Source organism: Gigantopelta aegis, chromosome 1 (assembly GCF_016097555.1).
Source record: "Gigantopelta aegis isolate Gae_Host chromosome 1, Gae_host_genome, whole genome shotgun sequence".
NCBI lineage: Eukaryota > Metazoa > Mollusca > Gastropoda > Neomphalida > Peltospiridae > Gigantopelta > Gigantopelta aegis.
This window is the reverse complement of record NC_054699.1, coordinates 31,644,610-31,716,698: the sequence shown is the minus strand read 5'-3', so window position 1 is coordinate 31,716,698 and position 72,089 is coordinate 31,644,610. Positions and strand designations below refer to the sequence as shown.

The window sequence follows — 72,089 nt, the reverse complement described above, 5'->3', positions numbered from 1 at the left end:
TATTGAGCTGCCGCATCGCTCTTTGGAAGTGGTGGCAGCGGTTATCATGGGCCATGTGCCGGCTGAGGCAGTTAGGACACTGGATGGGTCGTGTACATGGGGAGTTTAGGGAGCTTCTGGGGTGTCTTTGGCCGCATCTGTGGCATGTTGGCATCTCTCGGTGGTGTCGGCATTTGTTGGCTCCGTGGCCCCATTGTTGACAGTGATGGCATTTAGATGGTTTTATTTCGTATTATTGTAATTTATACCTGCGACCTGAGATAGAGATTGAGTTATCTGTGGTAACATCTGCCGTGATTAGTAAATATCCGTTGGTCCAAATGGTAATGTTATCTATATTAAGTTGGGGGTTTCCAGCCTGGAGTGCCGTTTTAGTCGTTTCCTGGGGGGGGGGGGGGGGGGGGGGGTGGAGTTTAATTAACCATTTGTTAATGGGTTTAGTTGGTTGGCTGTTTGGAGGGATGGCTCGGGTCGTGGGTGGTGGGATATCGGGTGACGACCGGGTAGGGGTGGGGGCATGGGGGGTTGGGATGGGGTTTAGGTTACGGCTTGGGGTGGGGGTTAGGGATGGCAGGGTATCAGTGCTGGTGGTATTTTGGGTTAGGTTAACGGTAGGGGTGGGGGTTGGAGGGGGGGAGGTGGTGGTTGGGTTAGTGTGTGGGGGGGGGGGACTGTGGTAGGGATGGGTGCTGGGGTGAAGGAGGGTGGGGTGGCCGTTGAGAAGGGATGATGAATGAGAGTAGGGAAAAATGGGGATTGGGTGTCAAACTTGGAGGTAGAGGATAATCTCTTGTGTACTGGGCTTTACTGGTTATGGGGTCCGTTGTGAATCTTATCACTAGGTTGGAGTGAGGGGGGGGGGATAGGTTTGGAGGTAGAGGTAATCTCTTTGGTATGGGCTTTACTGGTTATCCTTTTTCCGTTTTTAGTGGTCTTATCACTATGTTGGGTGGGTATTATTTTTTTGTTTTTTAGGAAGTTTATACTTTTGGCCGGGGTTCGTTTTGCGTTCCTGTCGTTTGTGGCCTTGGTTGGTGGGTATCGTTGATGTGCTCTGGTGGTTTGGGTGGTTCTCATTTGGGGTCGGCTACCTGCAGCGGTTTTGTTTATTGTTATACAGACTTTTTTTGTTTTTGCGTTTGCGAGAGTGGCGGACGCGGTTGCTTCGGTGGGGTCCGCTCTCGTTGTTGGGTTGATCGTTTGAGAACTAGAGAAATCTAACTTTTTTTGACATGTTTTGGGGGTGTTTCCTACCGTTAGGTGTTTTTGGATTATTGTATGCAGTTTTTTACTCTCGGTGCTGCTTTGGCTGGTCTCCAGGATGGGTGTTGTCACTTTTTGTTGGGTTATTTCCTTGCCTACTGTTTTTAATTCTATATTATCTTTATTCCCGGTTTGTGGATTCATCTTTAGTCTGATTAGTGGCCCCAGTACTTCTAACGTTGTTTCTTCTCCTTTGATGTAGGTCGTCCCGTTTGTCAGTTGGGTGTGGTAGAAAGCTTGGAGGGGATTGGTTGTATTTTTGTTGAGTGAGTGTTGCCAGTACACGTATTGGTATGGGCTTGGGTTAGCTCCGTTTATGAGGACTTGCCTTATTCCTTTAATGTTATCCGTTTGTTTTGTTATTTTAGCTTTTTATGGCTTTTGCCAGGGGTGGCCAGGGCATCGAATTTATTACGAGTGGTTACATCTGGGTGGATATCATGGCTGTCCATCTCGTCGTCCTGGTCGTCCTGGTCGCTGTCTGAGAATAGGTTGGCCTCTTGGCTAAGATTGAGGGATCCTAGCCGTTTTACTGCGCTCCTAGGAGTCGCGGGGGTGGGGCGAAAGGTGGATTTTTGGGCCAGATTGCGCGCCAGCTCGTTTGATTTATGGTTTGGGTTGAGGCTAACAAATTCAGTGTCTGGGTTTATTGCCTTATCGATTATGTTTTTTCTGGTTTTCTTGGAGGTGGCGGGTTTATTGGGCTTACTGGGTTTGGGGGGTGGGGTAGGAGATTTCGGGGAGGTGGTTGGCTTACTGGGTTTAGGAGGTAGTTTAGGCGATGTTGGGGGGGGGGGGGGGATGGTTCCTTGTCGTCCTGTGTTGACACATGGATTTCTTCTTCCGTTATCTCGGGCGTGGCTCCACTGCTCTGTTTTGGGTCTACCATTATCGATTGTGGTTTGTTGTTGATTTGGTTTTAACTTAGCCTTTCTGTGCGGACCTGAACGGAGCCCGCAATATCGTTAGTTGGAATGTTTGGACTATTTGTTGTAGTTTATCAGCGTTTTGTTAATTTTCCGTTTTAAGTTGTTAAGTACCTAAGTTTAACAAGCGAGATGAACTAACAAAAGTATACTACAGCAAAGGGAGATGAGTGTGTTAATTCATAATCAACAATTCCTAAAAAATAATTTACACAATGTTACTGAAAAAAAAATATATATACTACAAGGATACAATAGAAAGGAAAAAAAAAAGAGTGTGGAACGTGTTAATACATAGTTAACCAATTCCTGAAAAGAAAAATATAAAGTACACAAAAACGTTGGTGAGTCCTAACGGACTCTGAGAATAGGCTTCGAGTTTTGTCTAAGAAAATATACTTACCTTAGTCTTTAGTCCCAGTAACGTATATCTCTTAGGTTTTTAACCATCCTATTTTCTATGTGTTTGTATCGCTCTCGGTGATTATCGATGATTACGATACTATAGGAATGACTGGTACAAATGGATATTTAACGACACACCAACACGAAAAATACATGAGCTATTGGGAAGAAAGAAATATTTTATTTAACGACGCACTCGCATTTTATTTATGGTTATATGGCGTCAGACATATGGTTAAGGACGATACTGATATTGAGGGGGGAAACCCGCTGTCGCTACTTCCATGGGCTACTCTTTTCAATTAGCAGCAAGATATCGTTTATATGCACCATGCCACACACAGGGTAGTACATACCACGGCCTTTCATATACCAGTCGTGGTGAGCTATTTGGTGTCAATGTGGAGAACGTCCAGGTAGCCAGTACACACATTTGTTGTTTAACGACACCACTAGAGCACATTGATTTATTAATCGGCTACTGTACATCAAACATTAGGTAATTTTAAGTCTTAGAGGGGAAACCTGCAACATTTGTCCAGTAGTAGCAAGAGATCCTTTATAAAATAGAATAGATGTTTAATATGCAACATCCCACAGACTAGGTAGCACATATCACGGCTGACCATTCGTGGTGCACTGGCTGGAACGAAAAATATCCCAATGGGCCCACCGACGTGTATCGATCCCACACCGACCGGGCATCAGGCGCGACCAGAATGGTCGACGGGCCCCGAAACAAAAACTACTTCATTTGGAGTAACTAAAAGAAAAGAAGATTGTTTTGTTTGACGATATCACTAGAGCACATTTATTAATCATCAGTTATTGGATCTCAAATATTTGGTCATTTGCTACATTTTTTCCATTAGTAGCAAGGGATCTTTTATATGCCAATCACACACAAGATAGTACATACCACGGTATTTGACATACCAGTCGTGGTGCACTGGCTGGAACAAGAAATCGATCCTAGACAGCACACTAAGCAGGCGCTTTACCACTAGGCTACGCCCTTAAGAGTAACTATGACAAAGAACAAGGTTCGTTACTTGATCTAGTAAAATAATCTTGGCAAGTAATATTGAGGTTTCTAGTCTGAACAGGAAGTGGAGACATGTTGTCCGACCTCAATATGCAGTTGAGTCAGACCGTGCACAAAAACGTCCGCTAGACGTAAACCAAAATGGCCACGTCGGTAACAAATATAATAGTTCGCGAACGTTAGCAAACGTTTGCCGACTGAACTTGAGGAAGTTACGTAAAACAATATCAACATAAATTAGCAAATAGTTGCCGACTGAGTACAAAATCATAAAGCAGAAACAATGCAGAAATTCCACCACACGCAAAAAATAATAATAATAATTAAAAAAAAAAAAAGTGATTACGATTGGGAAGCCTCGTAAGATATATATAAATTAAAATTGACTGCTCGGACGATCCCACAACAGGCCTTCGTATCGTATTAAACACGTTCTTACGTAGTGCGCGAGGCACGTTACCTCAATACTTCTCTTTACTACACTTACTACGGCCCTTCCGACTAGTTCTAACGAGAAATCATCAATGTCAATGAGGACTTATGCCCGACTTTCAAGCGATGAAGTTGTGTTTAGAGAGCGTGGAGATTTCTCCCCCCCCCCCCCCCCCCCCCCCCCCCCCCCACCCTAGGGGCTGTGCTTCGATCGCTTGGGCCATTGTCCAAGTATAGGATCGAGCACAATGGCGACTCGGCGACCGTCACGCTATTATATGGCAGTGACAGGAAGCAACCTACAACCAGCAGAAGACGGAGGAGGCGACCCAAGACTTCGCAGGGGGGACCTAACTTGGCGGCTTAACCGCCAAGGGCGGTCCCACCTGTCCCGAAGAGGAGAGCGAGACCAGGAGCGGCGCAGGGTGAACCAAACCCGGTGGCTCAACAACCGGGGGCGGTTCATTCTGCTCAACCGAGTTTACCTGCTCGATCGAAGCACTCGCCAGGAAAGACCCAGGGGGGACCAAAGCTGTCAGCTCCACTGACAGTGGCGGCCCCTTCTGTCGATCTACCGAGTACCATGGACACGGGCCACGTGGTCATTGATGAGCCACCGGCAAGTCCACCACTACCTCCGGTAGTTGTTGTTGAAACCACGGCGGTCCAGCGAGAATTCAAGAAGAGGAAGATGTCATCGATCACCGTACCGTTGACGTCTGATGAATCCGATTGGATTCTCGTTTGTGACAGACTGCCAACGAAATACACGGGGGCGGTTATCGGTGACTTCACCGATAACAAACATCTAAAGGGACCTTGGGACGACAAGCACTGGCGCCAACTTCCATCGGGACAAGGGAAGTACCAGCTACAAGGTGCCCTAAACTCCGACAAACTTTATGTGACAGCTCAGCAGGAAGGACTGTACAGGCAGGGGCTCCTGATGCCATCGATGTCAAACGGGACCATCCACCGCATCTTAAAGATGGTTCTACGAGACATCTACCCAGGAGCCATCGACCGCAACATCCAGGTCTTGACCGAAGGACTCCCCAACTTCAAGCCTGAACAGTCCATCAACTCGCCATGAATCCTGCTGCGCCAACCTTAACTAGGACAGGTAACCTCCTTTTTGGGCTTAGTTGGGACTTTAAACACGTTTTGATCGACCTTCCAAATTCTTATGTTTATTTTTTTATAAATAGTCCAACGCATTTTACTTTGGTGCCCGTTCAATTGCTCAAATCACCTTAAAACCGTTTCGGCCGAGCAATCAAACTTATTTTTGGGTTTAAATTCTTAGTTCGGACATGACGTTAGGTGCAGTTAGTCTCCGTAGACTTAGGTTTTTCTAGTTAGATCCGAAGGAATCGAAATTCAGCCAGTCAGAACACGGCCCATTTTCGGTGTCTACTAGTCGGTCCGCGCAGTCGCTGGACACTACTAAATACTTATTCAAAATTCTGCCCACTTCAAACTCACCCCCCCCCCCCCCCCCTTGTCCTGGACTCGGTCACTGGCAAAGGCCAGAGACTGAGCCCAGGACAGGCGTGCGTGAAACCTTCGTGGTATATATGCACGAAAAAGTTTTAAACAACAGTCAATGTCAATACTGATCCTCCACTGCCCAACACACAAATAATAGCAAACCCTAGAACAGGGGTTAATTATAATTTAAGTCTTTAGAAAGACTGGACTGAAATTACATAACAACAGTTGTACATATTGAAAACTACTTGAGTGTTCCCAAAACACATCTGTCCCGTGTTGCGTAGATGTGCTCTAATGAATAACGTATGAAGAAATGTGCATTTGTTGGGGGGGGGGGGGGGGGGGAGCACGAGCCCCGTAGGGAGGAGTTAATTATGTTTTCCTCGAATCTACACTTTCGAGCGCATTCTCGAACTTAATGGTTTTATTCATTACATTATTACATTAACATATATTATATGTTTTAATTGGAGAAAAAAACCCATTTGGTTGAAAATATCAAGGAATATGGACAAAAAACTAGTAACCCAAAACAACAGGATCCGTTCGGACCTCACCTAAACAATTCCGCCAGTAAATTTGGTCATGGACATCTGGTGTTAAACATGTTTCACGTGCTGAACGTGTAAGCTATAATTTCTAATTCTTTGTATTCCTTCTGAATGCATTTGATATTATTACTATAGTACTGTCGGAAACAGAATAAAAATGATTTTCGTCGATTATTTCTTACATATTAAACTGACAAGTAAATATTTTGTAAATATCTATTTAATGATAGTCTACCTAATTTAGCATTTACTTGTTTGGGCGCTCATTGATGTTCAAGGTAGGGACGGACATGTAGCATTTTTATAGAGAGGGGGTGCAACGTGTAGAAAGGGTACTTACTAATATTCAGGGAGGGGTACAATGGTTGCGGGGGGGGGGGGCGGGGTCATGCTTCTCCAGATTTGTGGGGTTTTTTTAATTGGATGGCTTTAAACGTGATTAGATTAGATTAGATATGTTTTAAACGTGCTCACCTACCTCTATGGTTTCGAGCACGCCCATCCCGAGTCCGGCCTCAGATATAATTGGTGGTCTGACTCGGGACAGGAAAAACCTAACTATAATAAAATTTTGAAATTTTAAACTAGAGGTAAAAAAATATATATACAGTCGAACCTGTCTATGGCGGCCACTCGTGGGACATGACAAAAGTGGCCGCCATAGAGAGGTGGCCGCCATAGGCGGTGGCCGCCGTATGCAGGTCATATATAAGTCCGAACTGCAGTGTCACTTAAGTCACCTCGCTCCCCACTTAGTGTACCTGCGACGATGTTGTGCCTATGCCTGAATGAATCCAGCCACCCATTTGACGCTTTGAAACTCGCTATTCCCAAATCTTCGGCAAATTTTAACGCCTTCTCCTTAATCAGTGGACCGCTGACATTTATTCTACGAGCAGTGGCATCTTGGAACCATTTCCAAACCAACATGTTAATATTCTCATTGCCTGTAAGTTTTCTCTGCCCTTTTCTGTCAGAGGGCTGGTGTTATCATAATCTGCCAACACCTCCGCTTTTCTCTTTAAAATGCCATCAATCTGAGTTCTACCCACCCCACCCCGAAATGTTCAGCAATGTTTCTAGCACTCAATTTGTATTTCTCTGATTTTTTAATGACCTCTACTCTCTGTTCCAACGTTAACGCGATCGGCTTACTGGGTTTAGGTGGCATTTTGAAAATAAATATCAGAAATAAACTGCAGCAGTATTTAATTCCTTCTAGAGTTAACACGTTTAACTCCAGTTGTTTTAGGCTAGATACCCTCTTATCAACTGCGTTTAATGACCACCGCCGATGACTAGTACATCGCACCGTTAATCCAGATTAAAAACACTTGTTAATTAACGAACACAGCTAAGCGACCGACGACCTTTAAACGGCCGCTGTTTATCAAGCCAATTAGTTATATCAACAAAAACATCTTACGGTTTTTTTTACGATTGCCGACATTTCTTTATAACTTGCACTAAAAAACAATTGTGGCCGCGATAGCAGGTTCATTTTCGCTTTTTTTATGACAAAAGTGTGGCCGCTGGGCGCGTTGAGCAGGTGGTTGCCATATAGAGGTAAAATATATAGTAAAATTCATTGGGGGGACCTCAGGGTGGCCGCCATGGACAGGTGACCGCCATATGGAGGTGGCCGCGAAGGCAGGTTTGACTGTATATTATGTCGACATTAATAATTTTGAATGCTTTCCCAAAAGAAATACAGAAATCCCTACTCTACACCTATATCATTATTTAAAATTAACGCAAATTTAAATGGGGAAGTCTAAAAATACAAAAATTATAATTTATAATTTGCCAGAGGCAAGGGAAAGGGTAGGGGGGTAAGCCCGGTCCACAGAAAAGTTATATTAAATTTAATATTTATTTTAAAAAATTACCAGTCGTATTTCGGGCCTTGGTGTGACCAGGATGAAGGGGGGGGAGGGGGCGAGAAGGGGGGCCGGAACTTTCACAGAAACCTACGACCAAACCGCCTATGCCCTATGGCCCCAAAAAACCTAACCACCGACAACACAACCACACACCCCACCCCACCGTGTCCAACCGCAGCTCGATCCAGTCATGGCAATCATTTGTAGAAGGTCACTAGTAGAGTGACCTAAAACTTTAGTAGAAGGTCACTAGGAGAGTGTCCCAACCCAGTTACCTGCCCTGTTAAATTATATAATTGTTTAATTAAAAATTTAAAACATAGTTAAAATAATGATAAAAAATATGAAACAGATTAAATGAGCGAGCATGCCAGTAACCTACATTATATTTTATTTTATTTTATTTTTAAAATAGATATTAAACAAATTTAAAAAGACGAACTATATACATGTATAAGGTGCAGTTTCCGGAACGGGGAGGGGATTACTGCCAGATAAGCCTCCCCCCATAATCCGAACAACAATCACACATTCAATCGTACAACATATATACATTACACAACAAAACGAGACAACAAAAATTAAAAGTAATCGGCTAAAGATAAAACCCCGCCCGCCCAAGTATAACCCTAGAATTGTACAACAAGGTGAGAATTACCCCTAGCTTAATATTATAATGAGAAAATAAGGTTAATTAATAATTAAAAAAATAATTAAATTAAATAAATTATTAAATTCCGGGGAGAGCGACTGGGGGGGGGGGGGGGGGGGGGTAAGAAAGGAAAAATAGATATTAATTTTAATTTTATTTTAATAGTTTTAATTCATCCTGGTACCGGACTAAGCGAGATAGCACTCCCAAAACGCATACCCTAATGGACATTACGTGCATATAATAAGGGGGTGTCCCAGTCGGGGCCGGAGAAGCAACAACCAAGTATTGCCCCGGAACTTTCCAAATGCGATTCCAGGACTGCCGCTCGGTGCTGTTTACCAGCTTATGAGCCCGGCGCCCAGATGTAATTTAATAGAAACAAAAAATTAGATAAAATATTACAAATAAATGATACATGGTAAATCAAATATTTAGATATTAACCTTTGTCTCCATCACATAGGCCATTAATAACCTATCTATAGTTAATTTATACTGTTTATTTGGATTTAATAATTTTTTTGGATTAAAAACAATATTGTTTATATAAAAAAAGTTTTTTAATTTAGTTCTGTTATTTGTATATTTATTGCAGAAGAATAAAAAAATTATTTACATCTTCTGCCACATTACAATGGGTGCAATTAGGACTGCTACTTTTTTTCATTTTAAATTTAGTTTGGTTTAAAGCGACAGAAACACCCATACGTAATCTAGTAATTATTTTAGTAGATTTAATATTAAATGATATAGGACCCTGTGGGGAGACAACAGGTTTAATATTAGCGTGCCATGCTCTCGTCCTATGGTTCCACTCTGTTTGCCATAGACGGTCAACGCATGGCACAATTCGTCGGCTCTCCGACGAAGGGGCGAATATGCAATTTTGTCAAATTACGTAATAACATTATCAAAATTTGACGTTTTTAAAAATGATCCTATTTGAAACTGATATCATAAAATCTCATAAAATTTTTAAAGTCATTAAACTGAACGTCGTGTATTTTAATTCCAAAAGGTTTCACGTGATTCTGAATATTTTTTCTATTAACTACAGTCTGTTTAAAATGTTAAGTACATATTCGCCTTTTTGTGAAATAACATATCATTCCACTTTGATGATTCGACCACGATTTCCCTTTTTGATGGATATCGTCTAGGATGGCTGCAATGTATTCAGCCTCTGTTCTCTAACAATTTGACCGGCCTCGGTGGTATAGTGAGTAGCCATATCACTTACGGCTGGTAGGTACAGGGGTTCGCATCCCATTATCGGCTTCCACCCAGAAATAATTCTCTAAATGAATTAATGAATGGTTAACAACACCCCAGCACAAAAATACACATCAGTCATTGGGTGTCAAACAAAGAACATAAATGGGTTCTCTATTTAACCACCGACAACTACCCTGTCCTAGACAGACCACCCAGATAGTGAAGGTGTGTGTCCAGGGCATGGTGCTTTAATTTTAATATAAGCAAGGAAAAATCAAAGTTAAAATGAATTAATGTAACCATATTCTAACGACTTTGGTATAAAAATTAAGCACTTATCATGTGGCTGGCAATTAATGATACAATATTAAAACATACAACATAATTTAATTATAGAACAATAATTGGACAATGAGTAACTTACACGACCGCTTTGATGGCTATTCATGATCATAATAATGAATTTTGTGGCAACTTTATTAAGAAAATATTTAACATGAACATCAATAAGTCTTATTTCTGCATTGTCATAAAATAGCAAATCTAGCAGTTAATAGTATTGAAAAACAACACTTCATTGAACGTGAAAGTTTGTTTTGTTTAACGAAGCCACTGGAGCACATCGTTTAATTAATCATCGGCAATTGGATGTCAAACTTTTGGTAATTCTGACTCGTAGTCATCAGAGGAAACCCGCTACATTTTTTTCTAATGCAGCATGGGATCTTTTATATGCACATTTCCAGAGACAGGAAAACACATACCACGGCCTTTGTCCAGTTATGGTGAACTGGTTGAAACGAGAAAAAACCCAATCAGCTGAATGGATCCACCAAGGTGGTTCGATCTTGCAACGCAAGCACCTCAAGCGAGCACTCAACTGAATCCCGCCCCTTTCATTGAACGTATGCATAGCTGATGTCAGTAACTGCTGATGGGCATTCCAGATATCGAATCAATTGATCAAAAATGCATATAATAATGAAACAATGGTATTCAATAATTAGTGAATACCCATGATAAATCAATACAATATAACATTTCCATTCATGAACTAACATTATAGATGATGACATTTAACTTTAAAATATACTGATCAAAATAAGTACGGAATATTCAAAATCAATTATGCATTACAACATTTCTACTTAACGCATCCCCTAAACACAGCTGTTCGTACAAAATCTCGTGAGCACATATTGCACGTGATTGGTGTGCAACTTTGAATTTAACACTGTTTGCATTCACTGTGGCAGAATGCCGTCTTGTTTTTAATACAGACACTAGATCTTAACCCCAGAGGCAAACTGTCGTCAATATTCGTCCATTTCGTAAACATTCGACATCTGCAACGTGGGAAAAGACTCGGAGTTCTGGGTATGCTCCAGGTTGGAACAACATAGCGAATTGCTGCACAAACACTCAACGTGTCTCAGAGGGTGATTAGTAGTTTGTGGACCCGACATACAATGCCTGAAAACGTGGATGATCAGCCTCGTTTAGGCCTGCCTAGGGCCACAACTCCAGTTCAAGATCGCCTGATCAGAACCTACACTTTGAGGAATCGAAGCCAATCTACATCTCAGATAGGCAACCACCTTCGTGTTACAGCTGAAGTGACAGTTTCGGATCAGACGATTCGAAACAGATGGCATACATATCAACTCAAATGCCATATCAACTCTCAACGCCGGCCTCACTTCACGACCACTTTGACGGTGAGACACATTGCTGACAGACGCCACGCCAATGTTGTGAACGACGTAGACAATGGTTGGCACGTCGCTGGACCAGAGTGATGTTTCAAAGGAATTGAGGTGTACTCTCTAAATGTACATAATCAGCGTGACCGGATTTGGCGACGTCCCATTGAGCCGTACGTCGAGGTTAACATCCAAGCTCATGACTATTTTGGAGGGGCAGTTATACCTGTGGTGCTAGAATGCAATTTCACATTGTTCAATGGAGGCTCACAGGCCAGTACTATTGACCAATATGTGGACCTTTCGCGAGTCACGCTGACAGAAAATTCGTGTATCGAGACAACAATGTCCGTGCATATCGTAGTACACTAGTGACGGCATTCGTGCAACAGCAAACCATCCACACTCTTCCTTGGCCAGCTCCCGACCTTTCACCCATTGAACAAGTTTGGGACATCATGGGGTGACAACTGGAATGTCAGCCGACTACTTTGGCCGAGTTGGGTGTAGCGCTCTAAGACGAATGGGTCAGAATACACCATCATCAGATTGGACGCTTGATAAGGAGAATGTCTCACTGGATCCGTGCATGTTTGGCGAATTATGAGAATTCAACTAGTTACTAACCCCTGAACCAAAAACATCAAATTTGGCAACAATGTGTGTTTCATCTCTCCATGTCAAACTACCCAGACATTAAAATTTCACGCTAATGCATTGTCTAATAACCTGCAATAATTCCTATTAAAAGATATAATGAACAATATCCATTATTTAATGTTATATATGAATACCCCTAATTATTTTGAACAGTATATAATATAATAACAATTTCATCATGAATGGAACAAAACTAATTATTGGAGCTAATCAACACTAGACATATAGTAGTTGTGGGTGATCCTTAATGCTAGCAGTGATCAATTTGAAATTTACATGAATATAAGAGTGATAAATAGAGCACGTATTTATAAATGCATTCATCAAGTTGTCTTTTGCATTAGAACGTGTATTCACCCTTTCGTGCGAGAATACAATGCACTAGTTAATCGCGTCACTTCTCTGACTAACGGGCGAATGTAAATTCGGTTGTTCGTCAGATAACGTTACGGGCTTTATCCAGCGATTTGCCTCATTGTCAAAATTTAATTAATTAATTAACTAATTAAAGGAATAAACTACCAAGTTGTTGTTTTCAGAATAAAAATCTACTGGCCCAACAATATGAAAAATGCTTTTATGTCAATTTTCAAAATTTTGAATATTCGCCCTTTCGTCGGAGCGCCGACGAATTATTGAATAAATTTCACTATAATTATACTTAATTTTAACCTTAACTTCCTCATCCAAAACGGCTCTTTTAGCACACTGATCAGCCATTTCATTGCCATGGATACCCACATGAGCGGGTACCCACTCAAAGACGACCTCCACCCCTGCCTGAACAATTTTATTGTAAAAGCTGATAATATTTTTAACAGTTTCGGGCCTGACACTAAGGGAACCATCTATGGCATTAAGAAACGTGATTTCTTGGCATCTAAATCACAAGGCGGGCGGGACTAGCCCAGTTGTACAGCGCTCGCTTGATGTGCGATCGGTCTGGGATCGATACCCGTCGGTGGGCCCATTGGGCTATTTCCCGTTCCATCCAGTGCACCACGACTGGTATATCAAAGGCCGTGGTATGTGCTATCCTGTCTGTCGGATGGTGCATATAAAGGATCCCTTGCTTCTAATCGAAAAGTTTAGCCCATGGAGTGGCGACAGCGGGTTTCCTCTCTCAGTACCTGTGTGGTCCTTAAAGGGACATTCCTGAGTTTGCTGCATTGTAAGATGTTTCCGACTAATAAAATATTTCTACGATTAAACTTGCATATTAAATATATTTTCTTGTTTAGAATATAAGTGTCTGTACATTCAGTGTTTCTGGTCGTATCAATATTTGCAAGTGCCCAAACTGGATTCTGTTTTCAAATAATTTCATACGTACGAAAACATATTTTAGGAAATAAAATGAAATTTAACCTAGTAAAAATATTAGAACGATCAGAAACACGTTTAATATACAGCCACGAATATTTTATGCAGAAAAATATATTAGATATGTAATGACAATATTTAAAAAGGCTTTGTTAGTCGATAACACCTTAAAAGTTGCAGCAAACTCAGGAATGTCCCTTTAACCATATGTCTGACGCCACACATGTCTTTCCTTAAGATACAATTCTTAGATCTGAACAATCTGATTAACATTAGCTCTACTGGTCTAATAGTAATTAACCAGTGGAGTTAATTTTAATTAGATTGAGATCTGAATAGCTAAATTGTTAATGTTACCGTTGACCACCGTCACTGAACACGGCACTGTAACAGTAACTGTTACCGCTGTTTTGCTGCAAGCGTTTTGTGCTTGGCAGGAAAACGTCATCTAGAGGAAAACAGCAAGCGCCTATGCAGGGGAGGAGGTTTGGTGGTCGAGAAAATTGTTGTGGTTTTTAAAATAATAATAATTAAAAAAATATATATATAAAAGATTTCAGGGGGAGCATTTTCGACCATCCTCCCCAATAAACATCGGTCACCACAGTCTAGACAAACCCAACCCCACCCATGCACACCCGGGCGCAAATTTCTGGACTGGTCGAAGGGACTCGTGGAGTGCTAACGGTCTACTGGTTAGGGGGAGCAATACTTGCCTTGCCCCGGGCGCTGGCAACCCACGCTACGCTACTGCATGCACACGTGCGTGGACTGCAAAAACTCGCCTTACTGAAATATTTCATATTATTGTTAGCCCGAGTATTCTAACGGTAAGAGAGCTAGACGGACATTTAAGCTAGCGACGCATAAGTCCGTAAATGCTCCGTTTATCGGCCGTAAAACGCGCCCGATAACGGATCATTTCCAACCCTTGGTTTTCAATAGACACCGACACATAAGTCTGTAACGTTTATTTGTCGGATCCGATTATCGCACGTTTCGGACAGTGCTCGAAAATGCTCCGTTTACCTTCCGTTAACGGAGGAAGATTTCCCCGAGTATGGCGTCATTCTGGGAATGACCCAACCACGTAGTAATGTTAAAATGCCGCGACCAAGACATACATACATATATATGCACGCACATAATTATACCTACATAATATCTCTTTTTTTCTCTCAGTCCATCTATATAAATACATGAACACACACACACACACACACACGAACATAAACTGCGACAGCAAGCCGCGTAGTTTATGCTGTTGTGGTTACTTGTGGTGGTTTGTTGATTTGTTTCAGCAGAATAAAAAATTTTTACCGTGTCATGCAGTGTTTCTATAATATGAAATGTGATGCTGTCGTAGTTTATGTTCATGAGCTATACACACATACACAATTGATATTTCAGGTGAACTCAGCATTAACGGAGCACATGGAGCACACACAAATTTTTCATCATCATCATACAGATCTTTCATTATTAAATTGAGAAACGCTCCTTGGTTTCTTCTTCTTTTCACCAGGTCCTGTTTTTCCTTTTTCTTATTAATTTATATGTTGTAACCAAAATAATTAAATCATCGTCTGATGAATCCATGTGCTCCGTTAATGTTGAATTTACGGATGGCATTACGGATATATGTGTCACAGTTTATCGGGTCCGATAAACGCGTGCGTTAATCGGAACCGATAAACGGACCATTTTACGGATATAATAATAATAATAATAATAGATTTTTATTTCAGATCAGAGATCCATAGAACATATATAAACATCACATACAAAACTGATTACATAATATACAGCATGGGCGGATCCAAGGGGGGGGGACCAGGGGGACGCGTCCCCCCCAAAAAAATTGTTCAAGTGCCCTCAAAATGTCCAAGTGCCCTTTTTGTTTGTAGAATTTTTTTTTTTTTAAGTAAACAATAATTATATTGTAGATAAATGAAATCAAGATTTTCGTGTACATGCGCAAGCTTGCAGATATGTGTCTGTGTTATTGAGTCTCAATGGGGCCCCATTGAGGTTCTAACGCGAGTGACGCCAATTTACTTCATTATTGCTAGTATATTATGACGTAGAACTGTAGGAATTCATATTAATTGTAAATATCAAAACTTATAGTAAGGTGCCCTTTTGACGAGTCAATGTGCCCTTCTTTTTTGGCCCCCCCCCCCCTAAAAATATTTCCTGGATCCGCCAATGCACAGTAGCTTGTGCCAGCGATTTACACATACAGATTTGACGTACACAGTTGTACACTGCAGGTGGGCAAGTAGGTCGTTTGAAGTTGTTTCGATTCTGCTCTTCAGCGAATATGCTCTTGAGCGAAGTAAAGCGCCAAAGCTTTTTACTCGATGACTGACAAACATCTTGCTGGTACTGTATGGTCGTCGTTGTCCGATCATCCATCGGTATGCATTATTATAACATATGTTAAGATCCTTCATGGTATCCTGCTTAAATTTCACCCATAATGCACCCGCGTACAAATTACTACAATAACTCACAAATAATTGTGTTTTAACAGATTCTGAACATTTTGCAAATCGCCGCAACAACATGTTTGCACGTACACAAAGGGCTCTATACTGTCGTTTAATGTCTTTATCGTCTTTCATGTTTTTGCATATAATATGACCTAGATATTTATAGTTGTCAACAAATTTCTAGATATATGTGTCGCTAGACAGTTATGCCTGGCGCAGACGAGCGTTTTAAAACGCAGACTCAACGCAGATGGGTACGTCTCGTGTGCGCCTATCTGGAATATGTGATCATAAATGGTTAAATTTTATCAAATCTGTTTTGGATGACGTTGGATATAGTAATGTATGGACTGCACAGTGTAACCAGCTACCAGATGTAAAACTATTAAAACAAAGAATTTTTTTAAGATTACATGATCAGTTCTTACAAACATGGAACAATGAAATTGTTAATTCATCTAAAGCATCTTGTTACAGACTGTTTAAATCAAATATTGTGGTCGAGACATATTTAACCAATTTAGAGAAAAAATATTGGTTACCACTATTACATTTTCGACTCTCAAATCATTATCTTCCCATTGAAAAAGGCAGATGGAAAAAAATAACTTTAACAAATAGAACATACTTTCTGTGTAAAAATAACGAAATTGGTGATGAATTTCATTATATAATGTGTTGTCCTTTTTTTAAAGATGAAAGAACAAGACTTCTGCCAAAGTGTTGCCAGTCTAGACCAAATGTTTATAAATTTAGAATAAATTTAGAAAGTAATTTATTAATACATTTTAAAACATAATAAACTTTATTTAAAACATTATGTACAATATACTGTTACGATATAAATCTTTCTTATTTCCTCTGCGCGTGCTGTAACCTCACCGTGGTGCAGGGGTGTAACATTCTCTTTGAGAATGGCCAATACAGCACAAAACTGAAGTTTTGAGTAAAATTCAGTATCCGTAAAATTCTGTGATATTTGTGTTTTTGCACAGTTCTTTACACTGTTTGTGTTTAAACCTTGAATTTTTATATTGATGTTGATCATCACTTTATTTATTTGCATTACCATAGTTTGACACCCAATAGCCGATGTATTTTTCGTGCTGGGGTGTCGTTAAACATTCATTCATTCATATTCATTCATATTCTTTCTTATTTCACAATTGTTTGTTTTAATTATTATTATTAGGCATAGTACAATGAATGCAATAATTTATATTTTTTAATTTCATCTATTTAGAAATGTCATTAATTACACATTTCTAGTCTTTGTTTCAAAGATGAGCAGTTGGAAATTATTTGTGTTGAAACATTTACATGTTAGTAATTTTTAATGGTCGGGTCTGTTTTCACAGTTCTATTCATCAATGAAACCAGTAATTGTTAATTGTTAAACTATCAGTTGGAGAGGCCATTTTGAAAGGCATGTTACTGAATAGACAGATTATTGGTCAATATAAAAATGTGAACGCAACGCAGACGCAAGTAGGCGCACACGTGCGTTTTTAGACGGATGCGGCAAGAGACGGATGCGTTTGTGCGTCTAAAATCAAACATGTTTGATATTTGAAAAATCGATGCAGCGCTGAAAAACGCACCGCAGAGGGGAGTCGCACACGATGCGTTTTACTGCGTTCGTACGGATGCGTTTTTTAACGCAAGACGCATACGTTTAAAAACGCTCGTCTGCGCCGGGCATTATCAACACTCCTCTAACCGCCAGAGACCAATATGTACATAAATTCTGCGCAATCGCTGCCTAAAAAACGGTAGTCAAAGATCCCCGCTCTGATACAACCACAATCCTATGTTTGACGTCAAACACCTTTACATCGATCATTTTAGAGTTCCTTGAAAAAAAAAGTTCACATATTAATCACTAATACACACACTACACGAAGAAACCCGTCAACAACTACGTATTTAACTGGAACATTATTGCAAGGGGGTGCTGTTTGGTTTCTTCCTGTAGTGTGTGTATTAGTGATTATTATAATGGAACTCGAAAATGACCGATTACTTGTATATAAAGGTATGTAACGTCAAATAGGATTGCTGTTGTGCTAGAATGGGAATCTTTGACTACCATTTGGTAGACAGCGATTGCGCCTAATTTATACAGATTGGCTGACGGTTAGAGAGTGTTGACAACTGTCCAAATGTCTGTCTAGCTCTCTTACCGTTGGAGTACTCGGGCTATAGTATTGTGTATAGTCCTCAAGTGAAATTATTGAACATCTTTTGTCATCAACTATATGCAATGTTCAATTGGAATAATATACTTTATCATGCACAATATTGCTCTAGCCGAATTAAAAACTCAGAGGTTTTAAACACAGCAACTTACCATATTAGTTTGGTGAAAACAACAATAACAACAACAATGAATACACGCTGCTGAATATATAATAGTGTTTCTTGGCACAAGGAGAATCGGATTCTGAGTGTGTCATTTGTTCGTTCTACATTTTGCGCCGTAGTTCTGACGAATGTTAAAAGAAGAAGAAATTTTAATGGTGTATTTGATGACGCACTACTCAACACAATTTAATTGGGTTATATTGACGTCGATCATTATGGTTAAGGTTACACATCACACTTAATTACTCCATGCAGTTCAATACCATTTCTATGTCACAATATATTCCGTGAAAAAATATAACGCTATTAACAGGGTCTTGTGACTACTAATTTTAGGGAGTGCTCTCAACTGACAAGTACCGTGTAAAACATCAACATAGTACGAACACGAACTGTTTCAGTTAACAGCACCCATGTGTGACCACCGCCTCGTGTTGCTATCATACAAACCGCACCTGGGATTAACACTAAATACGTAAATTACAGGGCTTTTAGAAGCAGTAAACACATACACAAACTCGCGCGCACAATAAAAATATAAGTAAAAGCAGTAAACAAACACACACACACACACACACTCATATAAGTAAAAACGGTAAACACACATACACACACAAATAATAATAATAATAAATAAAAAGAAGAAAGTAAGAAAGAAAGAAAAAAACAACCAAAAGCTATTTAAATTTACACCTTTTTTTATTATAACGCATAAGTGACAAAATAATGATCACTTCGCAATCTAACATAGATCGAATATTTCTGTCTTCTCCATATGCTGCTGTACAAAACTTATCTGATGCAATCCCAGGTCGTTTATACTGAAAGAGGAGGGATTTACGTCTGATACAAAAAGGAAGCGCTATCAAAGAGGAGAGATTTACACCTGATTTGACCCGGAAGTAATAATATCGTCCAATCGAGGTTGACCACGAGTGCTGACTGTGTTGTGTATAAACCTAGCGATGTAACTAGTAAATGCTGAGGTGTCCTTAAAATCACGTTATGCAGCCGCCGATTCAAGTTCTGCAGTCAATATCTCTGATCATCCTTGTTGATTTCTGTCTGGATGGTAAGATATTTAATACAAATAATTACAGGTTTTCTGTGTCATGACAGGCTGTGGGTACTTTCACTTTGGACATTCTTGATTTTTAGCGTCGTTGGCGATAACTTCGGATTAATTAATTTTGTGCGTACATGACGTCTTAGGTTTTGAGTTCTTCTAAGTCTTTTAAAATTTTAGTTTACTGTCGGTTAATTTCGATGACACAATATTTGTTTATTAATAAAACTAACTGATATACAAATTTTGACTGGTTCTAACTTATGTCACCTGTGTCAGTGTGTGTTCTGGTCTTAAGTCAAGTTAAGGGGCCTTCCATAATTTTCAATATTTTCACGAGGGTACAAACCGTACACTTTGACCCCCCCCCCCCCCAAAAGTGTACATCCCCAAATGAAAAATGTTGATCAACATTTTTCATTTTCAAAAAAAGTGTACGCTGGCCCCTTAACCCCCTCCCCCTGCGTACGGTTTGTACGCTCTAGAAAATTATGGTCGTTCCCTAAGAGCAAAAATAATTATGTTGATTTTGGTTTTAAATTTAACATTACTTATAAATCTGTGTTGGAAAAAACAAAACAAGAAATGTAAACAAAATTAAACTTTCTATATAAATAGTTTAAAATAAGTCTGAATATTACGTTTACAGAATTTCAATTAGCACACTGGACTGGTAAAGTTATGACAGAGTTATTATTAAAGTGTCCATCCTTCTTGTGAACTTCAAAACAAATATTGGTTTTCCAACATGATGTTCGTTTTAAAACTGAAGGGTACTTCAGTAGGCAGTCTATTTTTCTACATTATTTTGGGCTAGGCGGGCTGTTAGTAGTCCACCTCGTGGGCACAATGTGTGGGCTATGGTGGATGCGGGCAGTTACCTGTCTTAAAGGGACATGTACCCTAGTTTCAACCCGTGAAAATTAACACTAAGTTTAGTTAATCTACAAACCTGTAACACATTTGGATACAGTTACAATTGATTGAAACATGAGTCTGTGACTTTGGAATGGTAAAATACACCCCATAACTGTTACTTCTCAGACACATGTTCGTTTTTAAAAATATGAAAAATGCATTTTGTGATATATTAAAGACACCAGGGTAACCAAAAACACTTTGAATGTATAATCTAAATCATAAAATCTAAGTAAAGTATGATTTCAGTTATCAAAAATGGCTATAATAGTAAAAAATAAATATGCCTTAGTGTTTAATAACTAGGGTATGTCCCTTTAAAATGGGGCAAGATTTAGCTCAGTCGGTTGAGTGCTCGCTTGAGGTGCTTATGTCACAGGATTGAACTACCTCTGGGGTTCCATTCAACTGATTGTTTTTTCTCTCTCATTCCAACCAGTGCACCACACCTGGTTAAAAGCCATGCTAGTATGTGCTTTCCTGTCTGTTGGAAAGTGCATGTAAGAGATCCCTTGCTGCGAATAGAAAAATGTAGCGGGTTTCCTCTGATAACTACAATTTTACCATGGCACCGACGGCTGTTGTCGTAGTTGCCCTTCTCAGGGTTTCTGCCAAAGGGTAAAACGGGTATGAAGCCATACCCAGATATTGTTTTTAAGTTAACGTTTTCACAAAATTAATTACTCAATCATTACTGTACGATTTTCTTACCCATAACCCTAAAACTTAATCCATTTTCTTTCTGGGGGAGGTCCCTGTACCCCTCTGTTGACTGTGGTTGCATTCAATTCCATAGCGCCATATACCCCCCAAAAGAAATTCTGGCAAAAACACTGCTTCTTACTTGCCGTTATGTCCAGAATATCTTAAGAAAAACACTGCAGTGCCTTACTGTGTCCTTCCCATACATTCCAGGTTGTATATCTATACTCTTCAAAAAAGGTAGGGGAACCTGAAATATTAATGTTAATATCAACTATTAGACTGAACATAGGTTTTGACCACAGACATCCTAGTAAAGAATGTTCAGGTCTGTTAATCAACACACCGAAACACATTCCATAGTTTGCACGTCACGTGCATCATGCAGTTGTCCCGTACACATGCATGGGGTGTCATTCTCGATTTTGACAATTTACAGGAAGGTCCATTAATCACTGTGGAACATTATTTGTGTCAATCTTTTTCATTCTGTTGATCATATGCTATTGTTTTGTTTTTAGTCATTTTTATTGTTTGAATTTGCGATTTACTGATAAAAAAACCCCGTCAACTTTTTCAAATTTAACTTCTGACCCCAATCATCCTTCAAGATCTTTGGTGGTCATAAAACTTACTGTAATACTGAACTACCGGTTGTAATGTTTGCCCAATTAATTCACTATTATCACATAACCATTCCCCACATCTAATACACCTTACAATTTTGACAATTGTAAATTCTTATTGGAGTTCCCCTACTTTTTTTGAAGAGTTTATATATATATATATATATATATATGTATGTATGTATGTATGTATGTATGTATATGTATGTATGTATGTATGTATGTATGTATATATGTATGTATATATGTATGTATCCAGTGTTTCTGCCAGAAAGAAATTTTTAGGTAATATTGCGCTATGGGATTGAATGCAACCACAGACAACAAGGGGTATGGGTGGCCTACCCCAGAAAGAAAATGGGTTAAGTTTAGGGTTATACTAAGGGTTAAGAAAATCATACACTAATAATAAGAGTCATTAATTTTGTCAAAAGGTTAACTTAAAAATATTATATTTGGATATGGCGCCATACCCGTTTTACCTTCTGGCAGAAACCCTAGCTGGTATCCTTTCATGTTCCATTGCATTGTGTGTGATACAAGATACATTGATCACACGGTTTGAAAATGTCTTTATTACTAGACACTACAAGAAGATTTAATAGGTATGTAATAAAAGATAGTGTAAAGTTTAAACACAGCTGTCTATCTCATTTCTACTTTCATTAACTAGGCATTTGTATCCAACAAATTGCATAGACTAGTGTCCATGGAGATAAGGTGAAATAATTTTTGTCTGAGAAACTTTATGGAAAGTATGTTGCCCCTATTTTGAAGGAAACGTTTGCCTTGGTGCCCTAACTTTTGTTATTAAACCGAAGGCAACACTTGTCATTTTCCCCCCAAAATTGAAATTCAACCCTGTACAAGTCATGTATTTACCAAATGTTTGACATCCAATAGCATGATTAATTAATCAATGTGCTCTAATGCAGGATTCGAAACTCAAAAGAAATGATGACCCCCAAAATAATAATGTATGTTGGCAAATTATGGTAAGCGAACCACAAGCAAGATTTTAATGTGGACTACAAATATTAATAGTCCCTCATGTGTTATAGCTCTAAAGAAGATAATATTATTTGGGCAACTAACGCCATTATTTTTTTAATATTTAAGTCGCCCAAACAGGACGTTGGTCGCATTTGGCGACCTGGTCACAGACGGCTGAGGCTGTTTCGAGCCCTGCTAGTGGTGTCGTTTAACAAAACAATCTTTAAAACCAAAGGCCTGCATTTTATTAAATTTTTAATACAGCTTACTATTTTGTTGATCTGTTTTCAAAAGAAAAGTTATAGCTATATATACATGTAGCTAGTAGTAGTACACATGATGCACGTATGTATATATATATGTACATACATGTAAACCTGCATGTGACATTGTTAGTGCAGTGCTCACCCTGTCCATTGCCAAATTAGCCAAATGCTATTTTTTTAATTCAATATTGGCTACAACATTTAGTCTTTGTCTAATAAATAGTCGTTAAATAAACCACATTTTAATAATTTTCATGGAAATACTTTCTAAAAATGTACTAAACCAAATATTTTTCCAGTGTGAGCCCTGCATGTGTATGCAGTTACAAAATGTTTACATTTATATGTCTTAGGCCAACAGAAAATAAATTTATAAATAAGGCCTTTGAGAATATAATATTGGCTACAACATTTAGTATTTGGCTAATTAAATAGTCATTAAATAAACCACATTTTAATAATTTTCACGGAAATACTTTCTGAATATTGACTAAACCAACATTTGTTCCAGTGTGATGTGTGCACTACAAAATGTATATGTCCTAGGCCAACAAAAAATAAATAGGGCTTTTGAGAATATAACATTGGCATTAACCATTATAAGACATATTATAATGAGGTAGATGTATACAAAACAAATTCAATATAATCCATTTTAGCAATGCTGATCACTTAAATACTTATTTCTGTCATACAGTATGCTCTTTGCCAATTTCTTTTTTTCCTTTCTCGATAAAATTATGGAATACCGGGTAATACATCTCCTAACATTAGGAATTCTGTGTTATTAAACAAATTCAAATGTGCAATTAATGAAAGTGAAACGGTCCCTCAATACTTTTATTATGGAAACAGAAGTCAGCAAATACTGCACTGTCGATTGAGAATGGTTAACAGTAATCTAGATGTGTTTGTGGACATCCTATTGAAGATGCAGAACATTTCCTATGTCAGTGACCACTTTTCAGGGTGCATTGCAATACCTATGATTTACAAAAATACTTACATGTCAACTATAATATTTTGGTAATCCGCAGTTAACAACCCAGGAAAATATAGACATTTAAAAATCAATTCAGGACTTAATTTATTGCAAGCAGTAAATGTTTTGAAACTTAATAGCTGTTTGTTTCTCTCTTTGCTTCTCTGCATGTCAATCTGTTTTCGTTCTCTCTACTTTCATTTCTCCCCTTTCTGGTCTACTTCTTTATTTCCTAGCTGTTTCTCTTTAATCGGCAGTCAATTCTGTATCATACCTGATTACTTTATACTCATTTATCCACAGCTGTTATTAGATGTACTTCTATCAGTTATGACTGCCTAATCACTAACTCACTGTCTTGGACACACATCCCAAATAGCTGAGGTGTGTGCCCAGGACAGCATGGTTGAACCTTAATTGGATATAACTTAATTATAAACACAAATAAGTTGAAATGAAATGACTGCCTGTCAGCTTGTTTATATATGAATGTATACCGGCCTCGGTGGCGTCATGGTTAGGCCATCGGTCTACAGGCTGGTAGGTACTGGGTTCGGATCCCAGTCGAGGCATGGGATTTTTAATCCAGATATCAACTCCAAACCCTGAGTGAGTGCTCCGCAAGGCTCAATGGGTAGGTGTAAACCACTTGCACTGACCAGTGATCCATAACTGGTTCAACAAAGACCATGGTTTGTGCTATCCTGCCTGTGGGAAGCGCAAATAAAAGATCCCTTGCTGCCTGTCATAAAAAAGAGTAGCATATGTGGCGACAGCGGGTTTCCTCTAAAAACAGTGTCAGAATGACCATATGTTTGACGTCCAACAACCAATGATAAGATAAAAAAAAATCAATGTGCTCTAGTGGTGTCGTTAAATAAAACAAACTTTTTTTATATGAATGTATCTGCATATTTCATATTTGTTGGGGACGGTCCTAATTATAGGCTTATATAAGCTTATCGACCAATCCCTACCACCATGAAAACGATGGAATAAATATTGTTTAAAACAAATGATGTCCTTAACGGCACATACCCTAGTTTTTAAAGGGACATTCCTGAGTTTGCTACATTGTAAAATATTTCCGACTAATACAATACTTCTACGATTAAACTTAAATATTAAATATATTTTCTTGTTTAGAATATCAGTGTCTGTATATTTAATGTGTTTCTGGCCGTCTTAATATTTGTAAGAAGCCCAAACTGGATTTTGTCTTCAAATAATTTCGTACGTACGAAAAAATATATTTTAGGAAATAAAATGAAATTTAACCTAGTACGAATATTAGAATGATCAGAAACACGTTTAATATACAGCCACTAATATATTATGCAGAAAAATTTATTTGATATCTGATTACAATCGTTAAATAGTTTCTGTTAGTCGATAACATCTTAAAAAGTGCAGCAAACTCAGGAATGTGCCTTTAAACACTAAGGTATATGTTTTACTATTAGATCCGTTTTTTGATAACTGAAATCATACTTTACTTAGATTTTACTGTTTAGACTATTCATTTTCGTACATTCAAAGTGTTTTTGGTCATCCTGGTGTTTTTAATATCACAAAATGCATTTCTCATATTTTTTTAAAATGCACGTGTCTGAGAAGTGACAGTTATGGAGACAAGTTTTAGTCTATTTTTAGAGGATATTTCACCATTTCAAAGACAGACTCGTGTTTCACTCAATTGTAACTTTATCCAAGTGTGCTACAGGGTTGTAGATTAACCAAACTTAGTGTGCATTTTCATGGGTTGAAACTAGGGTATGTCGATCCCTTTAATTCATAAAATAAATGATTTTTTTTTAACAAAGCATAAAGCAGCTGTAATATATATATATATATATATATACTCTTCAAAAAAAGAAACGCAAAAGGGTACAAATGGGTTATAACTCCGATTTTATGTTTCCTACCGGTTCATGCTTTGTGAATATAAGGTCATTGCATGTCCCAAACACATTCCCATGGTTACATTCGATAAAACGCAGCTACTGTACAATAAAGTTCCAAAATGTGAATATTCGCAAAAACGCAGCCACGTGCAAACCATGTCACCACTGCACGTGCGTTGTCTGCACGTGCAACATGAACACCAACAGTATAAAAGTGCAGGGTGTTCGCTTGCCTGGCCTCTGTATCTGGCCGACAGTTGACAATCCAGGACATGCCACGTCTCAGTGAACCGCAGAGAAACAATGCCATCGGTCGACTAGACGCAGGCGAATCCAGAACGGCCGTTGCCAGGGCATTCCATGTGTCCCCAAGCACCATCTCCAGACTGTGGGACCGTTACCAGCAACATGGATCAACACGTGACCTCCCTAGATCCGGTCGACCACGGGTCACTACCCCCGGGCAGGACCGCTACATCCGGGTACGCCACTTTCGGGAACGATTGACTACTGCCACCTCCACAGCCGCAGCAATACCAGGTTTGCGCAGGATATCCGACAAGACCGTACGGAACCGCCTACGTGAGGTAGGAATTCGTGCCAGACGTCCAGTTCGAGGTGTCATCTTAACACCACAACACCGTCGACTCCGACTGCAGTGGTGCCAGATTCATCGACAATGGCCTCAACTGCGATGGAGACAGGTGTGGTTCAGTGACGAGTCCCGATTTCTGCTCCGACGTCATGATGGAAGATGTCGCGTGTATAGGCGTCGTGGTGAACGTTATGCGGCAAACTGCGTGCAGGAAGTGGACAGATTCGGCGGGGGTAGTGTCATGGTGTGGGCAGCCATCTCACACACTGGCAGAACTGACCTGGTCCACGTGCAGGGCAACCTGAATGCACAGGGCTACATTGACCAGATCCTCCGGCCACACATCGTTCCAGTTATGGCCAACGCCAACGCAGTGTTCCAACATGACAACGCCAGGCCTCACACAGCACGTCTCACAACGGCTTTCCTACAGAACAACAACATTAATGTCCTTCCTTGGCCATCGATATCACCGGATTTGAACCCAATTGAGCATCTATGGGACGAGTTGGACCGACGCCTCCGACAGCGACAACCACAGCCCCAGACCCTGCCCGAGCTGGCAGCAGCCTTGCAGGCCGAGTGGGCCACCATCCCCCGGGACGTCATCCGTACTCTGGTTGCTTCAATGGGCAGGCGGTGCCAGGCAGTTGTCAACACACGCGGAGGCCACACCCGGTATTGACTCCAGATGACCTTGACCTTGGTGGTGTGTCCTATCACTTACTCACAATGGACTAGAGTGAATTGTGAACAATCCTGCAACATTTGGTAATTATCGGACTCACCATTCAATAATTAAATCAATTCTCCAAATGTTACTACAATGTGGTTTTGCGTTTCTTCTTTTGAAGAGTATATATATATATATTTATTTTTTAACACGGGTCCATATCTTTGCCAATAAAACCTGGTGATTAACAGCTTAATTAGCACAACACGGTTGCTTCCTGATGACATATACTGTGTGCTTGACCTGTGACTCATTGACATGTAGATGTATATATACACGTGTCTATAGACTGATATAGTGCTGTGACCTCGGTTGTCATCATATGTGCATATAGGTCTATGTAAGTGGCCCCATTGAGCTTTCAAAGTCGTTCTCACCTGTATATCCATGGGATTTCAAGAAACCTGCTGAGTGACGGTGGTTTAATTTAGCAGATTAAACAAGTCACCTCAGTGGGTGGCTTTAATGAGGAAATACCTGTTGATATGAGTGTGAAATTGTGTGGAGATCAATGTCAGTAATTTAACTAAATTATATAATATTGCATTATTTAGTTTTTTCATTATACTGTATACGTACATGGCCCTATGGAATTGAATGTGTGCTGAATGGGTGTATGTGGAACCTCCCCTAGAAAGAAAATGGGTTAGGTTTAGGGTTTGGATTAAGAAAATCATAAGTAATGATAGGGCCTAAGAGTAATTAATTTTGTTAAAAAGGTTAACTTAAAAAAAAACTATTTTTTTGTGTATGACGCCATACCCGTTTTACCCTCTGGCAGAAACCCTGGTAAGGTCTATAGCTATCCCAATGAACACAACAATGAGTAGATAACTCGTGATCTTAATAATTATAACTTAGTCAAAATTTCAACTAAAAAAAAGTAAAATCTGCAAAAACATTTGGGTACGGCGCCATACCCATTTTACCCTCTGGCAGAAACCCTGACTACATGTTCCTACAGGTTAAATGATGGAGTTAATGTAAATGTGCTGGGGTTGTTGGGTTTTTTTTTTTTGTATGTGACATTGTACAGAAAGAAAATAAGTACTGAATACATGTACATGTGTAGGTATCAATAGTAAAATTAGCAATTTGTAAGATCTACCCCAATGAACTCGACAACAGCTAGTCATGATTCTAATAATTATAACTTAGTCCTTTTTTTTACGTACCGGGTATATACATGTAATTGAATTTTATTTAAAAGTTGATCAGTTGATGCAAACCAATTATAACTGACAGTGATAAATTTTAAGGATTTTGATATGGGTTCACATTCAGGTTGCCCCTTCAAGAATATTATTGCCTTGATTTCATCCGTTTTTTGAAAATGGAGTTATATTTATATTCCAATAAAACAGCAAACAACAGGTTTGGAATTAATATGTTGTCACTGTAAAATGTAATGTGTACTATGTTTTAATATTTTAAAAGGTTTTGTATTAAAAATTTAAATTTGGAAACACCAAATCTTTTGGGAATGATAAAGACCAAAATAAAATTAAAAACACACAATTGATACACATTTCAATTCTTTTTGTTTTCTTCTCTTGTTTTTTTGTAAGTCCAAATGCGAATTTAAAAAAGTAAAGATAAGAGGTGGATAAATCGAAAATGGAGTATGATAAAACACAGCATCAAGATTTTGTATTACCAGTGTTTTTGCCAGAAATAATTTGTTAGGGATGGTCGATGGGGTATGGGGGGGGGGGGGGCTCCCCCAGAAAGAAAATGAGTTAGGGTTATTGTTGATGATACGAGTAATTAATTTTATCAAAAGGTTAACTTAAAAAAATTCGAAACAATTTGTGTGTGGTGCCATACCCGTTTTACCCTGATTTCATAATATATGTTCAAAACATGATATATTTTTGTTATTGCACGGTCAGAATGGTTTTTATTACTATATTAAGATTAAATGCAGGGCTATAGCTCTGACACTCGCCAAATTCACCAATTGCGAATTAAAAAAAAGAACTGGCAAATTTTATTTTAATTTGGCAAAAGAATTTCATGTATTAGTTGGTACTTTGTTACAAAATAACAGCATGGGTATCTATAAAATTTGGAAGTTTAAAGGCATACTGTCACAGATTTAAGAACCTTGTTTCTCTAAAAATATTAATGGATAATAAATGAAAATTACATTAATATTTGGAAACCATCACCATATATGTAACTGAATCACGATGGAGTGAAATCCATATTAGTTTTTGAATTATAGACCATTGCCATAATTCAGTTATTTTTTTATGAAATATCATTAATACATTTAGGGACAAATCAAATTTATATATTTTTAGATAATACTTTGTTAGGCCATTTAATAGGTCAGTGGTCTGTGACAATATGACTTTTATAGACCCAGAGCTAGCCTTGAAATGGGTGTGTAACAAATGTTGTTATATAAACAGATGCTACAGGTATGTACGTTATAATAATTTTAACTGTTGTTGCAGGGTCGGACGCAGGTAACATTGATGTGGAGAAGAACCTGGAGATGGGAAAGAAGCTACTCGCCGCCGGGCAGCTAGCAGAGGCTTTGTCGCACTACCATCTGGCAGTAGGTAAGCTATACATGTACATGTATGTATACAAGGAAGGAAGGACATGGTTTATTTAACGACACACTCAACACATTTTATTTACGATTATATGGCGTCAGACATATGGTTACGGACCACACAGATTTTGAGAGGAAACCCGCTGTCACCACTACATGGGCTACTCTTCCGATTAGCAGCAAGGGATCTTTTATTTGCGCTTCCCACAGGCAGGATAGCACAAACCATGGCCTTTGTTGAACCAGTTATGGATCACTGGTCAGTGCAAGTGGTTTACACCTACCCATTGAGCCTTGCAGAGCACTCACTCAGGGTTTGGAGCCTGTATCTGGATTAAAAATCCCATGCCTCGACTGGGATCCGAACCCAGTACCTACCAGCCTGTAGACCGATGGCCTACCACGACGCCACCGAGGCCGGTGTAAAAATTCTAGAAGCCCTGTGGTTAGCATATTTACTGAATGCAGAGGGGCTTATAACTACATGTACTTGTATAAGCATGAATAAAAGGCAGCAATATCACTGTCTGTTGCCTGCACATGAAGACTATATGTACATGCAGGTATATGGATACATGTATACATGTGCATAATTAATATTGTAAAATTTAATGTCTGATTTTTTAATATTTGGATTTTTCAGAGGGTGATCCCAAGAATTATCTAACTTATTTTCGAAGAGCTACGGTGTATCTTGCAATTGGCAAGTCCAGATCTGCCTTACCCGATCTTGATCGATGTATTGAGCTAAGACCAGATTTTACAGCCGTAAGTTGCTGTGTGTGTGGATTTATGAGTGTGTGTAAGAGAGAGAGAAAGAGAGCGAGAGATCACAAATGATAGAATGTCACAATTACACATTTGTTACATAATACAAGTACAGTTTAATGCAATGACTTTTATAAATATATTCATGAGAGAGAGATAGAGAGAGAGATAGCAAATCACAATACATTTCACAATTACATATTTGTTATATAATACATGTATGTGAAGTTTAATGCAATGATTTTTATATACATGTACATGTAATTACACAATACAAGTAAAATTCTTTTTCAAATACATTCGTTTGACCTGTTGTATATTTATTTTTATATTTTCTTGTTCATATATGCAAGCTTAAAGGTTGATGACCACAAAAAAAAGAGGTTAAAATTACTTATTAAAATTTACTCTACTTTCAGGCCCGTATTCAAAGAGGCAATGTTTTGTTAAAGCAAGGCAAACTCGACAAAGCTCGTGCCGACTTTACGAAAGTTGTAAGTAGTGGTGCTTTTGTAAAGGTTATAATTTGCCGGTTTGTATAGCAGTGCAGTAAAAAAATGAATGGAGGGCAACCAGGCATGAAGTAATTACTGCAGCGGCAACATCACACATGCACTCACACACATATATACACACAGGTACACACGCACGCTCAAACACACATACATGTACACCACACATGCATGCACTCGCACATACACTTACATACACAGACATACACACACACATATCTCTCGCCACACACACAGACATACTCACACACACACACACACATATATACACACAGGTACACACACACGCTCAAACACGCATACATGTACACCACACATGCATGCACTCGCACATACACTTACATACACAGACATACACACACACACATATCTCTCGCCACACACACAGACATACTCACACACACACAGAGATATACACACTCGCACACACACTCAAATCTGGGCTCTGAATAGTGGCTCCCAAAAAGCAGTCAGTTTTTTTAGACCTAGCAGATGAAATAGAAATTCAGCCGCAAAAAAGACAAAAAAGTTAGGCGAGTTATTGTTTTAAGAGACGGATGTTACTGTTAGATTATCTCGTCTCCTATTTACATTTACAAATGTAGCTTGTGATTCTATTATACTTTATTACTTTTAATTCCTTTTAGTTAATGCATAAAGGATACTCCCCAAGTGTCTCGTGATATCATAATTTATCAGCACGAGTTGATAAATTATGATATCACAAGACACAAGGGGATATTCTTTTTATCATCCATTATCAGTCTTTTCATTTGCGACAATTGCAAACAATGTCAGTAATGTGGTTTGAATGTCACTATATTTGGCAGCAGTAGACTCATTAACTACCAGAACGACAGTGGCGTGAAGTAACTAATGATAGGTTTAGCGCTGAAACGTACACAGTGACATAATAACAAGAAGCGATATCTCCTAGCAGAATATTGCAGGAGATATCACAAGTTATAGTGCCAGAGATATCTCCTACAAAAGCCTTTAATGGATGATAATCTAACATACATCTCAGAGATTATCATTTAATGGATGATAATCTAACATACATCTCAGAGATTATCATTTTCCACACACTATCCCAAACCCTCCCATCACTAAATGCTGTCATATTTCCTGCCGGTCATATTTTTTCTTGGGACATATTTGTTGGCCTGATATTATTTTTTTAATAACAGCAGGCCGTATTTTACTTACTATTTCAAGCCCTGCAAATCTGATCAAGTGGGATGTCAATGGAATGTGGAATCAAGGGAATCTTTCAAAATCTTAAGTAACTAGATGTTGGTTCGCATGACTTTTGCATACATGTACAGTGTTTCTGCCAGAAAGAAATTTTTGGGTATGGCACTATGGAATTGAATGCAACCACAGTCAACAGGGGCTATGGGGGCCTCCTCCACAAAGAAAATGGGTTACATTTAGGGTTAGGCTTAAGAAAATCATACAATAATGATAAAGAATCATTAATTTTGTCAAAATGTTAACTTAAAAATTTTTTAATTTTGGGTATAGCGCCATACCCATTTTACCCTCTGGCAGAAACCCTGATGTACTAGTAGTAGGTAAAAAACCAATTGTTTGGTTACATGAATTATTTAAGAATTGAACTTGATCATTTGTGACATTCATTGAAGTATGGATGACATAATCGCTTTACATATATGAATGACATAGCATATTAGCGATCCTACTTGTTGAGATGACAGTTAGAAAAATGTAATGGGTTTCCTTTCATATTGTGTAAAAAATCCAATAGCTGATGATTAATAAATCAATGACATGGCTATAGCTCTGGCATTTGCCAAATTTCAATTCCAAATTTCTAAATAAATTTGGCCAATTTTATTTTAATTTGGCGAACAAATTTAAGAATAATTTTATTTTATTTTGTTTGAAAATAACATGGTTTCTTAAAACATTTTAAGTTTGGTAGATAATTTGCCGAAAATTTCTGCTGACCCCGAGCTAGGCCTGAATGTGCTCTTAATAGTGTCGTTAAGCAAAACAAACTACCGTTTGTTTGTAACAGCTAGTAAATAATGTATTTTGCAGTTGAAACAAGATCCACATAATGAAGAAGCTCACTCCCAGTTTGAGCTGATGAACCTGGTTGAAGACGACGTGCAACAAGCGAATATCATGTACAAACACCACGACTTTAACGGTGCTATTGAACTGCTGTCAAGACTCATAGATGTAAGTATTGCAATATGTTAACTAGGCTTGGGTCCAGGAGGTGGGGAAGTGGGCAGGATCTAGCTCATAGGTAGAACACTCACCTGTAGGTCGTAGGTTCGAGCCACCTTGGGAGACCCATTCTCTGATTGTGTTATCTCTGTGAGTTTTTTGCCAAAAAATAATTTAAAGGGACATTCCTGAGATGGCTGTATTGTAAGATGTTTTCAACTGATAAAATATTTCTACGATTAAACTTAAATATTAAATATATTTTCTTGTTTAGAATATCAGTGTCTGTATATTCAATATGTTTCTTTCTTGTAGTCTTAATATTTGTAAGAAGCCCAAACTGGATTTTGTCTTCAAATAATGTTGTATGTACGAAAAAATTTTTTTTAGGAAATATTGTGAAATTTAACCTAGTACAGATATTAGAATGATCAGAAACACATTTAATATACAGCCACTAGTATTTTATGCAGAAAAATATATTTAATATGTAATTACAATCGTTAAAAAGTCTCTGTTAGTCGATAACATCTTTAAAATTGCAGCAAACTCAGGAATGTCCCTTTAAGGGTACATAATAAAAAACAAAATGACCATGAGTGCCCCTACTAAGTGATTATGGGCTTAAAATGTTTTGAAATTGGATACTGCATTTTAAAGTTCTCATACTGTCGTGCATGTATATCTAAAATTAGAAATATCCATAAATTTCCAAGAGTTCAGGGTATATGTATGTCATTTTACCCTCCATACACACAGACCCCACTAGCTCCCCACAGTTATTATATCAAAGGCTGTGGTTTGTTCTGTCTTGTCTGTGGGAATGTGCATATTAAAGGGGAAAATGTCCTGCAGAAAAAATGTAGTAGGTTTCCTCTCTAAGACTATATGTCAAAATTATCAAATGTTTGACATCCAGTGGCCAATGATTAATACATCAATGTGCTCTACAGTTCACAAAACAAAGTTTACTTTATACCCAGAGCCAACAGTAACATTCAGAACTGGTTACGTACACTCTTTAAATATGAGAGTAGTGTTGGGGCTTTTTTGGGGGATGACATGTTATAGGAAAGAAACAAATATAATTTAAAAATTGCTTTGCTTTTCTGATTTTACTATAAAATGTAACTGTTGAAGCTTGTTTCAGGCCATAGGATTTGAAATTTCATGGGAAACACTTTTTCGGTTCCGTGCTTTGTGATCATGAGAACCCATCAGTAACTGTTTTTAAGAAATAATGATATATATATATTATTTTCGTTGAATGGTCATACTCGATATAACAATCATGGGAAACAAAATTACGGTTCCCTGATTTTTACTGACATGGTACCGCAAAGGAGCGGGACGTAGTTCAATTGTAGCTTGATGCACGGTCGGTCCAGGATCGATCCCTGTTGGTGGTCTCATTGGGCTATTTCTTGTTCCAGCAGGTGCTCCACAACTGGTGTAACAAAGGCTGTGGTATGTGCATATAAAAGATCCTTGCTGTTAATCGGAAAGAGTAGCCCATGAAGTGGCGACAGCAGGTTTCCTCTCTCAATATCTGTGGTCCGTAACCATATGTCCAACGCCATATAACCATAAATAAAATGTGTTGAGTGCGTCATTAAATAAAACATTGCCTTCCTTCGGTACTGCAAAGAGTCGTTTTAGTGAAATTCAAATGCCTGTTGTTTTATTGAGAAACATAACTTTCGCACATGTGTACATATATAACTGATTCTGGTTGTCAGTCCTCAAGATCTAGTTGTGTAATACTAGTGTTTTGACTATATTTTCAGATCTGTCCATGGGACGCAGACCTACGAGAAATCCGCAGCGAGTGTTACATTCAGGTGGGAGAGAAGTTTAAAGCTATCGGTGACCTGCGGTCCACGACGAAACTGATACCAGACAACACGCAGGGTTTCTTCAAGATGAGCAAGCTGCACTACAACATGGGAGAGGCAGAGGAGTCACTTATGTAAGAATAACGCATGCACTGAGTATGGACCTGTGAACTAGTCCCCTTCCTAAACGGAAAAATACTGTAGATCTACCCCTTTTCTGGGCTTGAACTTAAGAAATGAGGTGGTACATAGCCCAGTGGTAAAGCATGGTCAATCTAGGATCGATCCCCGTCGATGGGCCCATTAGGCTATTTCTCGTTCCAGCCATTAGACCATGACTGGTACATGAAGCAGCGATCGCGGGTTTCCTCCCTCAGTATCTGACAGGGTAGCACATACCACAACCTTTGATATGCCATTCGTGGTGCACTGGCTGAAATGAGAAATAGCCGAATGGGTCAACTGAGGGGGATCAATCCTAGACCGACCGTGCATCAAGCAAACGCTTTTAACCACTGGGCTACATCCATCCCTCCAACAGAGTCGTTTAGACAACTAATATTACATATGACATACATTTTCTTGTTTACAATACCATTGTCTGTAAATCCAAAGTTTGCGGTTGTGCACTAATGTTTACCGTTACGGTCTCATTTCATTTTACTTGTTAGTATATATTTTTTCAATTGTACAACATTTTTCGCAGGTAACATCCAGTTTGGGCTATTACAAATATTAGGACAGCAACAAACACCTTGTTTATAAAAAACATCATTTCACTTCTTACGCGGAGTGAGGCGTAGCCCAGTGGTACAGCGCTCGCTTGATGCGCGGTCGGTTTGGGATCGATCCCCGTCAATGGGCCCATTGCGCTATTTCTTGCTCCAGCCAGTGCACCACGACTGATACATCAAAGGCCGTGGTATGTGCTATCCTATCCTATGGGATGGTGCATATAAAAGATCCCTTGCTGACAATTGAAAAAAGCCCATGAAGTGGAGACAGCGGGTTTCCTCTCTCAATATCTGTGTGGTCCTTAACCATATTATGTCTGACGCCATATAACCGTAAATAAAATGTGTTGAGTGTGTCGTTAAATAAAACATTTCCTTCTTCTTATTCGGTTCTTACAGGCCTGAAACCGTCCATGCTTAATTAACAACATTTTGCATAGGCGTATACATGAATACTAGAGATATATTAAATATATATTTTGAACAATATGTATCGCGATATGTTTCTAGCCTCTCTTTTTTTTGCGCTTGAATATTATGTGCATGTGTTAGTGCACACATATTATAGTTTCAAACTAAAACATCCAGTTCAAGAAAAGAAACATTAGTTTCATTTGTTCGGAATGAATCTTGCTTGACTACCCAAAATGTACATGAAATTAGAACACTTTATAAATTTGCAATATATTGTGGTGTGTATTGCATTTCAGGTTCCTGTGTCGCAATATGAAAATTTTGACGATGCCCATCACTAATGAATACTGATTGTCTTCCTTTCTTTTCCTCTACAGACAGATCCGCGAGTGCCTTAAACTGGATCCAGAACACAAAGACTGTTACCCACATTACAAGAAAGTGAAAAAGCTAGTCAAACAGTTGCAGGCAGCACAAGAGTACAGCAACAATGATAGATACGACGAATGTATAGACAAAGCTAAACAGATACTGAAGACAGAGTCGAAAATATTCCATTACTTTTTACAGGCACATTCGCATATGTGTCACTGTCATTCCAAGGTAAGACAGGTGAATGTAACACTGTCCAGGCAGGCTTTCTGCCAGAAAATAATTTGAGGGTACATAATAAAAACAAAACAGACTATAAGTGCTTTCACTAGGTGGTTATGGGTTTGAAATGTTTTGAAACTGACACACTTTAAGCTGCATTTCTCTTGCTATGAAAATATATCCATTATATTCCAAGTAAAATTCAAAGATTTTAGGGTGCTTACCCTCTGGCAAGAACCCTACCACGCCTATAGGAACAATACATGTACTTGGTGGGTGTCTGGGGTGGGTCCAGGCTGGTTAAGAGGGAGCATTCCCTTCTGCAAAATGTTTATCTGTCGATGACCACAAATGTTTTATCATAGCATCTAGAGAACAAAATTATAACTGTTACAATGTTTTGGACGACAGTGGTTTTTATTATTTTAATGATTATTAATTGTTTACATATACACATGTATGTCTAGAGTTCAAGAAAATAGTTGTTTGCGCTCCACAAGTAGGGAGGGTCACACAGACACCTCTGGCCAGTTCTACAAGCCTGCCATCTTTTCCTTTTCAGGGGTGGGAATTCTCCTCGGATCAGTTGTTTTCCTCTCATGGAACATTGCGTTTCCTTGCATTTTAATCATCCTTTCCTCCAACAAGTGTCAGATGGCATAGATTTTAACCTACATGTAGGATTTCAAGAATTTTCTCTAGATTTCCTCTTTTTTTAAAGTTTACCCATCCCTGCTTTTACATAATTAAACACCGATATATCCATCCAATAGCCATTTTTCTGATTTTATTTTGTTATGCATTTTATATTAATTTTTAATTAAATACTGGTACATCCATCCAATAGCCATTTTTCTGATTTTATTTTGTTATGTATTTTTATATTAATTTTTCTGTAGATTTATTTTGCGAGTGCCTGATTAAAGGCATACTGTCTAAAAATGAATAATAAATAAAATATCATTAATAAATGGAGTATGGTGGTTATGAAGATGGTTGAATAAAGTACATTTAAGGACAAATCAAATACTTTTTGTTAGGTAATACTTTGTTAGACCATTAAATGTCAGTGGTCTGTGACAAATATGCCTTTAAAGGGACATTCCTGAGTTTGCTGCAACTTTTAATATGTTGTTGACTAACTGAGACTTTTTAACGATTGTAATTACATTTCAGATATATTTTTCTGCATAAAATATTAGTGGCTGTATATTAAACGTGTTTCTGATCGTTCTAATATTTTTACTAGGTTAAATTTCATTTTATTTCCTAAACAAATCCAGTATGGGCTTCTTACAAATATTAAGACAACCAGAAACACATTGAATATACAGATACTGATATTCTAAACCAGAAACTATATTTAATATGTAACTTTAATCGTAGAAGTATTTTATTAGTCGGAAACATCTTACAATGCAACAAACTCGGGAATGTCCCTTTAAGTATATTGTACCTGTAGTTAATGTTTCATGTTTCTTTTGTTTACAATATACATATATGTAATTTATTTTGAAGGTTTCCTTTTTGTATTTTTTACATAGTAAATGCATGGATCCAATACTCATTATTTTCATGTTATTTTATTTCTAATGCATGTCATTCAATTTTATGCTGTAGGTTTCTTTTAATATTTTGTAGGCTGGACATATATCTGACGCATTAAAAATATGTCAGGAAATTTTAGAAATAGATGAAGGAAATATAAACGCTCTAATAGACCGTGCAGAAGCTCATATATTGAACGAAGATTATCAAGCAGGTAAGTAATGACTTGCATCATTGGAGTCACCTTTGGCCAGGGTTGCAGTTCTCAATGGAAAATATATCTCACTTGTCTGCTTGAAGCAGTGCACAGTGACTGGTATATCAAAGCCAGTGGTATGTGCTATCCTGTCTGTAGGATGAAAGTTTGTTTTGTTTAACAACACCACTAGAGCACATTGATTAATTAATCATCGGCTATTGGATGTCAAACATTTGGTATTTCTGACTCGTAGTCATCAGAGGAAACCTGGTACATTTTTATTAATGCAGCAAGGGATCTCTTATATGCACTTTCCCACAGACAGGAAAGCACCTACCGCAGCCTTTGACCAGTTGTGGCGTACTGGCTGGAACGAGAAAAAACCCATTCAGTTGAATGGATTCATCGAGATAGTTCGATCCTGCGATGCAAGCACCTCAAGCGAGCACTCAACCGACTGAGTTAAATCCTGCCCCTGTCTGGGATGGTGCATATAAAGAAAGAAATGTTTTATTTAACGATGCACTCAACACATTTTATTTACGGTTATATAGTGTCAGACATATGGTTAAGAACCACACAGATTTTGAGAGGAAACCCGCTGTCACTACTACATGGGCTACTCTTTCCGATTAGCAGCAAGGGATCTTTTATTTGCGCTTCCCACAGGCAGGATAGCACAAACCATGGCCTTTGTTGAACCTGTTATGGATAACTGGTTGGTGAAAGTGGTTTACACCTACCCACTGAGCCTTGCGGAGCACTCACTCGGGGTTTGGATTCAGTATCTGGATTAAAAATCCCATGCCTCGACTGGGATCCGAACCCAGTACCTACCAGCCTGTAGACCGATGGCCTAACCACGACGCCACCGAGGCCGGTGGTGCATATAAAAGACACCTTGTTACTAATGGACAAATGTAGCGGGTTTCCTCTCTAAGACTACATGTCAGAATTACCAAATGTTTGGCATGCAATAGCCGATGATTAAATAAATCAATATGCTCAAGTGGTGTCGTTGAAACCAAACAAACTTTTAACTGCCAGACTAACTAGTACCAGAGAAAAATTTATAAGTTGCTAGAAATTCTACTAGTCCATCGGCTTACAGGACAATATAATATTGCTAGAATACTGATAGTGTATGTGCTGTTCTTTGTCTTGGAAGGGGGGGGGGGGGGGGGGGGGGAGGGGCAGGATCTAGCTCAACCAGTAGAGGTGCTTGCATCATGGGATTTAAAATTTCCTCAGTGGACCCATTGTTTAATTGGGTTTTTCCCCATCCCAATCAGTGCACCATTACTGGCATATCAGAGGCCCTAGTATGTGCTGTCCTGTTTCTTGGAGTGGGGCTGGAATTAGCTCAATCGGTAGAGTGCTCGCTTGAGGTGCTTGCATCATGGGATATAATAACCTCAATGGACCCATTCTCTGATTGTGGTTCTCCCCCCATCCCAATCAGTGCACCATGACTGGTATATTAGGCCATGGTATGTGCTGTCCTGCCTGTGGGAAAGAGCATAATATTATAAACGATCCCTTCCTACTAATAGAAAAATGTAACAGGTTTCCTCCAAGACAAGTAAAAAATTACCAGATTTTTTACACCAAATAGCTAATGATTAATAGTAAATCAGTGTGCTCTAGTGGTGTCATTAAACACGTTTCTTGGAAAGTAAAGATTAAATAGACTTAGAAATACAGTTTATTTCCCCAGTGAAACGTTTAATGATTCTGAATGGATGTGAAAGAAAGAAATGTTTTATTTAACGACGCACTCAACATATTTTATTTATAGTTATATGGCGTCAGACAGATGGTTAAGGACCACACAGATATTGAGAGGAAACCCGCTGTTGCCATTTCATGGGCTACTCTTTTCGATTGGCAGCAAGGGATCATTGGCAGCAAGGGATCTTTTATATGCACCATCCCACAGACAGGGTAGTACACACCACAGCTGTTGATATACCAGTCGGGGTGCACTGGCTGGAACGAGAAATAACCCAATGGGCCCACCGATGGGGAACGATCCCAGACCGACCGTGCATTGAGCGGGTGCTTTACCCATGGGCAACGTCCTGCCATTTGGAATGGATGTGAACCCTTTTTTTCTAAATGCCCTTTTGGATGTACTTGTTTATGCCCTTTTGGATGTACTTGTATATGCCCTTTTGGATGTACTTGTATATGCCCTTTTGGATGTACTTGTATATGCCCTTTTGGATGTACTTGTATATGCCCTTTTGGATGTATGTACTTGTATATGCCCTTTTGGATGTACTTGTATATGCCCTTTTGGATGTACTTGTATATGCCCTTTTAGATGTACTTGTATATGCCCTTTTGGATGTACTTGTATATGCCCTTTTAGATGTATACATGCTATGAATGGATGTGAACACTAAATTCTTTCCCTTTACCATTTCAGCTATAAATGATTTTCAAAGAGCTCAGCAGATAGATGAAGAAAATCGTCGAGTGCACGATGGCTTGAATAGAGCGCAGAAATTACTAAAACAGTCAAAGAAGAGAGATTATTATAAAATATTAGGTGTTAAAAGGTAAGTTGACATTTTTGTTTTGATTGACGCCATTGAAGTTATCAGTTGGAGTATTTGTGGCTAATTGCACATTTTTTAATCTTTAAAAAAATGTATTGCAATTTTTTTATTATTATTTAAAAAAATAAATATATATTCTTTGGTCTTAAAACATTGATTTTATGTTTTGTGGATGTTTTTATGTATGTGTGTTTTGTGTTTTTAATAAGTTTTGCACATCAATGTATTTTTATCATTTAATTGTGCGTATCAGAGCAGGAAATAGCTTGGTGGAGTGTTTGTCTTTTGTATAAATGCTGTCTGTGAATCCAGTGGGGTTTTCCTATCCCAGCTAGTGACCCAGGTTTTTTTTGTATATTATTAAATGTTACACAGAAGCAAATATTAAAAGCCTGACCACAGTGTTTGTTTATTTTTCAGAACTGCTAAAAAGAAGCAAATATTAAAAGCATATCGTGACCTCGCAAAGATCTGGCATCCAGATAAATACGATGGTGATGATAAGAAAAAAGCTGAAAAAATGTTTATAGATCTTGCGTCAGCTAAAGAAGTATTAACAGATAAAGGTTTGTATCCTATAACTTACCCATGATATCCATGTCTTAAACCCATGTGATAATTTACTTTATCCTATAACTTACCCATGATATCCATGTCATAAACCCATGTGATAATTTACTTTATCCTATAACTTACCCATGATATCCATGTCATAAACCCATGTGATAATTACTTTATTACCCAGTTAATAATGGTATGCAAATTTGCAAGGTCTCTAGGTAATGTGTTACTGTGAATGGGTCATTTGCTTACAAGCCAACAAGAACCGTATACCCGAGCGTAACATTTTCAAAGATTTGTTTATAATGCGTGACGTCAAACTAATCTGTGCTAATCGTGATGACATCATATTAGCGATGGCGGCGACTTTAGTACTGTGATTTACGAAAAAATTAATTAGAATGTTATTTTAGAAGTGTTATAGGATAAATAGAATTCGCTACTCGTGTTTTTTAATATGTAAAATATCAACCTCATCTAGTTAATCGGTATTTGTCTCGGCAGAGCCTCGACGAATACCAATTAACATAGACTTGGTTGATATTTTCCATATTAAAAAATACTCGTGACGAATCCTCTATGTATGTCTGTATATTTGTTTGTGTGTCCATGATATTTATATTAGCCTTTCCAGATTTATTGGTGTGGAAATCTTGATTTTTTATGTTATACTTATAGACCATGATATAGTTTTGGTTTGCTAACAATATCACATACATGTACATGTGTATATTTGTTTTGGTGTTTCATTCCATAGTGTTGTGAAGTACAGGGTTAAAGTTATACCCAAATAATTATTTGTGTTGATGTTCCATCACCAGTGTTGCATCCCATACATGTAGTTAATAAAAGTATGAAATCTGAGGCTTGCCGAGAATTTGTATACTTTTATCAAGGAGTGCTGATAAATTATGATATCACAAAACACGAGGGTATATTCTTTTTATTATCCATTATCATTCTTTTCATTTGTGACAATTGCAAACAATGTCAGTAATGTGGGTTGAATGTCACTATATTTGGCAGCGGTAGACTCGTTAACTAGCAGAACAACAGTGGCGTGACGTCACTAATGATAGGTTTAGCACTGAAACATACAGTGACATAACAAAAAGAAGCGATATCTCCTAGGAGAATATCGCAGGACATATTGCAAATTATAGTGCCAGCGATATCTCCTCCAAAAGCCTTTAATGGATGATAAATATGGTGTAGGTTAAATTGGTACTGATCTGGTTTCACAATAATATTGTTAATACATGTACATGACCATGGTATGTGCTGTCCTGTTTTGGGATGGTGCATGTAAAAGATTCCTTGCTACTAATGGAAAAATGTAGGAGGTTTCCTCTCTAAGACTATATGTCAAAATTACCAAATGTTTGACCTGTATACAATAGCCGATGACTAATAAATAAATGTGCTCTAGTGGTGTCATTAAACAAAACAAACTTTTGCAATTGTTCTCTTCTGGGTTTTTTCCCCCAAGATGATAATGGATGATAAATATGGTGTAGGTTAAATTGGTACTGATCTGGTTTCACAATAATATTGTTTATACATGTACATGACCATGGTATGTGCTGTCCTGTTTTGGGATGGTGCATGTAAAAGATTCCTTGCTACTAATGGAAAAATGTAGCAGGTTTCCTCTCTAAGACTATATGTCAAAATTACCAAATGTTTGACCTGTATACAATAGCCGATGACTAATAAATAAATGTGCTCTAGTGGTGTCATTAAACAAAACAAACTTTTGCAATTGTTCTCTTCTGGGTTTTTTCCGAGATGATAAATATGGTGTAGGTGAAATTGGTAGTCTAATATGGTTTCACAATAATATTGTTAATACATGTACATTTTCTCCTCTTCTTTTTTTCCAGAGAAACGTCAGCGTTTTGACAACGGTGAAGATCCTTTAGACCCAGAAGATCAACAGGGTGGGAATCCGTTCCATCACGGTTTTAATCCGTTTGGAGGCGGCGGGAGCGGATTCTCGTTTAAATTCCACTTCAATTAACACCAGCTCATCCTAGAATGTGATTTTCATCTGTACATAGACATCAACTCTTACTCCGTGTTTGTAGTGCATAATGAAAGCATGGCCAGTCACTTTCAGCCAATTTCAAAAAGATATTCAATTTAAAAATAACTGATATTGAAATAACTTAAAAGTTTCATTTGTCAGGTTTCACACTGCAAGTGGTTTAAAGGGATAGCCCCTAGTTTATAAACACCAAGGCATACTGTTCACCTAGACCCTAGTTTATAAACACCAAGGCATACTGTTCACCTAGACTCTAGTTTCAACCCGTAAAAATGGACACTAAGTTTGGTTAATTTACAAACCTGTAACAAATTTGGATACAACAGAGTGAAACAAGAGTCTGTGACGTTGAAATATCCTTAAAAATAGACTAAAACGCGACTCCATAACCGTTACTTAAAATATGAAAAATTAATTTTGTGGTATTAGAAACACCAGGGTGACCAGAAACACTTCAGTTATACGGAAATAGATAATCTAAACAATAAAATGTAAGTAATGATTGATTTCAGTGATCATAAACGTCTCTAACAGTGGACAATATGCCTTAGTGTTTAAAATCTAGGGTCTGTCACTTTAATATAATTTGTTGTAACAGTTTTGAAAAAAAAAATTTGAAAAGAAACTTGATTGTTCGTAGACATGTAAAAAGAAAGTGCAACAAAACAGTGATTCATTAAGTGAATTTGGTGAAAATTTTTGTTAATATGTTTATGAAATGTATTCTCCAAAATGCAAAATAAGGGCTTATTAAGGAAGTTTGTTCTCATATTTATAGAGTTTGGTGAATATGTCATGATATACTACATACTAAATTTCGTTTCAAATAGGTTTGCCAGATTGAATCTCCGTTCTTTGGTGAAAACGAGTATAACACTGTTATATTTAATGGGTTTTTTAATCTACAATTGTGCCATGTATATGCATTAGGTTTTCGACAGCAATTCAAAATTAAATCATTAACACCGCAGATGAAACAAATTTAAATTCTTTTTTTTCTTTCAGTAGTCGTCACAAAAATCTATATCTTTCTTTCATGTTTTCCTTTAATAAGCTTGTCCACTGCAATGTTTAAATAAAATGTAGGCCATAAAAATGTATATATATGTAGGTTGCACCGATAAACATTAGCCATGACTATATTAGCTAATAAATCAAGAAACTTGCGGGTTTTGTATCTACATTTTATTGTTTCTATGAAACAGTTGATACAATCTGTTTACAAAAGAGAAAAAGATACTTGAAGGGTAAATTTCTGTTTTTGACAGCAGGAATCGATATAATTTTAAAAACAAACATTTGTTAGTAGCAGTAGATTATTACATGACAATGAAGTTGGAAACAGCACTTTGTTCTCGACTATATCAAAGGCCGTGGTATGTGCTATACTGTCTTTGAGATGGTGCATATAAAAGATCCCTTGCTACTAATGGAAATACGTAGCAAGTTACCTCTCTAAGACTACGTGTATATGTAAAAATTACCAAATGTTTGACATACAAAAGCCGTTGACTAATAAAATCAATGTGCTCTAGTGGTATCATTAAACAAAACAAAGTTGTTATTGTTTTTGACGACTGGTTAAACCAAAAAAACATGACTTTTGCTAGGTTCAGACTATTAACTGTCACAACAAAGTTGGCCAACTCAACGGTTGCAATGTTGTCCCAACTCCTGACTAGTGCTCTCAGATTAACAAGTAGTCGGTTATAGAAGTTTTATATGACGAGAATCGAGTTGTAAGAGCACTCAAGACTTATGTGTTATAGACTGTTCCAATAAAGTGCACAAATCACCTGTTTACTGACATCTTTCTTTTAATTTCAAGAGTAAACACCACCTTGTACATCAATGAGAGCCAAAACAAGTAAATGCTAAATTAGGTAGACTATCATTAAATAGATATTTACAAAATATATACTTATCTGTTTAATATTTAAGAAATAATCAACGAAAATAATTTTTATTCTATTTCCGACACTACTTAGCAACTGGACAGTCGTAGAAGTCGAGAGATTGGCTTGTTGGCCAACTCTGTCAGTTGTGTTTTATTGAAATAAAAGATGCACATACAAGTACTACTGATGCACTGAGAATTGTGATATAAAATAAAGGTTTTTATGTGCCAGATGATTCTCTTTAGTATAATACAAATAATAGGAATGGTGAATTTATAACAACAAATTTGTGACATGGTCAGACTGTATTTTGTGGTAATTTATTCATGGGTTACCAGACATTGCTTACTCCGATACCCGATGTGTCTCAATTGTGTTAATCTGAACTACTATTTGATAAACGTAGGAAAACTTTATTGATGGAGAAGAATTTAGTTACTTCCCAAAAGAGAAAACTAAATAACTGTAATTATTTATAATAGTTATTTAATTTTCTTTTTTGAAAATCTATATTAGTATTTAATTTAATTTCAGTAAAGATTGAATCTGGTAGTGTATGTTTGATTGAATGAGTTTGTTTACATACATGTTTATATGTAGACGTGTTTCTATGAAGATGTGGGGGAGGTGGGGAATATTGTTAAAATGTAATAAAGATGTGGGGAATATTGTTAAAATGTAATAAAACATGCTGGAATACATTAATTGGGATATGTTTTTATGATGTACATGTATGTATAAAAAGTATATTATTTTTTTATTTGTTTTGTTGTTAAAATATAATAAAATATACTGAATTCCATTGAAATCATACCAGTTAGTTTTGAAGTTGTAAAAAGATAATACATGAGTGGCCGTTGGATACCACTTATTATCACAATGAGTTGTTTTAGAATGTATCTAATGAGTTTGAGATAAATGGTATCTAACGGACACGAATATATTATTCTATTTGTTACATATCCTCAAAAACCAGGGTTTAAGCAAATTTTAACATCTTTTTCGACTAAGTTATTTTCAGCCATCACAATGTAATCGATTTCCATCGTGTAGTTTTTCATTGGATGTATGGCAGTGGTAACCTGGTCATCATATGTCTTGAAATTGTTAGCACACGTACATGTGTAAACAACCATGTGTTATAAAAAATAACACATGGTGTTCTCACCAATAGGTGTGTAAGAAAAAGGATATATATACATGAATGAGAATAAATAATATAATATTTAACTGACTTCGTATAACTGGATGTATTCTGGTAGCGCAGTAAATAACTACAAAAATCTATACAACATTTATTGTTAGTGTGTGTTTTATAGCAACCACACATGCGATAGCAATTAACAACTGAAAATTAGGTGATGAGTTTTTAATTGAGTTCAGTATATATTAAGACTTGTTCTTATGAACACTCATATATTGAGACAAAAGTTGTTTACTGAGGGATCAAAATGTAATAATTCATGTTGGGACATGTTCTGAAAAAAATAAAATTATGTAAAAAAAATAAAAATGGTTAAACATGACATTGTATGGGTGAGAAATATTGGGATGGAACAAGATTGCATGTATATATATATTTTTTAATTAAATAAATAATAAACCACCTGTTGAAGTGCATCACAATATATTGTTATGAGCATGCTTATATGTGAGCTTGTTCCTGTCAACACGTTGGACACGAGGCAGCATAACCTAGTTTGGCGCGATTTAGTTCAGTCGGTAAAGCACTCACCTGACATTCTTGGGTCTAGAGATCAAATCCCCTTGTTGGACCCATCCTCTGATTGAGTTTTTCCTCATCTCAGCCCGTGCTCCACAACTGGTATATCAAATGATGTGGTATGTGATGTCCTGTAGGAGAGTACATATAAAAACCTTTTGCTGCTAATGGGGAAAAATGTTGCATGTTTCCCCTGACTGTTACAATTATCAGTTATTTGACATTCTATAGCCAGCCTCAAGTCCAAAGGCTTAACCACCACACCATTAAAATACAGATGATATTATGTAATGTTTCATGCTTTCATTTCAAATAAAGGCTAGTTTAGTTTTATAAAAAAAATATAAAAATTATTAAAATTCTTGAAGTAAAAAATCTTTTCAGCTAAATGAAAAGGTGTGTGTGGGGGGGGGGGGGGGATGACCAACAATTATCTCCCTTCATTAGATTATCACACTTGATGTAACGTAGGGAGGGGAAAAACCGCTCGCTTGATGCACGGTCGGTCTAGGATCAATCCCCGTCGGTGGGCCTATCGGGCTATTTCTCACTCTAGCCAGTGGACCACGACTGGTATATCAAAGGCCACGGTATGTGCTATCCTGTCTATGGGATGGTGCATATAAAAGATCCCTTGTTGCTAATGGAAATACGTAGCGGGTTTCATTTCTATGACTCAAAAGGACCATATGTTTGACATCCAATAGCCGATGATTAATAAATCAATGTGCTCTAGTGGTGTCGTTAAACAAAACAAACTGGGCTTTTTTTCTATTTAACGTGTGCAATATTCACCGTCTGCTGTTGTGTAGTGTTCATACTGACAGTGATCAAGAATGAGATCACGTATGAATAAATACGTTATCCATGTTTTCAAATAAAGTGTGCAATGTTTAGTGTAGCTTTGCAGCACTTACATGAAAGCAAACGTAGGAACAACTTGTTAATCATTATTCGGACTGGGTTTCATAATTCCTCGGAGGAAACTTGATACATTTTTTTTTTTCATTAGCGGCAAGGGGAATCTTTTATATAAATTTTCCCACTGACAGGACAAAACATGCATTGCTTGATACATCAGTTGTGTGCCACTGGCTGGGACAGGAAACCAATGCCATGATGGATCTTCTAAAGGGCTTTCATCATGTCACCTCGGGTTGGCATTTAACAACTGAGCTAGTGTAGATTCCTGTAATAATGTAATGGCAGATCCACAACAGAACATATATTTGGCACAAAAAGGTTCACGACCAGGGCCCCGTTCCACGAAGCGATCTTAGTGCTACGATCAGGGCCCCTACGTTCACGACCAGGGCCCCATTCCACGAAGCGATCTTAGGGCTAAGATCGCTTAGTGGAACGGGGCCCAGAACCCAATTTCACAAAACATAGTAAGCCTAGCTAGTTTTGCATGTAAACGAAAATCTACGACAAAACCACAGTTCGTATTACTATTGTAGTACAACGAATATAGTTATAAAAATATACATAATTTATTTCATTTCGTCCTTAAAATGCACCATCTTCCGTAATGATGACATTTTCTGCGTGAAATAGATGCCAAACATGTGAATGTTTGCCCAGTATAACTGCTAGTCGCAGATGTAAATTTACGATGTTTTGTGAAATTGGCTCCAGTTTTATTTGACAGTGAGGGCATGTTTTGCGGGCATCTGAAAATTGCAAGAGCGATACTTTCGTTCGTGCAATCCATTTTCGTTCACATATTGAATTTAGGACATATTTATACATGGTCATGATGGGTTACCTAAAAACAAAATGGGTTACCTGAATTTGTTTTTGTGTAATCCATAAATGGTTTCTGCAGATTTTTAATTCTAAGAGGCCTGTGTTTGCAGGAATTTATCCAAGATGGGGGCTGGACTAGACGGGTGGGTGAGGTGGGGGGTGGAGAGACACCCGATACCCTGGAAAATACCCACCCCCTGCACTCACACACTCTGTGGTATGTTGACAGGGTTTTGATTTACAGGGTTCCAATCGCTAGGTCATAATATCCACACGTATACATGCCTGTGTGACAGGATTTTGATAGTTTTTTTCATAATTTCAGAAAAAATATTATTAATACTGTTATTTTAACTCTTATTGTTTCAGTTTAAAACCACAAGGTGTACACTTAAGCAAAGAAAGCTATTTTGTTGTTAATCTTGCTAACCGGGACTATATTTTACTTTTTCTCCTCTTTTCTTTTTTACTTTTTTTTCTTTTTGACAAATGGGAGTGTAACTCACTAGTAGTTATTTAAAAAATACTATTAATTTTTAAAATCTGTGTAATTGAAAATGTTGGCCATTGTTAAATGTTACACGCAACATTTTATATGATTCTTCAGATTTCAGTTTGTGCATCTTGTTGAAATCAAAATTTGAAATAATTCAATCTGTTTTATTGAATAAACATGGTATTTATAAATATGAAATAAGTTTGTTGATTTTGTCGGGAACAATGTGATTTTATTTCCTGGGCCAGGCATGCATTCTTCAGTAGCATACATCAATTAGCCTGGTACAACACATTATCATTCTTCAGTAGCATACACCAACTAGCCTAGTACAACACAGTATTATTCTTCAGTAGCATACACCAACTAGCCTAGTACAACACAGTATTATTCTTCAGTAGCATACACCAACTAGCCTAGTACAACACTATTATTCTTCAGTAGCATACACCAATTAGCCTAGTACAACAGTATTATTCTTTAGTAGCATACACCAATTAGCCTAGTACAACACAGTATTATTCTTCAGTAGCATACACCAACTAGCCTAGTACAACACAGTATTATTCTTCAGTAGCATACACCAACTAGCCTAGTACAACACAGTATTATTCTTCAGTAGCATACACCAACTAGCCTAGTACAACACCGTATTATTCTTCAGGCGGACCGTAGCTCAGTGGTAAAGTGCTTGCCTGATGCAGTCTGTCTGAGATAGATCTCCATTGGGCTATTTCTCGTTCCAGCCAGTGCACCACGACTTGTATATCAAAGGCTGTGGTATGTGCCATCATGCCTGTGGGATGGTGCATATAAAAGATCCATTGCTATTGATGGAAAAATATAGTGGGTTTTCTTTGTAAGACTATATATGTCAAAATTACCAAATGTTTGACATCCAATAGCCGATGATTAACAAATCAATGTGCTCTAGTGGTGTCGTTAAACAAAACAAACTTTATAAGGATCGATGTAGCTTGGTGATAGAATGCTCGCTTTTTGTACAGGGGGTCCCAAGATCAATCCACATTAAATCCATTTTTTTTTTTTGTGGTTGATTACAGATCAAGTTTGACTTCCATGGCAATTTGCCCATATTTCGGAGTTATGACCTTTAACTTGAAAATGTGTTTTTCAAACACTTCTTTTGCAATGTCTGAACACATTGAGATGAAATTTTGTATATAGCTTTATCATGTACTGTTACAGATGAAGTTTTAACTTTCATGGCAATTTACCCATTTTCATTACCATTTACAGGTACATGTAACTTGGATATATGCAAATTAGTTGGGTCAAGTAGGGGATTACATGTACTTTAGCAGGACTCTTAAGGGCAGGATGTAGCCTAGTGGTAAAAGCACTCGCTCGATGCGCGGTTGGTTTGGGATCGATTCCCATCAGTGAACCCATTGGGCCATTTCTCGTTCCAGCCAGTGCACCACGACCGGTATATCAAAGGCCGTGGTATGTGCTACCCTGTGTGGGATGGTGCATATAAAAGATCCTTTGCTGCTAATCAGAAAGAGTAGCCCATTGTGTGGCGACAGCGGGTTTCCTCTCTCATGATCTCAGTGGTCCTTAATCATATGTCCGATGCCATATAACCATAATTAAAATGTGTCGAGTGTGTCATTAAATAAAACATTCCTTCTTTCAGTACTCTTAATATAAAAGATTTTCCATAACTGGTATTCTCACCCTTAGGTCTTAAATACGACTGCTTAGCCATTACACTATTACATACACATTCAGTAATATATGGTATATTCTACATGCCGAATAATAAAGTTAAAGTTTGTTTTGTTGAATGACACCTCTAGAGAACAATGATTTATTAATCATCGGCTATTGGATGTGAAACATTTAGTAATTTTTACATATAGTCTTAGAGAGGAAGCCCGCTCCATTTTTTTCATTAGTAGAAAGGGATCTTTTATATGTATCATCCCAGACAAGGATAGCACATACAACGGCGTTTTAAATACCAGTCATGGTGTACCGACTAGAATGAGAAATAGCCCAATGGGCCCACCGACGGGGATCGACCCTAAACCGACCACGCATTAAGCAAGCACTTTACCTCTGGGCTACATCCTGCCCCAAATATTCTTATAGCCATTTTGACTACTGTAACAGTTATAAATTTGCATAATTGAACAGAAAACAATTCCTTACTTCATGTTTATTTGCAAAACCTGCATATACATATCAGATACAAAATATAAATAATACTGTAGCAACGCATACTGAGTATAACATAAAGACTGCAATCTTGACCATTAATTCTTATACGTTACATAGATGTCGGAAGATGCTAGACACCGGAGGTGGCGGTAGGTAGTTACACATATACATGTTAAATGCACTGTATATGAATTAATCTTTAAAGGCACAAACCCAAGTTTCAGGCCGTGAAAATGGACACTAAGTTTTTGTTTAATCTACAAACCTGCAACACACATTTGGATGTGGTTATAACAGAGAGAAGCAAAAGTCTGATCTTTAAGCAGGAAAATATCGTCTAAAAATAATTTGAGTTTGTCTCGATAACCATAACTTCTCAGACGAATGGTCGTTTTTAGAATTATGAAACATAAATTTTGGGGTATTGCAAAAACCTAGATGACCAGAACCACTACAGGTGTATGAAAATTAATATTATAAATAATAAAATGTGAGTACCTCTAATTTAAATGATCAAAAACGGCTTTATATGCATGCTTGCGGCAAAGTTGTCGCAAGGTAGTTACAACCTTGTTACAAGGTGCTATTTGCAAGCTAACATTTAGCTCGCGTAAGGTAGTCAGTAATTCTGCAAGCTTCCCGCAAGCATATTTTCATTTTGCAAGCTTAAATAATTACTGCATGCTTGCTGCATGCATATCTTCAACTCACTAGCTTCCCGCAAGCATGTTTTCATTTTGCAAGCTTGCTGCATGCTTGAGCAAGCTTGCTGCAAGGTATTCACAAGCGTGTGGCAAGCTTGCTACAACCTAGTTGCAAGCATGCAAGAAAAGCTTGCAACAAGCTAGTCACATGGTTGTAAAAAGGTTCCAAATACTAGCTCAAAACGCGGTAGTTACGCGGTTGTCGCAAGGTTGTTACAAGGTTGTTACCAGCTATTTAATAAGCTTGCAATTTTTGTTTGGATAATGTTTAAAAACTCGGGTCTGTCCCTTTAAACTAGAGAGGCCAACAACTAATCTGGCCACATCAACTTCAGAGCTACATATAATACTCGAGATTGCAGACTTAAAGGAATGGTAAATACATGGAATCATCACGTGGAACTTCGTACATTCAAACATATATAGTTGAAATACATGTACTTCCGCAGCTTGATTTTTGGCACATAAAACAATATTCTTAACCAAAAATTAGTTGCTTCTGGTTTTGTCAAAAGGCCCTTTCCAAATATACAAATATCATATCATGTAATATAACATTTAACATACATGTAATATAAAATTTAACATACAAAACAATAAGAGGGAGCAATACATTTAAAGGCAGAAAGCAAAAAGGAAGAAAGGGCAGAGTTATCATTAATGGGAAGGGCAGCAAATTTTAGTGTACATGTTTATAATTACAATTAAGTTGCATGTGTAGGAAACCAGGCAGGGGGAGGTCTAGACTGTCGCAAGCAGAGTTTCTAGTGGAGGAAGAGGGTTGGGTCATGCACCCCTGGAAAAAATATTTTTCAAAAAACTAAATTTGCTTTGAGAGAGAGAGAGACAGACTGGACTGACGGACTGAGAATACATGTCACAATTACACATTTTTTACAGACGTGTAATTACACATTAATACAAGTAAAATTTAATGCAATGACTTTAATTTATAAATACATTCATTTGATCTGTAGTATATTTATTTTCACATTTTCTTGTAAATATATGCAAGTTTAACCAAAAAAAAATAGAGATTAAAATTACTTGTTTAAAATTTACACTTTTACTTTCAGGCACGTATTCAAAGAGGCAATGTTATGTTAAAGCAAGGCAAACTTGACAATATGAAATATAACAACAAGGTGTGTGCATGTGTGTTCTAGTGTGAGTGAGAGTGTAAGTGAGAGTGAGAGACTGAGAGTGAGTTTGAGAGTGACAATGAGAGTGAGAGAGAGAGAGAGTGAAAGAGAGAAAGAGAGAGAGAGAGAGAGACAGACAGAGACAGAGAGACAAATAGAGACAGAGAGAGTGAGAGACTGTAACCAAATACCAGGATGTTTGAGTCATCTGGTATATCTGGCCAAGAAACAATAGTCTAGCGAATCACAGACAGCAAGAATTCCACAGAATTAAATGTCTTGCCTACCATAAACGTTTTCAGTGCACTAGCTGTGATGAATATCCTACTATAAACCAAGTTTCAAAAATCTATAGTCCATCCCACAGGAAACGCCTTTTTTCATACTATGAAATTTACTACAAGTTGTTTTTTTCTCAGCAGATTATTTTGTAGCTTGCATATAAAAATTGTAATTTTGTGTCATTTCCAAAACACTTTTACTTTTTTTCTTACGTCAAACCAAACTGACTATTAAATATAACAACAAGGTGTGTGCACGTGTGTTCTAGTGTGAGTGTTAACTGAAACTATTAACAAAAACATTTTTGTAGGAGAATGGGATGGACTATAGGACTTTAAACACAAAACTTGAACACAAAAGTTGACACCAGCGCCGCCACTGCCAGAAAAGCAATACCTATATCTCGTAAAAACAAATCTGCTCCTGCCACACATGATATGCTTTTTTCATCAGCAGCAAGTGGACTCCGTGTCCAATGAGAACTATCTCTGCTCCTCGACAAGAGTCTCTGGATCATCATGTGTCGGCCGCCAACGACAACAAATGCTGTATCTGTTATGAATAGAACTGTGTAACGCTCGGATGAGAAAAAGCAGACCTCCCAAGCCCAGGAATCCACTGTACACAGCAAACTGAAATTATAGTTAAAAAAAACCCCTAAAAAAACTTTATAATAAAATAAAATTAAAACCAGACAAAAAATGTGTTCGCCAAGTTGTCGTCAAATTTGTTGACACAACTAGGGCCTCCATGAGTCCAAAATATTGACTCGGGTCCTCGAGGGTCAAACTCGACCTGGACCCGAGTACCCGACACTAGATGATAATGAGACTAAGGAATAAAGTAAAACAGAATTATGCATCTTAATTCCAGTGCTGGAAATGGATGCCAAATAATGTCATTGTATTGCATTCCACACACTCGACTTTTGCTTTCCCTACATGTCTCATAGCTCTATAATGTAACCGGCAGAAAGCATAATGGCAAAATAACGTAAAAAAATATAATTAAATGAAAGTGCTCTTCCTTGTATGAGTACTCAAGTTCTGTGACAGACTTGAGTCTTGCTAGACTCGGCCCATGCCCCAAGACTCGTGGAGACTCTAGACATAGCATGTTTTTATTTCCAGCAAAGACTACTTCAATTTTATAAACATAATTGAAAGTTCTGCGTTAAAATTTCTTTTCGTTTTAAAGAAAAATGACCCTATAGCATAGTGGCATAATTCTGTAGACATTTTCCCTGACTGCAGCTACATGTATGTAATGATATAATGAGTAATGAAAAAAAGTAAAGTTTGTTTTATTTAACGATGCCACTAGAGCACATTGATTTTTTTTATCTTATACTCGGCTATGGGACGTCAAACATATGGTCATTCTGACACTGTTTTTTAGAGGAAACCCGCTGTCGCCACATAGGCTACTCTTTTACGACAGACAGCAAGGGATCTTTTATTTGCACTTCCCACAGACAGGATAGCACAAACCATGGCCTTTGTTGAACCAATTATGAATCACTGGTCGGTGCAAGTGGTTTACACCTACCCACTGAGCCTTGCGGAGCACTCACTCAGGGTTTGGAGTCGGTATCTGTATTAAACAACCCATGCCTCGACTGGGATCCGAACCCAGTACCTACCAGCCTGTAGACCGGTGGCCTAACCACGACGCCACCGAGGCCGGTATAATGAGTAATGAGTGTGAAATATTAAAATTACAGTCCCCATACTGATTAGTCATTCTCATACTCGGTAAGGTTATGTTTTTTTTAGGGGCCCCTCCGATATATTGTAAAATGAATAGAGGGTGGCAAACAGGTTAACCCCTGACATCACAGTCTGAATTTGAATCATATCTCTACATAGACAAAGGAAGAAGGAAATGTTTTATTTAACGACGCACTCAAAACATTTTATTTACGGTTAAAAGGCGTCGGACATATGGTTAAGGACCACACAGATATAGAGGGAGGAAAGCCGCTGTCGCCACTTCATGGGCTACTCTTTTTGATTAGCAGCAATGGATCATTTATATGCACTATCCCATAGACAGGATAGCACATACCACGGCCATTGATGTACCAGTCGTGGTGCACTGGCTGGAGCAAGAAATAGCACAATGCATGGGCCCATTGATGGGTGGATCGATCCCAAACCGATCACACATCAAGCGAGCACTTTACCACTGGGCTACGTCTCGCCCTCATATAGCCAGACAGAGATGAAAGCAGAAAAAAAAGGAAGGAAAGTTTAATATTGGTACCAGGTACTAAGATTGACCCTGTGGTTAGGGTTTTACAATGATCTAAAATGATGCCCCCCCCCCCCCCCCCCCCCCATTTAGATTTCATCTCTGTACACTGGTTGCCAGCTTGTTTTGGCACATGCTCTGTATTTGAATTACCTGTGTTTTGACACTGAAAGCCTGATTGCTGGAGTTGACGACCACCAAAACAAAGATAACTTCAACAAACATGGACAGGAAGGAGTTGAGTCCAAACACGAGACCAAATCTCTGACACGTCAGCTGACCTGCGATCTGAAACCTGGAAAATACAAGGGTGTGCTGATAATTTTGATCTAAATATTATAACACATAAAACATTTTAAAAAAAGAAGATATTGTTGAGAGAAAGACAGACACACTGAGAAAAAGAGAGAGAGAGCAAGGGAGGGAGAGAGAGAGAGAGAGAGAGAGAGAGAGAGAGAGAGAGAGAGAGAGAGAGAGAGAGAGAGAGAGAGAGAGAGAGAGAGAGAGAGAGAGAGAGAGAGAGAGAGAGAGAGACAGAGGGAGAGAGAGAGACAGACAGAGACAGAGGTTAAAGAGAGGAACGGAGGGAGAGAGATGGGGAAAAGAGGTTTAAGAAGGGGGGAAGAGAGATGGAACCAGAGGTGAGAGAGAGAGAGAAAAAGAGAGACAGATGGACACACACATAAACCAGTCTTTTGTCCTAGATATGTGAATTAAAAATTATAAAAATATATACTTAAATTAATTACAGACAAAATCTGTTTTCTTGGATTACTGTCCAGACTTACATAGCAACAGTGGAAAGCATCTGGAATACCGCAAGGAATACAACGTAGAATGTGTAGGCTGACCAGACGTCGGTGTGAGACATAACAACCAGCACGGCTGAACTGATCACCATGACAACCCCGACGATCAACTCCTCATACTTGTGCCAGTTGACCTGTGTGAATCCCACCACTAGAGAGAGAACCGTACCTGTAGTGCAGAAAATAGTTTTAGAAAATACACATACTATATGCTTATAACAAAAACCTGCAAAAGCACAAAGAAGTAAATTCTGATTTAAAAAAACAATAATAATAATAAATAAAATCTGTACAGGCCGAAGGATTTTGTTCTGTTTCCACCTTATTGAAATTAGAATAACAAATTGAGTATTTGCAAAGAAAGCCGAGTGAATACTCCTGCTTCCCTGGGAAAGTTGCCTGAAAATATTTAGAAGTAAACTGATCGCTGTGTAGTAACATTTTTAACAGGGTTCAAAACTGGCGAAAACATATGGTGGCCCAAAAAATAATAATGCATGTTGGCAAATTATGGTACAAGTAAATGAACCACGAGCAAGATTTTAATGTGGAATACATATATATTAATAGGGGCTCATATGTTATACATGTAGTTCTAAAGAAGATAATATTATTTGCTTGACTAACGCCATTATTTTTTTTATATCGAAGTCACCCAAAGAGGACAGTGATTGCATTTGGTGACCTGGCCACAGGCTGTTTCGAGTCCTGTTTTAATACATTATATTTGAAAGTTCATGGGATTACTCACCTAGAACCATTTGAGGAGAGTGATCTTCAGCTTGCCTTAAAGGAAGGGACAATTATAAGGCATTTGGCCTGGTGCATATTCAACGATATATAATGCACATCACTGCTTAATATCAACACATATAATCGTATAGTTAATTAATAAAATGGTTAAATGTGATGGCTATTATATATAACGGGCGCAGCCATTTTGTACCTTCTCAGTGAGTACGCCGTCTGGCGAGCTGGTGGTTACGTAATACTTAACGCGTAACGTCAGGAATGAGCCTTAGAACTAGAGAAACACAACCTACCTGGTTTTTGCGGGATGATAAATAGTCATACATTGCTATGTTCTGTAATAATACACATCCCAGTAAGCCAGCAATAAGTATATCCAGCACTATATATTATTTTTCAATACAAAATACAATAACATTGTCAAAGTGGCTACACAACAAGTCGAAATAATTAACAATGTTTTGTCCATGCATTAACCTATGTACTGAAATAATACACGGAGTGTTTTCTTAGTTAATTGGTCTATATGCTGTTAGTTGCTTCTACCTGTGATTCCTGATTGGCAGGTGTGTATTTGATTGGTAACAAGACAAGCCAATTAATTGATGCTGTCTAGACACAAAAATACATACCGGTATTGTGGAATATTACCTGTCACCCCTAAAATGGTAATGGGCATGGTTTATTACTGTAAACAGTTTTGTAAAACTATTGATTAAGTAGACTTTTCCATCTAAAACCACAGAACTGACCAATTATGTAGTCCCAAAGAAAAAAAAATTATCACTTGGGTATCGTGGGTTGTCGTTTTTGCTCCAATGTAGCATATCAATAGGCCTAATAGTGTACATTTTTCCTTTGGATTATTAAACAGAGAAAAATACTATAACACCATTTCGTTCTGTTAATGCAACTTGAAATATATTTAGTTAAATAGTTTATTATATTATGTCATTTATGCTGTTTTACAAGTCAGGTTGATCAAAGAGAAACGCCTTGTCGAAATTACTGCTTTTGTTTACATTGTACATACAGGAGATGGTCAGGAGCTGACATCACTTCGCCCCAAGCTATCCCATCGGGCGTCACAAAAACGAAACAAAATGGCTGCCCCCAGTTAGGAATAATCATGGTTTTTTATTAACTCTAAAATTACGCGTTTTTTATTTGCTAAAGTGTCAGTATGTGTTGGTGGTCCGGGTATGCATCTTTCCAACATATTAGGCTCTTGTTTGAGTTGACCCTACCTTTAAATTTGCTCCTGGCGAAGACTGCTAATTAATGGCTAAGAATAGAAACAAATATAATTACGTCTTTCAAAATATCTTTTGCAGGCCTCAGATAATTTTAAATTAGTGAAATCATTATGGTGATGCAAAAACAAATTCAGGCATAACCTAGCAGCGTCAGTAATGCATGACGTGCCTGCATGGTTTAACAACACATATTCATTTCTTTCAACTTATTTTCATGCTTTCATCTAATTAAGGTTCAAGCACACTATCCTGGACACACACCTCAGCTATCTGCGCTGTCTACCCACGTCAGTGAGTTACATGTAGTTGTTAGTGGTTAGTGAGAGAGAAGTGGGTGTAGTGGTCTTACACCTACCCATTGAGTCATTAAAACTCACTCTGGGTTGGAACCGGTAACGGGCTGCGAACCCTGTACAAGTCTACCAGCCTTATGTCCGGTGGCTTAACCACGACACAGCCTTATGTCCGGTGGCTTAACCACGACACCATCGAGGCTGGTCAACAACACATAAGGAATCTTTTATACATATATATTGTAGTACACGTACATTTTGTGTATTTAAGAAAAAAATTTATTTTGTAAAATAAAAATATAACAAACCCAGTAATGCAGCCAGTGCTTGTGCAGCTCCACTGTATAAATAGCTGCCACTCTGCTCGTCAACCACTCCAAAACTATCCCACAATTTCTCACTGTAAAGTCTGACATGAAAATCCACACACAAAGCTGCCACTAGCCACAATGACCAGACGACAATAGTTTTATTTCTGTACGCTTCAGACAGATCTTTCCAAACAATGATAAGACTCGCAGAACAAACCTGTCTGCAGTTTGACAATCTCGATTCTTTAGCTACCGGACTCGTTCGTTCTTCGTTAATGGACGTGTCGGAAATGTCGGAATTCCCGTCACTGTAAGCATAACCCAGCGAGCTGGTATCTATGTCACTGTACATGTGGGAACTACTGGGCATATACCCAGAGGGGAAATCCAACCCGGCAAACTGTTGGTTAGCTGATGCTGGCCTATGATCGTAGAGTCCATCCAATCCGGAAATGAGATTGCAGGTACTGGCAGAGGAACCGTTGCCATGGATACTGGTAGGTGTCGGAAAACGGTACGGGTTTCCATTTTCGGGTGACCGCTGCAACCCGGATGGCGCCAGCAGCTCTCTCTGTACAACCCATGTATGGAGATAAGGAGAAAACCTCGGGCCGGGTATCACCACACTGATGACGAAAGCTAAGACTACACTACCCAGCGACACGTAAACCAGAGTCCGCACATCGTTGGATGATAACGACAGAGTAATCTGGCCCAAGGAATACGACAAACACTGGCCGAGGAGAATTGCCGATCTGGACAAACCGGCCACCTTTCGATAGTTTGCGGTGCTGCTAATGGCAAAAATGTACGCAAAAAATGCCACTTCTGAGGCCTGACACAGACCACTAGCAAACTGCGAAACCTGCAACAGACTCAGCCTGCATCCCCATCCCAGCAGGTACCAGACCGCGATGGAAGCACTGGCTCCAAACACTATTACTGGTTTGTACAGCAACAAATCTGCGACCAGCAGGGTGCAGAAGTGTGCAGCAAACAGTGTATAGGTTTTAACTGGATAGATCTGAAAATATAATATCAAAATATGATTTCAGTTATACAATATTATAACAGTTGCATGTTTAGGAGGACAAACACTTGCACTGGTGTTAACCACCTTCCATCATATCACATTAATTTAGCATTAGGTGAAATAACCAGTCTATAGTGAGATACTGCCATTTAATTTGCTCATGCACTCCCTTTAATAGGCTACATAATTAGCTACATACTAGCTTCATAAATATATACAAGTATTATAACAGAATAAACTAAAAATGACCCTGAACAAGGAATCTGATACATTTTGAAGGGTCGAGAAAAGTAGGGAATTACAGTGAGCTTTTAATCAAAGAACAAAGATAGGAACAGTTTTCTGAAAGATAAAATCCTGAATTCTGAAGAAAAAAAACAAGGTTTTCCATCCCAGATAATTTTATAGGTTTACCAAATAGAATCTCAACAATGAAAGAAATGTGTTATTTAACGACACACTCAACACATTTTATTTACGATTATATGATGTCACACATATGGTTAAGGACCACACAGATTTTGAGAGGAAACGCGCTGTGACCACTACATGGGCTACTCTTTCTGATTAGCAGTAAGGAATCTTTTATTTGCACTTCCCACAGGCAGGATAGCACAAACCATGGCCTTTGTTAAACCAGTTATGGATCACTGGTCGGTGCAAGTGGTTTACACCTACCCATTGAGCCTGGCAGAGCACTCACTCAGGGTTTGGAGTCGGTATCTGGATTAAAAATCCCATGCCTCGACTGGGATCCGAACCCAGAACCTACCAGCCTGTAGACCGATGGCCTAACCACAACGCCACCGAGGCCGCTTTAGAATCTCAACAAGTTCAAAGTGCACCTAACTTTTAATATTACAGTTAATACTACCAGCCCAGTGATGGTGTTTGTTGTCATGAAATGTTATTTCATTTGACCAATAAATTCCTATGATTTAATTTGAACTAGTATTAATTTACCAACTACACCAATAATATTTTACTTGAAACATGTGCAGGATTCTACTAAAATTAGGGTGACAATTTTTGTACGCTTCCCGTTATAGCTGAAATGAGCAGCGCAACTCCCATTTTTTTCTGGTTTATTTTAAGAGCAAGTGGTTATAATATTTATATCCATGGTATTTATGTTGATTGAAATGCCGTTTTTATTGAATGTATCACTTATGTAGTCTATAGGATTTGATTTGGTGGTACATGTACATGTATATACACCCTATATAACAGTGACTTTATAAACATAACATGTAACATTATACCCAGTATAACATAATTTAAGCTTTTTAAATATTTAAAAAAATAATAATAAGGTAAACATGTCATTCTCTCGATGTATATATCAGAAGATCCAGGGTTTTTTTGCAGTGGGATCTTCATACAATTACATGTACTTAAACTTAAGTTGTATACATGTACATATAAGCTCACTGAATTCACTTTAAAGTAACAAAAATCTACTTTTTCTGTCGTGAGCAGGGCAGGGGGTGTACAGAGCCCTCAACCTCTTGCATGTCTGTGTGTGTGTAAACAAATGTATATATATTTATATATATATATATATATATATATATATATATATATATATATATATATATATATATTTGTGTATTACTAACCTCTGTAAAAACATCATCTCTTGTCACACCAGATTGTTCAGTCAGGTATGGTGTGAAGAAGGGCACCAGGGGACAGAACTCTTTCAAGAATCCATACAGGCAGGCAAGAAAAACCGCTTTCTTCCAACTATCCATCACATACTCCACAGTTCAATCTGCAAAAATAAATATGTTTAGAAGTAGTATATAATCAATTACATGATGGGCTGGAAATAGCAGACTGCAAATAGCAAAAAGCAGTAAAAAAATTTAAAAGACCTACATGTACATGTAGCAGGTAGGGCTTGCACGAGTTCAAAATATCGGACTCGAGTACTCGAGAGTCAAACTCGACCAGGACCCGAGTACCCGACACTTACACAAGATGATAATGAGACTAAGGAATCAAGTAAAATAGCATTATGCATCTTATTTTCAGTGCTGAACACGGATGCCAAATTATGTCATTGTATTGCATTCCATACATTCGACTCAAGTCTTTTGTTTTACTTCATGTCTTATGTCTTCATGTCTCAATGTAACAGGCGGTACGAATATGGCAAAATGATGCAAAAAAAATTTTATACTTAAATGAGAGTGCTCTTCAATTAACAGGTACTCAAGTCCTGTGAACGAGTACTCAAGTCCTGTGAACGAGTACTCAAGTCCTGTGAACGAGTACTCAAGTCCTGTGAACGAGTACTCAAGTCCTGTGAACGAACTTGTTCACAGGACTCGCGTCTTGCTAGACTTGGCCTGTGCACGAGTACTCATCAAGGCCGTAGTATAGCAAGTGAAACAGATGTACGGTAGTATTTCAGTGCGAGTGCGAATATTTTTTACATACCCACTAGAGTTTCGAGCATGTCCGTCCCGGGGCCTGTCTCAGGTGCCAGGTGCTTGTCCCGGGACAGAAAAAAATTTAAGCAGACAATTTAGAAATTGACATCCAAAAATTAAGTAGTAGGAATTTAAAATTTTGATGCGCATCTCTAATATAATTGATAAAGAAAATTCTAATCATTAAATTTGGTCGCTAGATTAGATCGGGTTGTCAAAAAGAAATTAGATAAGATCGGTGGCCTGACTCGGGATGGAGGGGGGGGGGGGGGGGGGGGGGGGGGGGGGGGGGTAGTATTTCAGCTGCTAAAACCACCAAAACTCGCAGGTAAGTGAATTATCACTGGGATATGTTACTTTTGTGATCATTCCTTTAGTTTACGGACCGGCCTCAGTGGCGCAGTGGTTACGCCATCGGACTACAGGCTGGTAGGTACTGGGTTCGGATCCCAGTCGAGGCATGGGATTATTAATTGAGATACCGACTCCAAACCCTGAGTGAGTGCTCTGCAAGGCTTAATGGGTAGGTGTAAACCACTTGCACCGACCAGTGATCCATAACTGGTTCAACAAAGGCCATGGTTTGTGCTATCCTGCCTGTGGGAAGCGCAAATAAAAGATCCCTTGCTGCCTGTCGAAAAAAGAGTAGCCTATGTGGCGACAGCGGGTTTCCTCTTCAAAACAGTGTCAAAATGACCATATGTTTGACATCCAATAGCCGATGATAAGATAAAAAATCAATGTGCTCTAGTGGCATCGTTAAATAAAACAAACTTTACTCTTTTTTTTTTAGTTTACGGAAATAAAGGACAAACTCACAAATGTTGTTAAAATAGGCTCAACAGTTCATTGTAATAGATTATTATTTATCAGATATTAGGATCTCCACCAATATAAAAGCATTTAGTAAATGGTTGTAATCATGGAATTTCATTCTAATATTATTATTAATAAATAAAATGACACCCAAAGTCGGTGCGACGATTTACCCAATACTACCCAATACTTACCCAATACCACTACTAACTATTATATCATCACGCAAGAACCCCTAAACCTGGATATTAGTTACATGTGTTGTCTGCGACAAATTGTATACACTGCAGACTCCAGTACGTTGACTTACCTCCCTTCGTTCACCCTTCTATAATACAAATAATTTTTATAAAATAAAAAAAGAGGTAAGTATAAAAAAAAATTATAATTCTAATCTTGATGATATGGACAATTTTTATCACATTACTGTTTCATTTCTTACATACATAGTTTTACAAAGAGAAACCTATTGTATATTGTACCAGGTATATATACTCTTCAAAAGAAGAAACGCAAAACCACATTGTCGTAACATTTGAAGAATTGATTTAATTATTGAATGGTGAGTCCGATAATTACCAAATGTTGCAGGATTGTTCACAATTCACTCTAGTCCATTGTGAGTAAGTGATAGGACACACCACCAAGGTCAAGGTCATCTGGAGTCAATACCGGGTGTGGCCTCCGCGTGTGTTGACAACTGCCTGGCACCGCCTGCCCATTGAAGCAACCAGAGTACGGATGACGTCCCGGGGGATGGTGGCCCACTCGGCCTGCAAGGCTGCTGCCAGCTCGGGCAGGGTCTGGGGCTGTGGTTGTCGCTGTCGGAGGCGTCGGTCCAACTCGTCCCATAGATGCTCAATTGGGTTCAAATCCGGTGATATCGATGGCCAAGGAAGGACATTAATGTTGTTGTTCTGTAGGAAAGCCGTTGTGAGACGTGCTGTGTGAGGCCTGGCGTTGTCATGTTGGAACACTGCGTTGGCGTTGGCCATAACTGGAATGATGTGTGGCCGGAGGATCTGGTCAATGTAGCCCTGTGCATTCAGGTTGCCCTGCACGTGGACCAGGTCAGTTCTGCCAGTGTGTGAGATGGCTGCCCACACCATGACACTACCCCCGCCGAATCTGTCCACTTCCTGCACGCAGTTTGCCGCATAACGTTCACCACGACGCCTATACACGCGACATCTTCCATCATGACGTCGGAGCAGAAATCGGGACTCGTCACTGAACACACCTGTCTCCATCGCAGTTGAGGCCATTGTCGATGAATCTGGCACCACTGCAGTCGGAGTCGACGGTGTTGTGGTGTTAAGATGACACCTCGAACTGGACGTCTGGCACGAATTCCTACCTCACGTAGGCTGTTCCGTACGGTCTGGTCGGATATCCTGCGCAAACCTGGTATTGCTGCGGCTGTGGAGGTGGCAGTAGTCAATCGTTCCCGAAGGTGGCGTACCCGGATGTAGCGGTCCTGCCCGGGGTAGTGACCCGTGGTCGACCGGATCTAGGGAGGTCACGTGTTGATCCATGTTGCTGGTAACAGTCCCACAGTCTGGAGATGGTGCTTGGGGACACATGGAATGCCCTGGCAACGGCCGTTCTGGATTTGCCTGCGTCTAGTCGGCCGATGGCATTGTTTCTCTGCGGTTCACTGAGACGTGGCATGTCCTGGATTGTCAACTGTCGGCCAGATACAGAGGCCAGGCAAGCGAACACCCTGCACTTTTATACTGTCGGTGTTCATGTTGCACGTGCAGACAACGCACGTGCAGTGGTGACATGGTTTGCACGTGGCTGCGTTTTTGCGAATATTCACATTTTGGAACTTTATTGTACAGTAGCTGCGTTTTATCGAATGTAACCGTGGGAATGTGTTTGGGACATGCAATGACCGTATATTCACAAAGCATGAACCGGTAGGAAACATAAAATCGGAGTTATAACCCACTTGTACCCTTTTGCGTTTCTTTTTTTGAAGAGTATATTAGGTTTAGGGATTCTTGCATGATGATATAATAGTTAGTAGTGGTATTGGGTAAGTATTGGGTAGGTATTGGGTAGTATTGGGTAGTATTGGGTAAATCGTCTCACCCCCTAAGTTGTAGACGTCAATTTTTAGTTTCGTCACAATCATTTACGTACAGCAAACTTTAGGACGAGTTGGTTTTGGGGCGAGTTAACTAGCATTCTGTTCAATGGCTTTACAGTAAAGCCATTGAGCATAAGACATAGATAAAAAATAAATAAGTTTTTAAAATAAATATTAAATATCATGAAACAGGTTTAGCCCTTACTGCTTACAAAATAATTTTAATTATATTCGGTCGATTAAGAGTTGAGACAGGTGATTTTGAAAGACACTCATTGCAGCGATATTTGCAGCATTAGTAGCATGTTCATGTGGCAAAAGTTATCACCCCAAAAACAACCCACCCCGATATTTGTTATATTTCTTAAACCTGAATGAAGAAGTTGCCAGTAAAAGCGAAACCATCTTTGATACATCCCACAAGTGGTAGATTTAGAGTAACGTCCCTTAGGTTGATGGCATTCGTAGCCACTCGGAACATCTCGGCGATCCATCTTCTTTTCTTTCTTTCTTTCTTTTTTTTTTTCTTTTTGGTGGGGGGGGGGGGGGGGTCAATATTCGTAACTTCGTAACCTTCTATCATTTATAAAGTACGTACACTCATAGGATCGAAGTATTCGCGCGTAGCATGGGCGTACATGGGTGGGGGGGGGGGGGTTCGATGGGTTCGACCGAACCCCCCCTGAAATCGCTTTTTTTTATCATCTAATATATCTGACATTGATATCAGACATTATTATATTTACTTAACATAGAAATATATGCCCGATATCTCTGCAATCTATTTTGGAACCCCCCTTTTCAAAATCCTATGTACGCCCATGCGTAGGCTATCTATTTGTCTGTGTCATCTGCTGAAGGAATATAAAAATATGCATATAGGGCCTATATATAAAATATCCCATAATAATTGTTGCCTATCGGTAACAGTAGCCTATAACATTATGACGGAAGTAGCTTTTCATGTCAGTCAGACATGGAATTTTCCAGCCAGAATAATAATAATAGTTTTGCATTTATATATTTGTGTTTTTGGATGTATGCATTCCGCTGTTCAAATCAGGTATTGTCACGGGGATTCTATAATTCCCGTAACTGAATAAAACACGATTATCAAAATATCTCTCCTAACTGTATATCTACTAGATCTCTCTGTAACAGGCGGTTAACCCTAGTATGGCTCATCTCTAGGTATGATCAGAGATACGATCTTATATAAAGTATATATTATTATAGCACGTTAGTTCTCTAGAAACACAACAAAAACACAATACACTTTGGAATCTGTATTAATCTACGCTGACAAATGTACAGCCGTAGTAGTTAATTAATAACAGCAATAATAACAACCCAGAACTGATCACTTAATTAGTTAATCTCTAGGTGTCTAGTTACACAATATGCGAATCACTTCACCGTTACACCACACCCACACGTGTGATAATTGAGAAACGCTTCCAGGGGAAGTTAATTAATAAAGGAATTACAACACCATTCCTAACTGGTTAATTTTTAATTAACCCTTACTACTCGTTCAGTAACGTGTGATAATTTAGGAACGCTTCCAGGGGAACTTAATTAATAAAGGAATTACAGCTCTATTCCTAACGGGTTAATTTTTAATTAACCCTAACTACTCATTCAGTAACCTTGTGACACAGAATTAATATTGGTACCTATCACAATAAAGACAATAACCTACAGTGTACCTAGGTCGTCTAGGATGACTGGCTAAGCTTTATATTACCAAATACTCGTATAATGTTAGAACAAGAAGTCTACGATTTACTTCGTCAGATGACCGAAGACACTGTCTAAAGAATATTGGTATAATACAGTATTAAAATATTTAAAAGTCACATCAATCACATCAAGGTTATACACAGAGCAGAAATGATATTTACCAAAGTCCAAAAGGACTAACGTTCCCGCGAAGCTTCCTTTTCGTTCTCCTCGATATCTCTAAAACACTAGCTATTTATTATAAATCAGGATTTTGCCTGGGGGTACAAGGCGGTACCTCACGTATCATCTCATATTCTACCTCTACTAGAGTCGGTATATTTCTCTCTGATCGTCAGTCTGGCTGTCGCCAACCGCGAGCAATCTCCTGGCCATAAACAGCACTACCGGAGATATTACGTAACTACTAGCCACATGGCCTCCGCACCTGGCTGGGTGTGTATTAGGCGTACCGATCGAAGACCGTCGCGCAGAAGTATTACGTAACAAGTTGCCCATCTGGGCTTAAGTGCAATTAAACTGCACACGGCCCTCTAACACAATTAAAATCGCCACAGGCGAAACAAATTTAAGAGCATGTACCGTCACAGGTATATTTTTAAAGTTTCTCATTTAATGGCCATTAAAAAAACGCCCAACCAACCAAACACCCTAAAAAAAAAAGGTGTTACGTTTAAAGATTTGGGATCGATCCCCGTCGGTGGGGCCTTTGGGGTATTTCTCGTTCCAGCCAATGCACCACGACTGGTATATCAAAGGCCGTGATATGTGCTATCCTGTCTGTGAGATGGTGCATATTCAAAGATATCTCGCTACTAATGGAAAAAATGTAGCCGGTTTTCTCTCTATAACTGTGTCAAAAAGGACCATATGTTTGACATCCAATAGCCGATGATCTAGTGGTGTTGTTAAACAAACCAAACTTCTTCTTCGTTTAAAACGGGCACCTATTGTGTTCAGGGAGGAATGCACGTTTACAGTACGCCTAGGCCTCTAGGCGTTACAATAGTTCCCTCCAACCCTCTCCCCCAAATTGCCCCCAACAAAAACAAAAAACAACTACAAAAAATCCCAACACACATACACACAAAAAGACCCCCCCACCCCCCCACCCCCCCCCCCCCCCCCAAAAAAACACAAAAAAACCCCACGCCGACAGAGATAGTACATGTTCCCCACTAAACACACACATATAAATCAATTGTACACACTTTTGTTACAGCGGATGTTTTGAGGCACTTCGATATTTGAAAGCGATGCGCACTCCCAGCACCCTCCTCCTGGATCCGCGCATGATCGTGTAAATATTATTCGCCACCCAAACCCCCCCCCCCCCCCCCCCACCAAAAAAAAAAAACCCCAAAAACAACAACCAAACACCAACCCCCCCCCCCCAAAAAAAAAAAAACAACAACAAGAAAACCCACCAAACTACAACAAAAACACAAGCAAAAACACCAAACAACCCACAACCTCCCCCCCCCCCTCCCCCAAATCTGAAAACAAAACAAAAGAAACAAACAAAAACCTCACAAAACAGAACAACTACTACAAATAGAACTTTTTTTTTCTTTCTTTCTGTAAATAGTTTTTATTGCTGGTATATTACAAAATGAAAAGCAACTGTACATGTAAGTCGTAACAATACAAAAGTACACGGGACACTGAGAGAGGTGATACATACACATCTATATAGATCACATGGAAAGTAAAAGATAGGGCTAATACGGTATAAATATAATAATATGTGTGGTATATATCCTATGACCTGACCTGACCTGACCTGGTATATATCGAAAATTTGACGTTCATTACTGATTTGTCTCTGTCAGCGATACCGACGCCATATAACCGTAAATAAAATGTGTTGAGTGCGTCCTTAAATAAAACATTTCCTTCCTTCCTGTCAGCGATACTGCAGAGGACACATACAGAGATACTGCAGAGGACACATACAGAGATACTGCAGAGGACACATACAGAGATACTGCAGAGGACACATACAGAGATACTGCAGAGGACACATACAGAGATACTGCAGAGGACACATACAGAGATACTGCTCAGTTTGTAGAGCGTTCGCCCCAGGTGCTTGCATCGTAGGATCGAATCATCTCAGTGGACTTATTATGTGCTTTCCCCCCACCCCCACCCCCCACCTCCACCCCCCACGTCTCATCCAGTGACACACGGCGGGTAAATCAAAGATCGTGGTATGTGCTGTCCTGTCTATATGATGGTACATCTAAATAAATATTCTGCTGCTAACAGAAAAAAATAGCGGGTTTCCTCTAACACGACGGGTCAAAAATGACCAAATGAATAAATAAAAATGCTCTAGTTATGTCGTTAAACAAAACAAACTTTAACTTTGGTTCGTCCATTACTTGAAATCCTTAACACACACACACACACACACACACACACACGCACATATATATATATATATACAGTAGAATCTCATTGGCTCGAACGCCCAACGGTCGAACCTACCGGTATTCTCGAACCAAGAACAATGTCCCGATTTTTTCTCTCTATTAAACCCTTTTATTTTGGTGCTGATTGGTCGACTACCCCTCGGGTCGAACAGAAGCTTTCTCTCGAACCAGTTTATTAGTCCGAACTGTAAAATTAAACATATATAGCTCGAACGACTAAGTCTATCCGAAGAAATACAAAAAATAATTTATATTTATTTACGAATTTTTCATTGACCCTTTCACATCAGTCACAAAGTAAGTTAATATAAATTCGGAAGTGGAACGAATTAATCCTAGATCATATGCCGGCATCTCATGTTGTTTATTTAGCACCTATCGGTAATTATCTTTCTAGTACAGATAATAGTACTACGATAATCGTGAGCTGAATGAACCTTGAATGAAACACCAATCAATTGGTGAGCCTAGTTCGGCCTCGCCGGTTTACTTTAATCATTTTAATCGCTACTCTAAGCATCAGCGTCGGCATATTGTGGTTTTAACTTGAAATACAGGAGAGATCAATGTAATGTAGTGATTGCAACAATAAAAGGTAAAGGGCCTCCGCCTGTGCTTCATGCACTTTCATTCTTTTCTCAACGTTGTCAATACGTCGCAAAAGATTCTACAACAGCATAATAAAGAACGATTTTTTAAATTAATAAATATTTATAAATACAGACTACCAGTGTGTTTGTTATTTGTTTATTCAACGGTGATAAATAATAGTTACAAATATGTATCTCATCCGACATTTGAAGGCGACTTCGTTACTCATGAGTCAATCGGACCATCTCGCCCAAGCCAGTTTTACGGAAATATGCGAGGTATTCAATCTAATTAAAATTAGCTCCACTATTACCACTTCCAAGCTAACTCTCGATGAAGCTGCACGCTGTCGCCTGTGCTCTCGACTTGCCACCCCACCTGGGGGGATTGATTGCAAGCTTTGGATCACTGCTAGAGTTTCGCGTCGCGTACTCCGGGTCACGGGCAACCGTGACTTTGGTTTACGGCGACTCGGACTCGCAGATTAGGAAGGGAAGAGGACGGAGGAAGAAGAAACGTGCGCCAGGAGCGGCTCAGGGGGGAACAAAACTGGCGGCTCAACCGCCAGCGGCGGTCCCTTCTGCGTCGCCGCCCCCGGCTCGGCCCAAGACGAAAGGACCAGCTCATCCGGACCCGCCGTCAACACCGAGGGATGCTCTCAACGCGCCGATGTGCGAGACGCCCGCAGACGGACCTCCATCTCCCTCTACGCCACCGCCTACACGTAACTGGCCACTGTCACCAGTCTTGCCAGTTCGGAAGGCGGCGGTCCGGGCAGGAGCCGTTGCGAAGAGGAAGGCCGTCGCTCAGCCGAGCGACCAGCCTGACAAGGCAAGACCTCCACCTTCACAGGCACCGTCCCCCTCCGACTCGGAAGCCGTCTGGAAAGTTCAGATCGGGAAAATCAGGTCCGGCTTCCTGAAGTTCGTGCAGGGGGACACCTCGGATCCGGCATCACTGATGGGCGGACTAGTGGAACCAGAGCTGAAAAAACTGCCTGATGGAAGCGCTTACGAGCTACACACCATCAAGTCTACAGCCGGCAAGACGGGGTTGGTACTAACTCAGCGCCGAGAAGGAGTCTACCGACAAGCGGTCCTAGTTAGAGAGATGGATAGCCACACCATCCACAGGATCGTCAAGGCCCTTTTCGGCAACGACTACCGGAGTGTTATAACCATCCTCGCCGACCAGAGATGGAAGCACTTCATCCCCGCCTTTGCCGGTTCTCCGCTCATCAGTTCGCCGTAGGCCAACCTCCACACCCTAACGGCCTTAACGAGGCCACTCACGTGGACATATAGATTGGACTTTAAACATTTAGACCTTCGTTCAAAATT

At 38.7% G+C, this 72,089-nt stretch overlaps 2 protein-coding genes and 1 long non-coding RNA gene across 3 annotated transcripts; 2 read left to right on the top strand and 1 right to left on the bottom strand.

Annotated features, from left to right (window-relative positions):
* Positions 1–19,298: 19,298 nt before the first annotated feature.
* LOC121367738 (dnaJ homolog subfamily C member 3-like) lies at positions 19,299–43,978 on the top strand. The gene is made up of 11 exons (XM_041492081.1): positions 19,299–19,485; positions 29,661–29,768; positions 30,408–30,532; positions 30,952–31,026; positions 33,112–33,255; positions 35,034–35,215; positions 36,607–36,832; positions 38,465–38,585; positions 41,002–41,134; positions 41,555–41,700; positions 43,579–43,978. Exons 1-11 carry the CDS (start codon positions 19,419–19,421, stop codon positions 43,713–43,715), a joined length of 1,464 nt encoding a protein of 487 aa, XP_041348015.1. The 5' UTR covers positions 19,299–19,418; the 3' UTR covers positions 43,716–43,978.
* A 4,028-nt stretch (positions 43,979–48,006) lies between these two features.
* On the top strand, positions 48,007–49,801 carry LOC121367732. Its single transcript, XR_005957428.1, has 2 exons — positions 48,007–48,642; positions 48,703–49,801. It is a non-coding gene; the product is annotated as an uncharacterized LOC121367732 (long non-coding RNA).
* A 3,898-nt stretch (positions 49,802–53,699) lies between these two features.
* Positions 53,700–66,388, bottom strand: LOC121373739 (folate transporter 1-like). Its single transcript, XM_041500496.1, has 6 exons — positions 66,348–66,388; positions 62,248–62,402; positions 59,593–60,619; positions 56,965–57,154; positions 56,330–56,471; positions 53,700–54,555 (listed from the first exon to the last, which is right to left on the bottom strand). The coding sequence occupies exons 2-6, from the start codon at positions 62,380–62,382 to the stop codon at positions 54,406–54,408; spliced, it is 1,644 nt and encodes a 547-aa protein (XP_041356430.1). The 5' UTR covers positions 62,383–62,402; positions 66,348–66,388; the 3' UTR covers positions 53,700–54,405.
* Positions 66,389–72,089: the final 5,701 nt, after the last annotated feature.

Bases quoted from the DNA above. Each gene is read 5' to 3' on its own strand.
- LOC121367738 (XM_041492081.1), top strand. From the start codon at position 19,419: ATGCAGCCGCCGATTCAAGTTCTGCAGTCAATATCTCTGATCATCCTT. The intron at 33,256-35,033 runs GTAAGTATTGCA...CTATATTTTCAG, and splicing joins TGCTGTCAAGACTCATAGAT to ATCTGTCCATGGGACGCAGA. The intron at 41,701-43,578 runs GTTTGTATCCTA...CTTTTTTTCCAG, and splicing joins AGAAGTATTAACAGATAAAG to AGAAACGTCAGCGTTTTGAC.
- LOC121373739 (XM_041500496.1), bottom strand. From the start codon at position 62,382: ATGGATAGTTGGAAGAAAGCGGTTTTTCTTGCCTGCCTGTATGGATTC. The intron at 60,620-62,247 runs GTTAGTAATACA...TTATATTTTCAG, and splicing joins GAGATGATGTTTTTACAGAG to ATCTATCCAGTTAAAACCTA. The intron at 56,472-56,964 runs GTAAGTCTGGAC...TGTATTTTCCAG, and splicing joins ATGCTTTCCACTGTTGCTAT to GTTTCAGATCGCAGGTCAGC.